General features: G+C 47.0%; 1 long non-coding RNA gene across 1 annotated transcript; it reads left to right on the top strand.

Annotated features, from left to right (window-relative positions):
- On the top strand, nt 17,073-71,576 carry LOC110260142. Its single transcript, XR_002342992.1, has 3 exons — nt 17,073-17,194; nt 28,712-28,765; nt 70,427-71,576. It is a non-coding gene; the product is annotated as an uncharacterized LOC110260142 (long non-coding RNA).

Raw genomic sequence — 71,844 nt, 5'->3', positions numbered from 1 at the left:
TGGGGGTGGGGGTGGCTGCCAGCATCCCAGGCAGGGAGACATGAGTCACACCCTGAGACGCTGACCTGCCAGCACCCAGCCTCTCCAGGAGGAGGAGGGTGGAGGCAGGCGCTGGTGGTTCCAAATGCCAAGCTCGGCCTCTTGCCGTAGCCCTGGGCTTGAGATCTTTGTCATCCGTCATCATCAACCTTTGCGAAGCTCCATGACTGACTGGCCTCTGTTCATAGTTCCACTGCTGCTCTTTATCCTTAAAGCATCCGAAGCTCTACTTCCGACTGCAGGAGCTACAGCCACCCAGTCGTTGCCCGGGTGGTAACCAGAGCATCCTTTCCTTTGGAGCTGCCCGTTTTAGACAGTGGAGGCTGGTTTGTGAAGATGAATGAACCAGGAATGACTTGTGTTACAGCCTTCACAGCAGCCTGCTTCTCCCCCAGGCTTCGGTTTGCTCTCATTTCCTTCCCATGGGTGAACTTTAGCCGGTACAGAAGGTCTCCTTCCCAGAGAGGAGGTCTTTCTTTTCTTTTTTTAAAAGTTTTTTTCTGTTTTTTGTTTTCTTTTTAGGGCTGTACCCACAACATATGAAAGTTCCCAGACTAGGGGTCAAATCAGAGCTACAGCCACTGACCTACACCAGATCCAAGGCAAGTCTGTGACCTACACTGCAGCTCATGGCAACGCCAGATCCTTAACCCACTGTGCGAGGCCAGGGATCAAAGCTGCAACCTCATGGTTCCTAGTCAGGTTCTTAACCCACGGAGCCATGACCAGAACTCCGAGAGGAGGTCTTTTCCAATGTTCTGGGAAGAATATCCAGACCCTCACTGCTGGAAAGCATGGGCAGCACCCGGGGGCATCTGAAAATCTGGCTGTCACTGGATGTCATTGCCAGGCACCATGTCCTGCCAGGAGGGCCAGGACCACTGCAGCTGAGGACAGCTTCTTCCGTCTGGGACCCACTTTCCAGGAACCAAAGTCCAGGGCCAGTCTCCTCCTCCTCTCCTGATCTTCCTGGTATTGAATACTAGAGTTAGTGTCCCTTTTGTTTTTTTCTTTTTAGGGCTGCACCTGCGGCATATGGAGGTTTCCAGGCTAGGGGTCGAATCAGAGCTGCAGCTGCTGGCCTACACCACAGCCACAGCAATGCCAGATCCAAGCCATGTCTGCAACCTACACCACAGCTCACAGCAACGCCGGATCCTTAACCCACGGAGCGAGGCCAGGGATCAAACCCACATCCTCATGGATAATTGTTGGGTTCCCCACCATTGAGCCACATACAGGAACTCTGTCTCTATTTTCTCTGAACTCGCTGCTCTGCAGTCTCCTAGGTCACAACTGCACCCCTGCCCTGCCCAGCCCCCCACCCCTCACCTAGGTCTGTGTCTACCTTCTGCTGTATTGCCTGGCCTCGGGTAGATCTGGGGCTTGGGGCCAGTGCTTCAGCAGCCTGAGTAGGAGCAGGAGTTGCGAGTCTTTTGCCACCCTCAGCAGGGAGGTGCTGAATCTGTCTGAGGAAGCCGAGGGCCGTTTCCTGCCCGTGAGGGATTTTTACGCCCAGGGATTCTGCTTGACCACTTGGGGCAGCCCTGTTTGGCAAGCTGAAAGTTCATATTTTTTTTTTCCACAACTGGATGTTTACAGTGTCTATGCCCTTGCCTTTTAAAAATGTCATCATCTAGAATAGCTTTATTTTATGTCTGATCTTCCTTTTCATCTTTTAAGTGGGAAATGCAGAGACCAGTGTGGGGGAGCAATTGAGAGACTTGTCCAAAGAAGAGACGCAAGATTCCTTTCCCCAGTTTGCCCCTGCAAGTTCTTCCCACAGCCCCAGAGCAGAGCTAATACTCCAGCCACAGCTGGGCCCCTTGACCTTGAACCAGGCAAGGCTGACAGCCCTGGAACCGGAGCCGCTGCTGTGTAGTAACTTGGGGACGTCATCCCAGAGCGGACGTCGTGCCCTCCCTCTCCGAGCAGAAAGAGCTGGCAGGAGGCAGGGGGCTTCACATCCAGAGCCTCTGGCTTAGGAAGCACCCAGACCTCCCCCTGGAATGGGCAAGGGCAGTTATTTCTCTGAGGATGGGTCTGCTGGTGAGCTACCTCTAGCTTAACTAAGGTGTGATTAAGAATTGGTGGGAGGTGGTACTGGTACCAAAACAGACAGACAGACCAATGGAACAAAATAGAGAATCCGGAAATCAACCCTGACACCTATGGTCAATTAATCTTTGACAAGGGAGGCAAGAACATCAAATGGGAAAAAGAAAGTCTATTCAGCAAGCATTGCTGGGAAACCTGGACAGCAGCATGCAAAGCAATGAAACTAGAACACACCCTCACACCATGCACAAAAATAAACTCCAAATGGCTGAAAGACTTAAATATACGACAGGACACCATCAAACTCCTAGAAGAAAACATAGGCAAAACACTCTCTGACATCAACATCATGAATATTTTCTCAGGTCAGTCTCCCAAAGCAATAGAAATTAGAGCAAAAATAAACCCATGGGACCTCATCAAACTGAAAAGCTTTTGCACAGCAAAGGAAACCAAAAAGAAAACAAAAAGGCAACTTACAGAATGGGAGAAAATAGTTTCAAATGATGCAACTGACAAGGGCTTAATCTCTAGAATATATAAACAACTTATACAACCCAACAGCAAAAAAACCAATCAATCAGGAGTTCCCGTCGTGGCACAGTGGTTAACGAATCCGACTAGGAACCATGAGGTTGCGGGTTCGATCCCTGCCCTTGCTCAGTGGGTTAACGATCCGGCGTTGCCGTGAGCTGTGGTGTAGGTTGCAGACGCAGCTCGGATCCCGCGTTGCTGTGGCTCTGGTGTAGGCCGGTGGCTACAGCTCCGATTCAACCCCTAGCCTGGGAACCTCCATATGCCGCGGGAGCGGCCCAAGAAATAGCAACAACAACAACAACAACAACAAAGACAAAAGACAAAAAAAAAAAAAAACCAATCAATCAATGGAAAAATGGGCAAAAGACCTGAATAGACATTTCTCCAAAGAAGATATACAGATGGCCAACAAACACATGAAAAAATGCTCAACATCGCTGATTTTAAGAGAAATGCAAATCAAAACTACTATGAGATATCACCTCACACCAGTCAGAATGGCCATCATTAATAAATCCACAAATAACAAGTGCTGGAGGGCCTGTGGAGAAAAGGGAACCCTCCTGCACTGTTGGTGGGAATGTAAACTGGTACAGCCACTATGGAGAGCAGTTTGGAGATACCTTAGAAATCTATACATAGAACTTCCATATGACCCCGCAATCCCACTCTTGGGCATCTATCCAGACAAAACTCTACTGAAAAGAGACATATGCACCTGCATGTTCATTGCAGCACTATTAACAATAGCCAGGACATGGAAACAACCCAGATGTTCATCAACAGAGGATTGGATTCGGAAGATGTGGTATATATACACAATGGAATACTACTCAGCCATAAAAAAGAATGACATAATGCCATTTGCAGCAACATGGATGGAACTAGAGATCTCATCCTGAGTGAAATGAGCCAGAAAGACAAAGACAAATACCATATGATATCACTTATAACTGGAATCTAATATCCAGCACAAATGAACACCTCCTCAGAAAAGAAAATCATGGACTTGAAGAAGAGACTTGTGGCTGCCTGATGGGAGGGGGAGGGAGTGGGAGGGATCGGGAGCTTGGGCTTATCAGACACAACCTAGAATAGATTTACAAGGAGATCCTGCTGAATAGCATTGAGAACTATGTCTAGATACTCATGTTGCAACAGAAGAAAGGGTGAGGGAAAAATGTAATTGTAATGTATACATGTAAGGATAACCTGACCCCCTTGCTGTACAGTGGGAAAATAAAAAAATATTAAAAAAATAATAATAAATAATAAAAAATTAAAAAAAAAAAAGAATTGGTGGGAGGGATCGGGAGCTTGGGGTTAAGGGATGCAAACTATTGCCCTTGAAATGGATTTACAATGAGATCCTGCTGTGTAGCATTGAGAACTATGTCTAGATACTTACATTGCAACACAGCAATGGGAGGAAAAATTATGTATACATATATGTGTAACTTAGTCCCCGTGCTGTACAGCACGAAAAATAATAATAATAATAAAATAAAAAGAATTTGAGATTCTTGGAGTTCCCGTCATGGCACAGCGGAAATGAATCGGACTAGGAACCATGAGGTTCGGGTTTGATCCCTGGCCTTGCTCAGTGGGTTAAGGATCCAGCGTTGCCGGGAGCTGTGGTGTAGGTGGCAGACGTGGCTCGGATCCGGTGTTGCTGTGGCTGTGGTGTAGGCCGGCGGCTCAGCTCCGATTTGACCCCTAGCCTGGGAACCTCCACATGCTGCAGGTGTGGCCCTAAAAAGACAAAAAGACCAAAAAAAAAAAAAAAAGAATTTGAGATTCTTGCTACGGTTGGCTATGTAATATGGCAGTCGTAGCCACGCGAGGGTATTTAAACCTGCATTTACATAAATTAAAGTTTAAAAATCCATTCCAGAGTTCTTGTTGTGGCTCAATGAGTTAAGTACCCAACATAGTGTCCATGAGGATGCAGGTTCGATCCCTGGCCCGGCTCAGTAGGTTAAGGATCCAGCGTTGCCGTGAGCTGGTGTAGGTCACAGACGTGGTTTGGATCTGGCATTGCTGTGGCTGTGGTGTAGACTGGCAGCTACAGCTCTGATTAGACCCCTAGCCTGGAAACCTCCATATGCCTCATGTGCAGGCCTGAAAAGGAAAGAAAAAAAGAAAGAAAGAAAGAAAGAAAGAAGAAGGAAGGAAGGATGGAAGGAAGGAAGGAAGAGAAAGGAAGGAAGGAAGAGAGAGAGAGAAAGAAAGAAAGAAAGAAAGAAAGAAGGAAGGAAGGAAGGAAGGAAGGAAGGAAGGAAGGAAGGAAGGAAAGAAAGAAAGAAAGAAAGAAAGAAAGAAAGAAAGAAAGAAAGAAAGAAAGAAAGAAAGAAAGAAAAAGAAAAAGAAAGAAAGGAAGGAAGGAAGGAAGGAAAGATGGGAGTTCCTGTCATGGCTCAGTGGTTAACGAATCTGACTGGGAACAATGAGGTTGTAGGTTCAATCCCTGGCCTTGCTCAGTGGGTTAAGGATCCAGCGTTGCCATGAGCTGTGGTGTAGGTTGCAGCCTCGGCTTGGATTCCGTGTTGCTGTGGCTGTGGTGTAGGCAGGTAGCTATAGCTGCGATTCGACCCCTAGCCTGGGAACCTCCATATGCTGTGGGAGCGGCCCAAGAAATGGAAAAAAGACAAAAAAAAAAAAAAAGAGAGAGAGAAGAGAAGAGAAAAGAAAAAGAAAAGTCAAGTCCTGGGTGCAGCAGGCAAACCTTCTGTATCAGAATGTCTTGGTGCAGAGGGGCTTGTTTAAAATGCAGACTTCTTGTCCTGGCGCCAAGCTAATGGCATCAAGATCTCTGGGCTGGGGCCACTGAATTTGGGAAGCACTGCTAGTGAGGAAATAGCTCAGAAACCATCCTCAGAGTGCTGGAAACCAGAAATCAAGCCCCTTTGCGCTCCAGGTCTCTAGTACATTGCAGGCCACACCGCCCCTGGGGCTGAAAGCTGGATGCTGGAGCTGGTGGTGGTGGATGACAGAGGTTTCCCATCCTTCCTGCTTCTCCCCTGCCCAGCCCCCACGCGCACACGCAGGTGGACACACAGAGGTGAGTACACGGGTATAATAGACCTTAGAAAATCCTGTTCCAGGCCCTGCTTCTAGGGCAGGGATGAGTTCTGGGCCTTTTCTCAGAGGCCTTGCCGTGTGGATCCGCAGGAACTGAGCCCTCACACACTGCCTTGGAGAGACCTTTTTTTCCCCTCTAAATCAGGGTGTCATGACTTATTAGCCCTGCCCACTTTGGTGACCATAAAACTCTACCTCTGGGATTCTAATGTGCCATTGTGTCCCCTCTTCTATTCTCTCCAAATATTCTATAGTTTATGTTACAAAAATAAAGTTCCCCCCTTGCCTCCCAAATGTAGAGTTATAGGCACATAATACCTAACCGAGCATGAAGGCATGGTCCATTACTGGAAAGAAAGTCCCACCGCTAAGGCAGTTTCCTTAGCATGAGCGTGCACCAGAGCCCCTGCAGAACTTGTGAAAAAGATCGCCATTCCCCCACCCCCACCCCGAATCAGAGACTCTGGGGTGGTGCCCAAGAATCTGCATTGCTAACAAGTTCCCAGGTGTTGCTGCTGCTGCTGTGTGGGGAAACCACTCTTTGAGAATAACTACTCTAGAAAGACTATCTTCCCATACACCCTCTCTTGAGCCCAAGGAAAGCCAAGCTTTTCTTTAAAACACTCAGGAGTTCCCTGGTGGCTCGGCAGGTTAAGGATCTGGCATTGTTACCGCTGTGGCTCTGGTTACTACTGTGATGCAAGTTTGATCCCTGTCCCAGGAATTCCCTCACTGTGGGCAGCCAAAAACCGACACCAAAACCCAAAACCACTCAGATCATCATAAGGTCCGGTCTCTCTCCCTCTGCAGATTGGAGCGTCTTTAAGACCAGCCAGTCCTGTTCTCAGTACCACTGATGGCCTCTCCTGGGGAATCTATGCATTAGTATTAAACCAAGTCTGTATCTCTGCAAAGATTCCATCCATATGAGGAAATGGTGAAGAGAGAAAAGAAAGGAGGGAAGGAATGAAGAACCCTTTCTTGCCAAAATAACACTGAATACAGATTTCCAAACTCCACATCCAGGAATCTAGGGTGTGTGTGCTGTGGTGTGATACATAGTGTACATTTCTGTGTGTGTGTGTGTCTGGTATTGTGCATGGGATGTGTGTGTGTGTGTGTGTGTGGTAGTACATGGTGTGTGTTTCTGTGTGTGTGTGCGTGTGTGTGGTGCATAGTGTGTGTTTCTGTGTGTCTGTGGTGCATGGTGTGTGTTTCCGTGTGTGTCTGTGTGTGTGGTGCATGGTGTTTCTTGTGTGGTACAGGGTGCGTGTGTGTGTGTGTGTGCACGCATCTATATTCCATGGCATATTCCTTATCTATATTCGTGGTAACCACAGCAGACAACTTACACAGTGGATCTGAATGCTTTGGTGGAGAACACAGGCCTCCTAGGCCGGCCAGGACTTGGAACAGAACCATTGCACAGCTTGGGTATTTATTCGAGCCCTGGTGTCTCGGCAATGAAAAAGTTTGTGAAATAAATGAGCAAAAGATGGAGAACTTTTTCTGCTCTCTGCTTATAGGTTTGGGCTTTCCCAAACAATCCATCTCGAGGTGTTGCCATAAAGCGAGGGAGCAGCCCTTTGACACTCTTGTTAGAAGTTTTACACTGTTTATTTTTGTGCCCTGGGCAGCAATCTAATTTTCTGCCACCCAGGCTGTCAGGCAGTAACAGAGCGCCTGAGCTCACTCAGTTGTTTACAGGGCTTTCTCTGAATCCCCAGCCCTTTCCCAGAGATGGGAAAATCAATGGAAAATCTCTCAGCAACAACTGTGAGTGGCCCGTCTGTCCTCAGCTGCTCCCCATGTCGCTCTTTGGTGTCTCTTACATCGATCAGCTGGTCTCTTTCCACTCTGAGCTGCTTAGTCTCTCCTGGACATTTACACTCAGTTACAAGACCTTTGAGAGGACAGTGGCCCAGGCAGTCAAGGACTTAAATGCATGTCTTCCCAGGACAGACTCAGGGAGCATGGAAGATGTCATCCAGAGGAGGGTACTCAGGGGGACAGCACCCCATCTTCACATTCCCCAGCAGCTATCAGGTAGAAGCATCTTGAACTTGCCTCCTGCTCTCTAAAGCAAAGTCCTACGTTGTCCATCAGGCTATTTGCCAGGGTTTCCTCCTCTCCAGGCACCTAACGATGTATCCCTTGCAACTTTTCTCTCTCTTCCCCTCCCTCTCTAGGAAATCTCGCTTCTGCTTCTGCTTCTGGCTTTAAATGTCATCTGTAGGCTGATGGCTCCCAAAACTATATCTCTGGCCCAGATCACTTTTCTAAAAGGTAAACTTATATATTCAGCTGCCGACCCACATCTCCACTTGCTAGCTCCCTGACATTTCCAGCGTCATGTGTGCAAAATGAACTCTTGATCTGCACCCCTGACCCAAATCTCATCCGCCCCCAGTTCTTCCCATCTCCATAAATGGCACCAGCTTCCACCCCGTTGTCAAGTCAGGGATCTTGGAGTCCTTTTTGGCACTTCCTTCCCATTCATACTCCACATCCCAGCCATCACTGAGTTCTGTTTATTCTCCTTCCAGCATGGGCACTGAGCTCCTGGCCGCTCCCACCTTCATTTCCACACCTTCATTCAAACTTCCCTTCACAGGGACTGCTCCAGGTGCTCTAGCTGGTCCTTCCTGCTTTCCCATCGCCGGCCTCTGATCCACCCTCCCACACGACAGCCAGAGAGACATCCACAGTGGATCGTGTCATCCCCCAGCTTAAAACCTCTCTGTGATGTCTGAGGCAGCTAGAATCAAGTCCAGGCTCCTGCTAAGCTCCGCCTCCCTGACTCACCTCATCGGGTACCACCCTCTCCATCACCAGGCTCTTGAGTCATGCTGACCTCTTACAGTTCCTCAAATGTACCAGGCTCTTTCCTGACCCCTCTGCCTTGGCTTGCCTTCCAGGGTCACCCCCCCACCCAATCCCACTCCCACTCTGTCTTTTAGTTCTCATCTTTCTCACCACCTTTCCAAAGGGGCTATTTTAGTTATCCATTGCTACACAACAAACCATCCCCAAACCTAGTAGCTTAAAGCAACCACCTACTTATGACTCCTTGCAATGCGGTGAGATGCCTGGGGGCTTAGCCGGGTGGTCCTTGTGCTGGTCTTGCTTGGGGCGCTCTCAAGCGGTTGTACTCAGACAGCGGCTAGGGCTGAAACATTCAGGATGGCTTCACCCACCTCTGTGGCATCTTGGCAGGAACATCACAGCCAGGGCACTGAGATAGCCAGCTCTCTCCATGCCATTCCAGGAGCTCCCCCTCTCCACACAGTCTTTCCATAGGCCAGGCTGATCTGGGCCTGGAATGATCCAATTAAAAGCCTCTTTAGAATAGAGAGCAGTGGATATGTATGTTTGTCAGTGTAGGTAAATGGTTCCCAAGAGTCGTGGTGTCACAGAGTGGAAAAGAACAGGACTTTGGTATCTAAAATTCCAAAACCCCTTCTGATTCTTATTAATTAAGACTCTTTTGGTTGTTAGCAATAGAAATGGATGCTGGCTAGCTTAAGCCAAAAGGGGAATTTGTTGGAAGGATCACACAGCAGAGCTGACAACCCAACTCAACAGTAGAAATCTGTGGGAGTTCCCACTGTGATGCAGTGGGTTAAGGATCTGACTGCAGTGGCTTGGGTCGCTTCCGAAGCATGGGTTCAATCCATGGCCCAGTGCAGTGGGTCAAAGGATCCAGCATTGCCACAGCTGTGGTGTAGCTTGCAGCCACGGCTCAGATTTGATCCCTGCTCTAGGAACTTCCATATGGCACTGGTATGGCCAAAAAGAACCCCCAAAACAAGAACAAACAAACAGAAACAGTAGAAGTCAGTGTCCCTTTCACTAGAGTGTGGCTTCGAATCCTTTGCAATTTCACTGATTCCTATCTTTGTGACTTTCATTCTTTAACTTCTTTTTTAAAAAATTATTTATTTGTTTTTTTTTTTTTTTTTAGAGCTGCTCCTGTGGCATATGGAAGTTCCCAGGCTAGGGGTCAAATTGGAGCTGTGGCTGCTGGCCTACACCACAGCCACAGCAATGTGGGATCCAAGCTGCATCTGCGACCTATACCACAGTTCATGACAATGCTGTATCCTTAACCCGCTGAGCAAGGGCAGGGATCGAACCCACATCCTCATGATACTAGTTGGGTTCTTAACCTACTGAGCCACAATGGGAACTCTCTTTCCTGGTCTCATGTCTCTCAAGATTCTGGTTGACCTGGTTTGGTTCCAGTGTCACATTCCTGATCAATTAATCAGCTAAGGCCAGAGTCACATGGAACAGACAAGGCTGCTGGGGGCCCCTGAGAATAGGGTGTATGGCCTAGCAAAGAAATCAGCAGGAGGCAGTCAAGGACCCCAAGAGGGTCAATGGCACTAGGTAGTTACTGGTTAGCCTCAGTTTTCCTCACAAACAAGCTAGGATAATTGTCAGGATTAATCGAATCTGTCCCAAAGTCCTTACCTAACACATAGTGTATACTAAATTAACGCCAAGTATCATTCATGTTTTATATACAGCAGTTTTAATACTGCTGAAGAACCGAACAAGCCAAGAGTAACTTCAAAACATTATCATAGTCTTAAAGGAAGGTTCTGGGCTCATCTTGTACTTGCCTTGCTCTAGCCCTGGAATTAGCCATTTCTCTGAGGGCCCTCAGGCCTTCTATGGAAAATGGCATTCAGAAGCCAAGATCTGGTTTCTACATGTGCTCACTGATATTGGGCTGTTATTGCCTCTAGGACCTCTCTGGGGCCAGAACTGGAAAACACGCACAATCGTACCCATTCATGTCCACATTTATTTCTATTTCTCTATATCAGAAAATTGTGAGTTCACACCAATATCTCTGATTCTAATCCCAAACCACAAGGTTTATTCTCTCTTCTTTCCCCCACAGGGTTCATTCCCATTTTCTCTCTTTCCACATTTGTTCATTTCCTGCTTTTGATGGCTGTTTTGTGGTTATGAAGAATGACCTTATTTGTCAGATATACACACCAAAGCATTTACCCAACAGCAGGGCATGAAATAAGCAATTTACTTACAAACAATTCTGGGGGAAAAAAAATTCCTCGAACCGTAGTTGCACCTCTTCTTTAAGTTTGAGATTTTTCAAAATAAATTCATTAAAAACCAAACCAAAAACAAACAAACCAAAAAAACCCAGCAATCAGGACTTCCCATTGTGGCACAGTGGAAAAAAATCCGACTAGGAACCATGAGGTTGTGGGTTTGATCCCTGGCCTCACTCAGTGGGTTAAGAATCCAGTGTTGTCATGAGCTGTGGTGTAGGTTGCAGACTCGGTTCGGATCTGATGTGGCTGTGTCTGTGGCATAGGCCAGCAGCTGTAGCTCCGATTGAATCCCTAGCCTGGGAACCTCCATAGGCTGCAGGCGTGGCCCTAAAAAAAAAAAAAAAAAAGAAAAGAAAAAAAGCAAATCATACTATGAATAACCCTGTACGTGTCATTCCTACATGAGCAGATAAATTCCTAAAAGGAGAAATGTTATGTCAAAGGGCCTGTGCATTGGTAATTGTAATGAATGTTGCCCCAACTCCCCTCCGTGGTGGCCATACTGATTATAAACCCTCCCACTGCAGGGAATGAGAGGCCACCAGCTTCCCCCATATACGGTTTCATCAAAATTTTTAAAAATAATTCAGTGGATGAAAACTATTCTCTTAAGTAGTTTTACTACACATTTCTGAATCTGAACATCTTCCAGAGAGACTCAGAAGCCAGTTATATTTTTCTTTCCTTGAGTGGTTGGCACACAATCTTTACCCATGTTTTTATTGGCTATTATTCTTTTATTATCATTGCTATTGTTATTATTTTTTTGTTTAGGACCTCTACACGTGATGGAAATAGCCCTAAATGAGGAGTAAATATTTTTTCCAACATGTCTCTTGTCAACTATTTAAAGATGGTTTTTGTGGAGCTCCTGTTGTGGTGCAGCGGAAATGAATCCAACTAGGAACTATGAGGTTGTGGGTTCCACCCCTGGCCTCCATCAGTGGGTTAAAGATCCAGTGTTGCTGTGAGCTGTGGTGTAGGTCGCAGACGTGGCTTGGATCTGGTGTTGCTGTGGCTGTGGTGCAGGCCAGCGGCCCACAGCTCTGATGGGAGCCTAGCCTGGGAACCTCCATATGCTGCCGGTGCCGCCCTAAAAAAAAAAAAATAGGCAAAACATAAATAAAGATGGTTTTTGTTATGCAGATAGTTTTTATTATTGTGTAGGCACATTCGCCACTCTTCTATTTTAGAGCTTTTCAGATTTTGTTTTAGGCTGACAAAGGATTATTCAAAAAGCTTTATCCTGTGGTTTCTTCAAGAATGTTTTTATTTATTTAGTTAGTTATACATTTAGATATTGGACACATTTGAAAGTTATCCTGGTCCAACTTCATTTTTTTCCAGAATCCATTTTTTTACTTTTGCTTTTTAATTAAAGTATAGTTGATTTACAATACTGTGCTGATTTCTGTACAACAAAGTGATAACGGTTATACATACATATCCCAGGAGACTGGATCTAGTTCCCTGTGCTGTACAGTAGGACTCATTGCTTATCCATTCTAAATGTAATAGTTTGCATCTACGAACCCCAAATTCTCAGTCCATCCCACTCCCTCCGTCTCTGCCTTGGCAACCACAAGTCTGTTCTCTATGTCTGTGAGTCTGTTTTTGTTTTGTAAATAGGTTCATTTGTGCCATACTTTAGATTCCACATATAAGTAATATCACATAGTATTTGTATTTCTCTTTCTGACTTACTTCAGTTAGTATGAGAACCTCTGGTTGCATCCAGGTTGTTGCAAGTGGCATTATTTCATTCTTTTTTTTTTTTTTTTTTTTTTTTGTCTTTTGTTGTTGTTGTTGTTGCTATTTCTAGGGCTGCTTCCCTTGGCATATGGAGGTTCCCAGGCCAGGGGTTGAATCGGAGCTGTAGCCACTGGCCTACGCCAGAGCCACAGCAACGCGGGATCCGAGCCGTGTCTGCAACCTACACCACAGCTCACGGCAATGCCGGATCGTTAACCCACTGAGCAAGGGCAGGGACCGAACCCGCAACCTCATGGTTCCTAGTCAGATTCGTTAACCACTGCGCCACGACGGGAACTCCTATTTCATTCTTTTTATGCCTGAGTAATACTCCATTATATACATGTACCACATCTTAATCCATTCATCTGTCGATGGGTATTTAGGTTGTTTCCACATCTTGGCTCTTGTGAATAGTGCTGCAATGAACACAGGGGTACATGTATCTTTTTGAATAATACTATTATCCGGATATATGCCCAGGAGTGGGATTGCTGGATCATATGATAATTCTATTTTTAGTTTTCTGAGGAACCTCCCTCCTGTTTTCCATAGCAGCTGCACCAATTTACATTCCCACCAACAGTGTAGGAGGGTTCCCTTTTCTTTACACCCTCTCCAGCATTTTTTTTTTTTTTTTGGTCTTTTTGTCTTTCTAGGGCTGCGCCCATGGCATATGGAGGTTCTTAGGCTAGGGGTCCAATCAGAGCTGTAACACTGGCCTACACCACAGCCACAGCCATGCAACGTAGTATCTGAGCCGGGTTTGCGACCTACACCATGCTCAGGGCAATGCTGGATCATTAATCCACTGAGCGAGGCCAGGGATTGAACCTGCATCCTCATGGATGCTAGTTGGGTTCATTAACAGCTGAGCCACAATGGGAACTTCCCTCTCCAAAATTTGTTATTTGTACATTTATGATGGCCGTTCTGACTGGTGTGAGAGGGTACCTCTTTGTAGTTTTAATATGCATTTCTCTAATAATTAGTGATGTTGAGCATTTTTGCATGTGCCTACTGGCCATCTGTCTGTCTTCTTTGGAGAAATGTCTATTTAGTTCTTCTGTCCATCTTTCAATTGGGTTGTTTTGTTGTTTGTGGTTGTTGTTGTTGAGTGGTATAAGTTGTTTGGATATTTTGGAGATTAAGCCCTTGTTGGTTGCATTGTTTGCAAATTGACTTCTGAATAATTCCTTTTCCCCTACTGTACACTGAATTTCTCTAAATATTGGGGTCTATTTCTGGGATTTCTATTCTGGCCCATTGATCTGCCACAGGCACTCTCTGGAGATGTGGCTGGAGAGAGCACTGTCCTGTTTCTCACCTGTGTCTCTGGACCCACCCCCCCTTCTCAGCCTCCTTTTCTGGCTCCTCCTTCTCTCACCTCCTCTGTATCATGGCATCACCCTTCTGCTCTAAGCAAGTACATTTTCCTTTCTTTCTGCCAAACGTATCTCATCCAGCTTCATAGGTTTAAACATCAGCCATGCATTGATGGTATATGGTGTTAGTTTTCCAACCCAGACCTCTCCCCCAAACTCTAAACCCCTGTACGAGCTGTCTTCTCAGCCTCCTCTTGGAGGATTACTTTGCATTTCAAACTTAACATTTCTGAATCCAAACTCCTTATCTTTCCCAGAACCTGCTTCTCCCACAACCTTTCCCACTCAAGAAATAGCAGCTCCATTCTTTCCATAACTCAAGTCAGCAGGTGGTTAGAATCTGTACGTACATTAAACCCCCTCTCCCCCAAGTCAGTAGTCACCCAGGGCATGTGGAGGTAATAGAGCAAAAAAGTCTAAATCTGTTATCACTTTTTCAAGAAGACAAGGTAGGCACTCTAAACATCACTATCCCTGTTTTGGGGAAATCATATGCCTGTGTATCAGTTGAAGGCTATTTAGAGACTTCCTCATTGCACCCCCAGGCGAGCTGAGCTCAGAGCCCCAGATCAGACTCCCCAAGAATGGAGTTGTATAAGACTGCCTTCGGCAAATCGACAGGCCAGCAGCTATTTTTAGTTTCGAAGTGTTCTCTTCTCCCACCCTAAGGTATTTGGCCATTTCCAGGAGGATCCCTAGTTCATACTCGAGAGTAAGTGACGGCCCTTGGGGAGGAGGGCAACACCTTATGCTCCGTGGTGCTTCTGAATCACCTGGGCATCCTGATACCACACAGGCACTGACTGGGTGGGCCTGGGTTAGGCCAGGTGGTTCTGGTTCCCTGACTAGAGGAGCAAGGTGCTGAGTTTATTAGCTCAGGCTGCCAAAACAGAACACCACAGCCTGAGTGGCTTGGACAGCAGAAATGGATTTCTCACAGTTCGGGAGGCTGAGAAGTCCAAGTTCAAAGTGCCAGCAAGGTAGGTTCCATTCTGAGGCCCCTTCTCTTGGCTCGTAGGCTGCCACCATCTGGCTGTGTGTCCACATGTCCCCTTCCCGTGAGAGCTCTGGTGACTCTTCTGACGAGGGCCACCCGTATGTCCTCATTTAACTGTAATTCCTTCCTTTTTTTTTTTTTGCCTTTTCTAGGGCCACTCCCATGGCATATGGAGGTTCCCAGGCTAGGGGACCAATCAGAGCTGTAGCCACCAGCCACACCACAGCCACAGCAACATGGGATCCGAGCCTCGTCTGCAAACTACACCACAGCTCACGGCAATGCTGGATCCTTAACCCACTGAGCAAGGCCAGGGATCAAACCCACAACCTCATGGTTCCTAGCCAGATTTGTTAACCACTGTGCCACAACGGGAACTCCCTTAATTCCTTCCTTAGATGCACCGCTTCCAAAGAAAGTCTGGCGGTTAGGGCTTCAACATATGAATTTTAGGGGCACCCATCCCTCAGTCCATAGCACTAAGGAACAGAACTCTGGGGAAATGTCCTACTCTGCTGGGTCCCTAGGGAAAGCAGGTATTTCCCAGACACCTACCTAGACCTGACCTCAACATCTAAGATGATCAAGCTGAAGGATTTATCAGTGACTACATCCAGCAATATTGTGTTGCTGGCACAAAAAATCCGTTGTCTAATTATGAACCTCCCCATCCTAGAATGGTGGGGCGAAGCCTGTTTTCAATTCCTTTTAACAGAGCTTCTCTCTGTGGCAATCCCAGCCAATTAAGCCTACTCTGCAGGTTCCAGGCAGAGAGGGCTCTGTTTGGGGCTATATTTAGTGCCCAGGTGGCCGGTGGACATCTGCCACACTGAGCCCAGCACTACTGTGCTCACCACCCAGCAGCGTCAGGATGGCTCCCGAGGGCTTGTGTGGCAACACGGAGGCTCCCCACGCCCTGCGCTAACCCAGACCTCCCACCTGGCCCCGGATGGCTTCGGAAAAGCTGCCTTAGATGGCACGATGCCTTTTTATGGGCCCTGGGCCCTGGGCCTGCTGGTTTTTAAGGGCTTGTAGAAAATATTTGAAACCTGAATTTAAAATATATTGATCCCAAGAGACAAAAAATATCTAATTTGAAATTAATAAATGCTAATTAAATGCCCAGAAAATGCCAGTGGTCACCTCCAGTCCAATGCCACTCTTATGTAAATGTCTAGTGAATAGGTAGTTATTATATAATGTACCTATATAAGATAATGAGAACCATAGGGATCATTTATTTTAAAAAGCTAAAAAGTATAAAAGTCCTTTCAAATTTTCTAGAGCAGAGATATTTTGCATTTAAAGAGATATTTAAGGAAGTTCCCTCGTGGTGCAGCAGGTTAAGGATCCGGTGTTGCCACAGCTGTGATGCATGTCACAACTGCCATGCAGTTCCATCCCTGGTCTGGGTCACATGCTGTGGACACGGCCAAACTAAAGGAGAGAGAGAGATTTAAAACATTACATTTAATGTCTGCTGTGATGTGTCCCTTTGAGGTCCCCTAAGATCAGCGGGCCCAAGGCCAAACACAGGTGTGTCCTCTAATGACCACCGGGACCCTAACACTTGGGCAAGGCCTGTTTCCCACCCAACTGCTGCTGTGTTTCTACGGTCGCTTAGCTTGGCCCAGTGTGATCCAGGCATTACTCCAGCCCCAACCCTCCACAGTGAACTTCTGACAGTGTCATTCAGGACCACCTGCAGCCTTTAGGGCCCTTGTTAAAAATGCAGTTTCTTCAGGCCCTCCTGTTTCAGATTATCTGGTCAAGGGCCCGAAAGCTGTACCTTTCTTTTTTTTTCCTCATCTTTTTAGGGCTCACCCACTGCATATGGAGATTCCCAGGCTAGGGAGTTACAGCTGCTGGCCTATACCACAGCCACAGCAATAGGGATCCAAGCCACATCTGCGACCTATACCACAGCTCATGAAAACACCAGATCCTTCACCCACTGAATGAGGTCAGAGATTGAACCTGCATCCTCATGGATACTAGTCAGGTTCATTACCACTGAGCCACATCAGGAACTCCCAGGAAGCTGTAACTTTAACCAGCTCCCAGGTGTTTGTCATTTACAATAACCTATAAGAAACCGAGCTGTAGAGGCCCTGCTTCCTGTTTGGCAAAGAGCTGAGCAGAGTTGGTGAAAGCAGGTCTCAGGATACGAAATAGGAACCTCTAAGGTTCGTGGCAGAGAGCTGGGGCCAGAACCAAAACCCAGGCAAGAGGTTGAGGACTGGAAGGGACATCCGGTAAGACAACAGACTGGGGCTTCTCCCTTGGCTGGCTCCTGAAATCTCTCACCTGCCCCAACCCAGCCTGCAGGGCTCAGGGCTCAGGCCCTGGTGGGAACCCTCTGGAGCTGGATTAAATACACAGAGCAAGATCAAGGGGAAAGTTGGGGGAGGGCTGATGTGCACTCATTTATTCATTTATTCAGTGTGCATTCATTCATCCAATATTAACTGAGCACCTATTCTGCACCAGACACCAGGTTAAGCCCTGGGCATTTAGCAGTGAACAAAAATGGATATCGTTACCCGCCTTGTGGGGCACACAGATCTGGCACAGCCAAAGAGCAGCTCTAACAAGGCTACTGGGACTGGCGAGAGCTGCTGGGCAGTAAAGGTGGGTCATGGGCTAGAGGTAGGGATCCCATTTTTCCAGGGAGGAGAGGGCTCTGACCGAGGCATCCGCTGTGGAATGCCAGTGAAGGATTCTGCATCATTAACCGCTCAACCAGTAAGTCTTAACACCTGCCTCTTTCCCCTCTCTTCATCCACCTCCACCTGCCCATTCTGCTTTCCAAATACCTCTTGCAACTGACCACGTCTCTTTATCCCCACTGCCACTATCCCAGCCCAAGCCACTGTCATCTCCCTCTAGGATGATAACAGGACCCACTGACCATTGTCACTACAGGGCCATACTTAACCACCTCCAAAACTTTATCCCCATAACTTCCCACGAGGGTCGGGTCTTCCACTCATAGCCCCTTCAGTGACGGCCCAGTGCACTTAGAATAAAATCCGAGCTCTTAATATGATTTACAGAACTCCTGAGGACTAACCCCAAGCTTCCACCAACCTCGTCCCATGCCAATGGCCCCTTGCCTCACCCCGCTTCCCACCAAAGTCTGCCGACCCCAAGGACACTCACACATCTGGAATGCCTGTCCCTGCTTCCTTTCCTTTTGCCTGAGTGTTTGCTATTTATCCTTTAGACTTCTACTTAAATATCACTTCTACTGGGACGCCTTCTTTGACTCCTCCCCTTCTCCAATGTAAATGTGGTTTCCCCGTCCATTTTCCCTTTACTTTGTATTCACTCACAGCTTGTACCTAGTAATTGCACATTTCTTGTGATTATTTAATGACAGAATCATAAGGGCCTCCAGGTAGAAAGCTGATCTTGTCCCTTTTGGTACACACAGTACCTAGCACGTTGGTACTCAATATCTGTTGAATGAACGAATGAATGAATGAGCAAGTATATCCTCATGCTGTACCTCTTCTAAAGTGTCTATCTTTTGTGGCAGGAGGATTGGGTAAATGAAAGGGGAAGGAACAAATCAAAGTCCCTGCATTTTAATAGATTTGAGAAGATACTTCATGAACAAGACATTTATGTTAGTTATCAGCTACTGAATAACAAATGACCCTAAAACTTGGCAGCTTAAAACAATAAGCATTTATAATCTCACCCTGCCTCAGTAGGTCAGATACTTGGAAACAGTTTTGCTGGGTGGGTCTGGCTCTGTGTCTCTCTTGAGGGTTTAGTAACACATTGGCTGAGGCTGCAGTCATCTGAAGGCTTGACTGGGGCAGGAAGGTCCACTTCCAAGATGGCTCATGCACATGCCTGCCCTCAGCTCATCACAAAGCTTTTCACAGGGCTGCTTAAGCATCCTCCTGACCTTGCCATGATGGCTAAATTCCTCCAGAGCAGCACTCTTAACGAGCACAAACCAGAAGTTACACTGTCTTTTATGACCTAACCTTGGAAATGACACTCATTTCTGCCACATTCTATGGGCTACACAGATCAGTTCTACTCATGGAGGGAGAAGACTACAGAGGGACATAAATACCGGGGACTGAAGATCTTTGGGGGCCATTGTAGAGGCCAGCTATCATGTACTGAAGTGTAGCCCCCTACACATAAGTGTGAATTCAGAGAAGAGAACAATCTCTTGGATAATTAGCATCGGTTTGATGAAAGAGGTTGATGTGCTCCATACCCTGAAGAGCGACTAGCCCCTGGAAAAGTCATCTGTGAGCAGAGGGAAGGAAAGTCATGTGGAAGCACAGCATGAGCAAAGGCACTGAAGGTGGGAGGAGACATCATGAATTTGTTAGGATAGTGGTCTGGCTGGAGCTGAGTGTATATGTGGTGAGGTAGAGGTAATAAGACAACGTAGTTGGGTGACATCAAATTAAAGAGGATTAGAATGTTGTTAACAAGGAACAGTGTTGAGCACTGAGATGACTATGCCAAAACAGAGCTTTAGGAAGCATTAGCCAAGGGGCAGTATACCAAATGGCTCAGTCTGGGGAGAAACTAAGGCAGACACACGAGCCTTGCCCTGGTGAGAACTTGAGTTAAGATGCTGGCATTGGAATATCCGTTGTGGTTCAGTGGTTAATGAATCCAACTAGGAACCATGAGGTTGCAGGTTCGAGCCCTGGCCTTGCTCAGTGGGTTAAAGATCTGGCGTTGCCATGAGCTGTGGTGTAGGTCGCAGGTGCGGCTCAGATCTGGTGTTGCTGAGGCTCTGGAGTAGTCTGGGGGCTACAGCTCCGATCAGACCCCTAGCCTGGGAACCTCCATATGCTGCAGGTGCAGCCCTAGAAAAAGACAACCAAAAAAATGATACTGGCATTAAGGAATTCCCATTGTGGCTCAGTGGGTTAAAAACCTGACATCATGGAGTTCCCATCGTTGCTCAGTGGTTTTCGAACCCAACTAGCATCCATGAGGACTTGGGTTCGATCCCTGGCCTTGCTCAGTGGGTTGAGGATCCAGCATTGCCATAGCTTTGGTGTAGGTTGCAGACGTGGCTCGGATGTGATGTTGCTGTGGTGCAGGTCAGCATCTTCAGCTGCAGTTGGACCCCTGGCTTGGGAACTTCCATATGTCATGGGTGTGGCCCTAAAAAGACAAAAGACCAAAAGAGAAAACGAAAACAAAACTGACATCTGGTCTGTGAGGAGGTGTGTTCCATTCCTGGCCTCACTTAGTGGGTTAAGTATCCAGCGTTGCCGCAAGCTGCAGTGTAGGTTGCAGATGCAGCTCAGATCTGGTGTGGCTCTGGCTGTGGCTGTGGCCGTCGCTGTGCCTGGGAACTTCCATAAGCCTCAGGTGTGGCCCTAAAAAGGGAAATTAAAAAAAAAAAAAAAAAAAAAAAGGCCTTAGGAGTAGAAAAGGACACAGAGTTTTACGTACTATCACTAAAGGAGAATCAACACCACCCAGAAAGCCTGTAACATGGAGGATGAGGTAAGGGGATGGGTCTGGACCTCAATTTCTCCATGTACAAAAGGGGGGGGGGTCATGTTACCACTCGCTTCCCTCACTCCACCTGTCCCCCAGGACTGAGTTGGGCATCATGTGATAGGATGGATATGAAACTATTTTAAGAACAATTCACTTGATGAGCAACGTTTATTTTAGGCCAGAGGGAGGTACATTTGGGGACAGTATAGGGTCTTTGTGGGGCCATGTCTGTCTGGCAGCTCATCCCTTGAGCCTTTCCAGGCCGATGGATCTAAAACCCCATTCATCTCTCTTCTCTTCTCTTTGTCTGTGCCCCACTGTTCTCCCACTTAGCTGCCTGCAGTCTGCAGAAGCTGCAGTCTTCCCCTTTTCCTCTACAAGCACACAGCAGTCAGGAGACTGTGCTGGGGGAGCATTTGCCCTGGCCAGCCCCTGCCCATTGGCCAAACAACGTGAGAGACTTTGTCTTGTGGAAACTGAAGCTGTACCCAAAGTGGCCAGATCAGAGGAGATGCTGACCCAGCCAGCGGACACTGACCTACTGCGCCTCTTTTTTTTTTTTTTTTTAATGGCTTCACCTGTGGCATATGCAATTTCCTCAGCCAGGAATCGAATCTGAGCACAGCTGCAGCAACACCCGATCCTTTAACCCACTGGGCTGAGCTGGGGATTGAACCTGTGCCTCCACAGCCATCCAAGCCACTGCAGTTGGGTTCTCAATGCACTGTGCTACAGCAGGAGCTCCTGACCTACAGTGTCTTAACCTCCATATCTGTCTGGCCTCCACACCTGGCTCACCTAGTTCCTTACCCCAAGTGAAGTTGCTTGACAACAAAGCTGTTTCTTATTTGCTTTGCGGATTTTATACATAGTCTTGTAGCTACTTATCCTCCTTGTATGAGTAGTGATAAGATTCTGGATTTGAATTGTCATTTCCAAGTACTTTCATAAACATCATCACTAAGAGGCAAACGAAGGAGAGAGCTATGAAGTATCCCGCTTCGCAACTTACCAGCTAGTTCCATGCATTCCTCAGGCTCGGTCTGCTCATCTGTGAAATGGGATAGCAATAGACCTCACCTCTTCCAGTGACACAGAGGATTGAATAGGTCTCAGCGTGGCACCGGCAGGTCGTGGGATAGGACGGCAGCTTCACTCTCAGAGCGCCTGCGGGGTGGTTGGAAAGATGGGGGGGTTGGGGAGAAGTCTGCTTTTTTTGGGCTGCCTGGGCTCTTGTTAATAAATTTCCAGCGGGACGTTTCCGCCACTTGCCTTTTTTTAGAGACATGAAGAGAGGAGAATTGAAAACATTTCCTATGTTGAAATGAAAGGCACTATTTAATCTTGTCACCATCTGCCTTCGCTCCAGGCTGGGAGCCCACAGGCCCGGCTCCCTGTTTCCTAGCGACAGGCAGGCACACCTTCCCCATTAGAGAAAAACCGCCCACTGCTGGGAAGGCTTCTACCCCAGGGAACTGCGAATGAGGTGCCCCAGGCCAGCCCCCCACTTCCCTGCAAGCAGGACACCCTGTTCTTCTTTGCCAGGGTCACAGAGCAGCAGGGGCCAGTCCTCGATGTGCAAAGTCCTTGAGGGGACCCTTGATGCCCTGAGCCCCCTCCTCGCCCTCAGCAAAGCTCTAAGGCTGTCTTCATGTCTGAGGGCTGCCTCAACCAAGTGCCATGAACTGCATGACTTACAACAGAAGCTTACTCCCTCACAGTTCTGGAGGCCACAAGTCCAAAAGCAAGGTGTTGGCAGGGTCGGTCCCTTCCAGAAGCTCTGAGGGAGAACCCACTTCAATTCTGCCTCTCAGGTCAGTGGCTCTGGCAAGGCCCTTGGCTTATAGATGGATCACGCTCTACCTCTACCCTCACGTGGCTTTTCCCCTCTGTCTCGCTGTGTCCTCTCTTCTGTCTCTTGTCAGGACACTCGTCGTTGGACTCAGGGCCCACCCTAATCCAGGAGGATCACATTTTTTTTTTTTTTTGTCTTTTTGCCATTTCTAGGGCCACTCCCCCAGCATATGGAGGTTCCCAGGCTAGGGGTCTAATCAGAGCTGTAGTCGCCAGCCTACACCAGAGCCACAGCAACTTGGGATCCAAGCCGCATCTGCAACCTACACCACAGCTCATGGCAACACCGGATCCTTAACCCACTGAGCAAGGCCAGGGATCGAACCCACAACCTCATTGTTCCTAGTCTGATTCGTTAACCACTGCGCCACGATGGGAACTCCACGTCTTTTTTTTTTAACCTTCATTACATCTGCAGAGATCCTCTTTTGAAATAAGATGACCTCAGAAGATCTCAGGTTCCAGGTAGACACATCTTTTGGGGGAAACACGCTCTTCAAACCCATTGCAGAAACAATCAGGTCACCAGGACGCCACCTGTCCAGGTGATAAACTGGATAAAGTCCCGTTAGGGCAGTATGTGAGATGGCCCTTCATCCCCAGCCAAGGGCTGTAGATTTGGAAAGTGGAGCTTGGGACAAGGCAATACCTTAACCAAAGAGGATGTAGCCCTCAAGGTGGCCTAGGAGTGTAGTGATTCTCCCCAGAAAATGCTTTCCGACCAGGCGTCTTCCGGGTGAGTCTGCTCAGCACAGGGCAGCAGCCATGCCTGTGCAGCTGAGCAAACAAGGGCAAGCACGTTTGCCCTGTCTTCCAATTCCCTGGAGAGCCCCTCGGATACTGAAACTGATGGCTGAAGACTGAGCGCCTGAAATCCATTCCTTTTCGTTCTTGTGCTTTTTTAGAACACAGGCGACAACAAGAAAAAAAAACATCATGTGCACTTGTTTGTTTTGAATAGGTAATCTATTCTCATAGTTTCAGCTTCAAAAGGAACAAAAGGATATTTTGTGAAGATGCGCCCTCCCATGCCTTTCTCTCAGCCAGCAGGGTCACCTCTCCAGACGCCACTCATGTTGCAGTCTTATGTATTCTCCAGAGATGCATAAAGAGAGGTTTTCTTTTTCCTTCTCCTGCATAAAGGGTAGCTCCTCTACCTACTTTTGTAACTTACTGTTTTCACCTTGCAGTACATTCTAGGGATTGCTCCATAGCAGCCATAGAGAACCTGCTCATTCTTTTTTAAGTGGCAGCCACATCCACTGTGTGAAAGTACTGCAGGGCACTACCCAGGGCCCTGTTGACGTGCACATGGGCTGTTCCCTAGTTCCTCTGCTCCTGGAAACAGCTGCTGTGAATAACTGTATATGCATCGTATTCTACACGGGTGGGAATATATCTCTAGGGTAAAGGGCTAGAAGTTGCCAGGCTCCTCCTCCCTCCATCACAAACCTCTGGACTCGCAGGCCCTGGATTGAACGGCACAGCCTCCAAAGGCCTGGCCCATTTATTTTAAGCTGGTGAGTACTCTGCTGGTGGAGATGGGCCACAAGCTGAAGCCTTGCCTCCACGCAGTCTGTGCCACTGTCTATGGACACAGGGTGAACTGGGGCTGGAGACTGCAGTCCTGGTCCCAGCTCCAGCTCTGCGCTGTGTAATCTGGGCAAATAACCTTTCTCGGGGACAGGGGGTAACTTAATCCTTGTCACCCCCTCTTTCCCAGACTTAAGGATGAGATAGGCAGCAAATGTTGTCCAGAGATGATGACAAAACGTGCCCCAACAGCAATCACGCTCTTTTTATTACTAGTAATGGAGCCTATGAAATAGATGGAGACCCATTTCACCCTTGCCACTCGTGTATTTATTTCCGATCTTATGTCCTTGGCTGTCTGAAAAGAAAGATCAGATTGGGTTTGTTTTTTTTTTTGTTTTTGTTTTTTTTTTTTTAGTGCTTTTTTTGCAGGGGGGATACGCCTGCTGCATATGGGAGTTCTCAGGCTAAGGGTCAAATCAAAGCTATAGCTGCTGGCCTACACCAGAGCTCATGGCAATGCCGGATCCTTAATCCACTGAGCAAGGCCAGGGATCAAACCTGCGTCCTCATGGATACTAGTCTGATTCGTTACTGCTGAGCCACAGTGGGAACTCCAAGAAAGATGAGATTGAGGGAACACCTCCCATTCTGGAATTAGCCGCAGGGGCAGCGTGGGCCTCAGGCAGGTTCGCTTTGGGGTCTGGCCCTTCTGAGCCGGGATGGTAGTGCGGGAGCTGCCAGGCAGGTGAGGGGCATGGTGTCTGAGAGGACCTTCTGCCTGGAGGTCTTGGTTACTGACAACTCACATTTACCTGGTGCTTGACTCTTTACCAAATGCTTTCTCAGTTAACGCGTGATTTAGCCAGATTCTTGGTAACAGTGGATTTAAGCAGAAAAAGAATCTAGTGAATATTCTGGGTAGGAGCTCGCGGAATTGCCTTCAATGCGAAGCCTGCTGCTCAGAAATCGGTGGGAACCAGTAGAAGACCAGGTAGCCAGAACCTCAGAGCTCTCCCCCAGGAAAGAGGAGGTGAGGACCTCATGGCCTCAGACACTAGATGTCACCTGGGCTGGACACAGGCCAGCAGAAGCTGAGGTGACCTGTTAGCACTAAGAGTCATTCCCCTTGTCCATGTCAGCCACCCTGGGGGGCCTACTGGAGGTGACCTCTGTGCTGCCCTTTCAAGTCTTTCTGGAATAGCGCCCCCTTCTGTCCTGCTGTCTGAGGAGGGAAGCCCTGGGCATAGTCTGCACCCCCACCACTGCAGAAGTGGAGGGATGTGGGGAGCCCCTCCCATTAGGAGTCTTGGGAGGGGGTGCGGGTTGTCTGTCCTAAGGACTGTGAGTCACATGCAAAGCAGCAGAAGAGAGAGTGTTTACCACTATCTGCCCAGCAACCCTGGGGGTTGGGTCACTATTTGCACATCTTGCTTAATGAGGGAGCTGGGGGCGGGGTCTTTACCTCAATTAGTGCTTCTAAGATCTTTTTTTTTTTGCTTTTTAGGGCCACACCCCAGCATATGGAGGTTCCCAGGCTAGGGGTCTAATCAGAGCTATAGCTGCCAGCCTACGCCAGAGCCACAGCAACGCAGGATCTGAGCCGTGTCTGCAGCCTACACCACTGCTCACGGCAACACCAGATTCTTAACCCTCTGAGCGAAGCCAGGGATCAAACCTGCCACCTCATGGTTCCTAGTTGGATTCATTTCCACTGCGCCATGATGGAACTCCAGTGCTTCTAAGATCTTTATGTTGAAATTGCTGCAGATCTATCCTGACATTGTAGCTTATTGTAGCTGCAATCAACACACCATTAGGGATGTAGCCAGGAAAGCCCTTCTCAAGCCTTCCTCTCCTAGAGAATTCAGAGGTAGCACAGCCCGGCCAACACCTTGATTTTGGACTTCCAGCTTCTGGACTGTGAGAATGCTTCTGTTGTTCTAAGCCATGGACATGGTAATTTGTTGACAGCCTTAGTATTTGACACAGACAATTATTTAGTCACCCTAAAAAGGTTTCCTGGCCCCTGCCTCTCCGGGATCCAGCCCCATGGACTCCCTCCACCCCTAAGTTTTGATACTTCTGCCCTCAAGGGCCTGGATCTTGCAGGCCTCTTAGGGGTCCCGTCCTGGTTGAGAGGCCCAGGCCACCCCTCTCCCTGCAGACTCTCCTCACTAAGCTCCCTCCTTGAATGGGAGGCCAGCAGCAGGCACCGCGTGGGTCCCTTCCTTTCCCTGTGGGCCCCTAGGTCTCTAGTGCCCAGGCTAAGAGACCGTGGCTGGTGATGCTGGTGGAGAACCCAGATCTTGGAATATAAGGCCCTTTGTGACTCTTGAGGCATTGTTGTGGCTCCCACCAGCTGTGGAAAAATCAAAGAACCTATAACCCTAGCCTAGAAAAGGGTCTCTGCAGGCTATGGGGCTTGGTTTTCCTCCATCCTTTGGCTACTGGAGTCCCGCAGGCTGAGATTCCCCAGGGGTCCCCCGGATGGGGTGGGTGGAGGTTGGTTAAGGGAGAAGGCTCTGAATGAATCTCAGGCCTCTGGGAGCCCAGAGTCTAGGCTCCACACCAGCTTTCATGGGCTGTCTGACCACCAGCACGTCATTGAACCTTTTCTGTGACTCAGTTTCCCCTACACAATGAGAGTTTGCATTTGGTGACCTCTAAGTTCTCTTCTGGCAACAGAAGTCTCTAAGACCAAACCAGTGACTGGGCTTTGGGGGTGGGGAAGGGCTTTGTAGAGGAACAAAATTTGCCACTCCAAAATGTATCTCTTTGGCCTGAGGATAAATTTAGGTTGATTAGGGGTTTTTTTTGTTTGTTTTGTCTTGTCATTTTAGGGCCACACCCGCGGTATATGGAGGTTCCCAGGCTAAGGGTCCAATCGGACCTGTAGCTATTGGCCTGTGCCACAGCCACAGTAATGCCAGATCTGAGCCATGTCTGCGACCTACACCACAGCTCTCGGCAATGCTAGATCCTTAACCCACTGAGAGAGGCCAGGGATCGAACCTGCAACTTCATGGTTCCTCGTCAGATTCATTTCCACTGTCCCACGATGGGAACTCCAGGTTGATTAGTTTTAAGGCCCCAAAGACCTGGAAGAGCCTTTGACCTTCCTCCCACCCCTAAAGAATGTAAATAGAGGACTTGTTGCAAGAAGGATGCTCTCACCATAGATGACTGTGGTATGAACCAGGTTTGTAAACAGAGACCTAGCACAGTCAGTAGGTTAAAACTCCTCTGTGTCCTGTTGTCTCTTCCCGGCCCAGCAAACATTTGTTTACCAAACACTTCATTTTCTATCTCCACTTCAATAGCTTTCTTTTCTTCTCAGATCCCCAAACACTACCCCGACATCCTCTTTTGTCTTTAGCTGAAGATGATATTTAAGGTGAGGATTTCAGGGAGCTCCCGTCGAGGCTCAGCTGTTAACGAACCCGACTAGCATCCATGAGGATGTGGGTTTGATCCCTGGCCTTGCTCAGTAGGTTAAGGATCTGGTGTTTCTGTGAGCTGTGGTGCAGGTCACAGACACGTCTTGGATCTGGCGTTGCTGTGGCTCTGACATAGGCCGGTGGCTACAGCTCCGATTGGACCCCTATCTTGGGAACCTCCATAGGCCACAAGTATGGCCCTAAAAAGACAAATAAAAATAAAAAGAAGAGGGTTTCACACATTTTGTTGAGTTACTCAGTTTCCCTGCGTCTCTCCCATGTATACAGTACTAAATTTTGTTTGATACAAGACAGATTAACCAGAGAAGATCAATCTAATTCTTAGACCAGACAGAAGAACTGAGAAGGGTAGAGGAAATTTCCTTCCTCCCCAACAGTCTCAAAGGTAAATGCGCCATCAAACCTGCCATGGAAGGGTGTGCAGTCTAGTGAGGAAAGACAGCTGGACAGTCAGCAGCAAAAGAAGTCTTTACCAGATGGCAGTGAGAATGGGGACCCTCTCCATCATCAGTTATGCATCAGGATCAGCAGCCTGCACCCCAGACGAATCACCAGGGACCCTGGAGGAGAACCCGGAGGTCCCAATGTGCAGCCAGGGTTGAGCTCTGCCTGGGGAGGAGGGAGCTGGAGGGCAGGGAAGTAGGCAGGGACCTAAAGGAAAGCAGACTTAGCATCACCTCCTGCATAGGTCTCTGGGCTTTTGTGGTGTAAATTGATGTAAGAAGAAATAGACCTTTTAAGGGTGGCTGAGGGCATTCCCTTTGTGGCTCAGAGTGCTAAGGACCCAGAATTGCCTCTGTGAGGATGTGGGTTCAATCCCTGGCCTTACTTAGTGGGTTAAGGATCTGGTGTTGCCACAAGCTGTGATAGAGGTTTCAGCTGCAAAACAACCCTATCAAAAAATGGGCAGAAGATCTAAACAGACAATTCTCCAAAGAAGACATACAGATGGCCAAAAAACACATGAAAAGATGTTCAACATCACTCATTATTAGAGAGATGCAAATCAAAACCACTCTGAGGTGTCACCTTACACCAGCCAGAATGGCCATCATCAAAAAGTCTACAAACAGTAAGTGCTGGAGAGGGTGTGGAGAAAAAGAAACCCTATTACACTGTTGGTGGGATTGTAAATTAGTGCAACCACTGTGGAAAAGAGTAGGTTTCAGCTGCAGCTCTGATTCAACCCCTGGCGTAGGAAATTCCATATGCCGCAGGTGTGGCCATGAAAAGAAAAACAAAGGATGGCTGAATTTGATTTATATTCATTGTATTGGGAAGGCCCAGAGGGACAGGTTGAGAGCAGGAAGGAGGGGAGCTGAGCCATAGTGGACACTGTCCTCAAGCTCTCCTCTTTGCTGTCATTATAATCTGCCTTTGGTGCTTTATCAGATGACTACAATAAAGATTCATTCTGTTTTTCAGTTACCTTTGGCTGCTGGACTGATGATTCCTTGAACGCTGGAGACTGAGATGCAGGTAAGCACAAATCAGCTGCTCCTGGGTGTTGCAGGTGGCTGGAGCCTGTCTACACCACAGTCGTGAGGGCCCCCAGGTGGGAAATTGTGGAGCAAAGGCCAAGATGTGGGCAGGCGCTTTGTGTTCAGGGCTAAGAAAGAGCAGTTTGACTCATGGTGCCAGTTTGTAGGGGTAGCTTGTGGGTTACCTTCTGGAGCTGTTTCAGTGCTAAGCTAAGGAATGTCTAGTTGGATTTTAGGCATGAGGAGGCACTGCTCTTGGAGGCATGTGATGTCATTAGTGTGTGAAGGTTTTTTTCAGGTCTGTCTGCCTCCTCCCCTCCCTACTTCTCCCTCCTCTCATTACTTCTTTCCACTGCAAACACCTACTGGAAATCAGTCTTGATGGAGGTTGAAAGACTCATGATTCATTCCAGGAGCTTGCCTCTGGATGGAGGGACCAAAAGACAAGAAACACTCTTTAGGAGTTCCCACCGTGGCTTAGTGGTTAACGAATCCAACTAGGAACCATGAGGTTGCAGGTTTGATCCCTGGCCTTGCTCAGTGGGTTAAGGATCCAGCATTGCTGTGGCTCTGGCGTAGGCCGGCGTCTACAGCTCCGATTAGACCCCTAGCCTGAGAACCTCCATATGCTGCGAGAGCAGCTCAAGAAAAGGCAAAAAGACAAAAAAAAAGGAAAGAAAAAAAAAAAGAAACACCCTTTAATGTGGTCTACTGGACCCACAGAACAAGTTGCCTGGAAACACAGAGGAAAGATCCCCAAACTTAGCTTGGCTTCTTGGAGCTGGAGTCATTTGAATCGAATCTTTTTTTTGTTTAATGATTTTTATTTTTTCCATTATAGCTGGTTTACAGTGTTCTGTCAATTTTCTACTGTACAGCAAAATGACCCAGTCACACATACATATATACATTTTTTTTCCACATTATCCTCCATCATGCTCCATCATACGTGACTAGACATAGTTCCCAGAGCTATACAGCAGAATCGCATTGCTTATCCATTCCAAAGGCAACAGTTTGCATCTATTAACCCCAGATTTCCCATCCATCCCATGCCCTCCCCCTCCTCCTGAATGGAATCTTAAAGTAGGAGTCATTATTCCGTCAAGAAAGGAACAGAAAACACATGTAATGTGGGGAATGGTCGGTGTTTGGGTTGGGACTCTGGACTATGTGTGTATATGTGGGGGAGAGGAGCCTGGAGGTGAGCCTAGAAACACAGAGCCTGACCAGGTGGTAAAGGGCCTTGAATGCCTTCCAAAGGACTCTACCCTTATCTCTGAGCCCAGGTCAAGGTCTAACACAAATCTTTATTCTTTTGCCCCTTGCCAACTTCTAAGCTCTTTGCCTCAGAATGATTAGGGAAGAGTAGAACTACTTGTGCCCCTGAAAGTAGCTTGGCATAGATAAGCATTACACTCTAATTGATAACCCCCCCCCCGATTGCAGACACAAATTTAGCTGTAAATCACCCCATCGTAACTTGTCGTTGCGACTTGGAATCACCGCACTTGTTAACGCCTCCCTGTACACATCGAAGGCAAACCATGGAGACACTCTGATCTTTGCATCTGGGGGGTCAGATCGTACTGCAATATCCTGAATAGGTTAATCTCCTGACATGTCCAGTTTGTATCTTCGATGCCGTGATACGCTTGCTTTTTCCAATTTTCTATCACTTTCATGACACTTCCAGGAAGTAGATGAGAAAAATGTTCTGGAGTTCCCGTCGTGGCGCAGTGGTTAACGAATCCGACTAGGAACCATGAGGTTGCGGGTTCGGTCCCTGCCCTTGCTCAGTGGGTTAAGGATCCAGCGTTGCCATGAGCTGTGGTGTAGGTTGCAGTCGCGGCTCGGATCCCGCGTTGCTGTGGCTCTGGCGTAGGCCAGTGGCTACAGCTCCGATTCAACCCCCAGCCTGGGAACTTCCATATGCCGCGGGAGCGGCCCAAAGAAATAGCAAAAAGACAAAAAAAAAAAAAAAAAAAAAAAAAGAAAAGAAAAATGTTCTTAAGTCCTATTTTTTTTTACTTAGGGGGGAAAACGAGACTCGGGCATGTTAAATATAACTTTCATCAAATCACAAAACAGGAGTGGGCCTGAGACGAGAGCCTGGGTTTCCTGATTCCCGTGACTTCTAAGGACAGTCTCTACCTCCAGTTTCAAAATCAGACCCAGCCCAAGCCAGACTGGCAGCTCCTGCTCATAAAACTCAGGTCCATACAACTTTAGCAGCGTCCTCCCCCGTCTGGCATAAGCCAGAGGCTAGACTATGGGTCATGATCCTAAAACCCTGGAGCTTCTAGAAGGACTCAAGGGGTGATGTGGTCCAGGCTCCATCTTTCCAAAGTGGCAACAGTCTCATTGGGTTTAGTGACTTGTCCGGGGTCACACAGCAAAACTGGTTTTCCGCAGAGCAGGGGTGAGCCGTAAGAGTGGGGAGGACACTTCCGGAGGCGGTGTGACCCCTGACCTTATGGTTTATCTTCTGGCCACTGGATTAGCAAGTGAGATACACCCTTCTTTTGGCCGTGCCTCAACCCATTCCTCCCAACCGGTTTTCAGGGTTTGGAGGGAAGAGTTCCCTCTAGTTCATTAGTTTAGCCCATTCAAATAAGCTGCCTGGCAACGCCAAGCCTCACTACTGCAAACCAGGGTCTATGGACACACTGCTCCAAAACTAGTTGAGTTTTTTTGGAAGAGTCTGAAGTGTTTTTTTTTTTTTTTTTTCCTAGGAAGGGGATCAAGGCTGCTAAATGGCCCCCAAATATGTCCTTATTCCTGGAACCTATGAATGTATTACTTTAAGTAGCAATGGGGAGTTCCCATTGTGGCTCAGTGGGTTAAGAACCCGGCTAGTATCTATGAGGACGTGGTTCAATCCCTGGCTCAGTGGGTCAGGGGTCTGGCTTTGCCTTGAGCTGTGGTGTAGATCATAGACGCAGCTCAGATCTGGCGTTGCTGTGGCCGTGGTGTAGGCTGGCAGCTGTAGCTCCACTTCAACCTCCAGCCTGGGAACCTCCATATGCTGCAGTGCGGCCCTAAAAAGATCTTTTTTTTTTTTTAAATGGCAAAGTGACTTTGCAGGTGTGATTTAAAGATCTTGAGATGGGGAGACTTTCCTGGATTATCTGAGCACACCCTGAATACAATCACAAGTGTCTGTGTAAGAGGAAGGCAGAGGGAGAGGGTTGATGGAAGGAAGAGAGGTGATGGCAGAAGCAAGAGGTTAGAGTGATGCAAGGAAGGAGTCATGAGCCAAGGAAAACAAGTAGCGTCCAGAAGCTGGAAGATGCCAGGAGACAATTTCAGCCCTCCAGCCTCTGGAAGGGACCAGTCCTGCTGACACCTTGGTTTTAGCCCTTTAAAGGATCTTCTTGGATTTCTAGCCCTCCGAACTATAATAGAATAATTTGTGTTGTTTTCAGCCACCAAGTGTGGGGTTATTTGTTACAGCAGCAACAGGAAACTAACACAGGACCTTTTGAGAAGTGGTTAAACCATATAACATGATCGGCCACCTGCTTTTCTGGTGGGTAGGACCAGCTCAGAAAAGCTTGGGATATGCCCCTGGCTTCCTCTACCAAGCCAGCCCTGGGGGCTGGAGGAGGCGCAGCAGAGGCCTGAATAGGAGCAAAGCTGCCTTTCTCCCCGTCACTGGGTGTTTTCAGGCTTCCTGGCATCTTCCAGGATGCCAACCATCCAGGGCTTCTGCCCCTGCCCAGGCCCCCTTTACGCCCCCCTCCCCTCCCTGGCCCCTGCAGTCCTCTTTCCCAGCCTGTTCATCGTCTCCTTGGCCCCTAGCAGGGAGCCCCTCCTTTCTCTTCTAATGATCAACCACTCAAAACCCAGATTCCAATCTCATCCTTCTTGAGTACGTAGCAGGGTGAGAAAACAGGGTGGGCCATCTTAATAACCCCAGAAGCCTGCTTAGGGAGGAATTGACTTTGAGTAGATAAATATGTCAGGGGCCATTTGGCTGTGAGAAGCCAGGTCCCTGGACAGGGTCTGGAAGGGTGGAACTGAAGGAAGAGAGGGCTGAATTACTTTTCTTGGACGTGGCATTTGCCCATGAAAAGGAAAGGATAGAGACCCAGTGGCCTGGGGGGAGATGCACAGTTGGGCTGTTTACCTTTAAGCAGCTGTCTAGATTTAACTTGTTTTTGTACAAACTCCTCCCCCCTCTTTCTGTACTTCAGTGATACTGTCTGTGACCAAAAAGGCCTTTAAGTGCATGTGCCATTTGGCTTGCATTTTTGTCTTTCTTTGTTTTAAAATAAAGCCAAGGAGCTGGGTCATGTTCTCTGATGGCACAGGTTAAGGCCAGCACCTTTGAGATGGGGAGAGAATCTTTAAACTGCACCTCTGGGGAGTTCCTGTCATGGCTCAGTGGTTAACGAATCCGACTAGGAACCATGAGGTTGTGGGTTCGATCCCTGGCCTTGCTCAGTGGGTTAAGGATCCAGCGTTGCCGTGAGCTGTGGTGTAGGTCGCAGATGCGGCTGGGATCCCGCGTTGCTGTGGCTCTGATGTAGGCTGGCGGCTACAGCTCTGATTCGACCCCTAGCCTGGGAACCTCCATATGCCTCCATAGCAGCCCTAGAAAAGCCAAAAAGACAAAAAATAAAAATAAACTGCACCTCTAGTGAGGGAAGCTTAGAGCACTTTGCTCATAACTTCATTTAATTCTGTCAAAGAAAAGCCAGAGCTGGACAGTAGTTAGGGCAGTAAAAACAGATTGTTATTCAGGACTGTTGCAGTAGGGAAAAGAAACCTCAGGCTAAAACGAGGCTCAATTGTGAGTGCAGCAGAGGTAAGCAGGAATTTATAGCCACGAAACAGGGGGCTGGGAGGTCAGTGGAAAATTCCTAAGAGGAAACATCAGGGTGACGGGGGAGTCTGGCTAAACTGACTTAAAAGTACTCCTGCTGAAGGGTGGCTCAGCCGTCATCTGGCAGCTGGGGGAGGATGAGGATGCCAATCAGATCTTGAGGGTGATCAGATATGGGGGTTAGGGGTTCTGATTAAACTGACTTGGCAGTGTTCTTGCTAACATTGGATTGGACAAGGAAGGGCCCCAGTGGGCCTATCAGAAGGTTCAGGAGTTGACTCAAGTTTGGTCATGGAAAGGCTCTTTCTCAGGTGTCACCCTAATCCAACGAGGTCAATGCCATGATCTTCCCTGTACACACAAGGAAACCGAGGCATAGAGAGGTCTCATAACTTGGTGGAGGTCACCCACTGGTGGAGTAGCATTCCAACCCAGACAGCCTCCGAAGCCCACCTTTCCTAACCACTGGGCCACACTGCCTCCTAACCAGCCCCCTACTGCAGTGGAACTGTGAACTCTGTCCTTCCCCCAAGGATACTAAGAACCCCTGCCTGGAGCAACCCTAGCTCACACGTGGGCTCACATTGTCCTTTCTGTGTCCTGTGCCCTCTCCCCAACCAGGCTGAGACTCCTGGAGGGCAGAGTAGCCCTGTGTAGCTTTGCTGAATAATACTATACCCAGCATTTCTGGAGGGCTCTATACTTTCTCCGTGTCCCTTCCTCTGTACAGTCTAATTTAATTGACACCGTTGTCCCCCCATGTAGGCAGGAATCACTGCCACCATTTGTAGATGAAGAGACTGACACTCACAGAAGCCAGGTGGCCGCCTGGGTCACACATCATCCCATAAGGGACCAGATGCTGCCCTGGAACAAGCAGTGTTTTGTCTTGTTTTCGTTTTTTTCTTTTCACCTCACTGTGCTCCCTCATCTGGTTAACAGTTTTTTAAAAACAGTACCAATCTCTTCAACAAAGAGCCCACTCTCTAATTTTCTTTCCACTTCGAACGCACAGGCCCCATCTGCAGACAACCTTGAGCTGGAAATAGCACCGTATCAGCCCGATTTCCTTGGGCTTCAGGGCAGGGTCCTTGGGAGTCAGGATTCGCATGAAGCGCTAATCTTGAGTTTGTCCTTCCTGAAAAGGACTCTGGTTGGGATAATTGTTGCTCATCTGTCCCCAAGGCCACTTTTATATAAGTGCAGAGCCTGAAGGCCCAGTTCTCACTATTCTGACTAACACGGCTCCTTGCAAACAAAGAAAAACGGCCTTTGATTAGTTTCTGCTCCAACTCGGAGAAAAGCCAGTCCAATAAAGAACCGCTTCAGTTGAGGGAGACGTGGATGTGACAGAGCAGCGGTCTCTGATCCTGATTGACTTTTGCTTTTCAATTTCTCTTTTATTTAATAACCTCTTCCTCTGAAATGACTGATGTCACTGTCCTGTATCTGGGGACTTTCTCAGGAAGTACATGCAAGGCTTGGAGCGAAGGGCAGCTGGCCAAGGTGTGCTGTCCTTTCCCATAAAACCTGATTTGAGAGTTTCCTGGGCACTCAGGGCATGCCTCAGGCCCATCTTGATGCCAGAGGAAGCCAAGACATGGTTGCTCTCCTGGAGGAGCTCACAGGTCTGTGGAAGAAGGGATAACTAATGCACAAGAAGTCATGCAAGAAAAACAACTGCCTGGGGCTTCAGTGCAAGCCATGTGTCAGATCCTGGGGAAAGAGCAGTGAATGGACAGATAATAATTCCTGCCATCCTGGAAGTTCCCGTCGTGGCTCAGTGGGTTAAGAACTCAATTAGTAACCATGAGGATATGGGTTCGGTCCCTGGCCTCACTCAGTGGGTTAAGGATCTGGTGTTGGAGTGAGCTGTGGTGTAGTTTTCAGACATGGCCCAAATCCTATGTTGCTGTGGCTGTGGCATAGGCTGGCAGCTGCAGCTTCAATTGGACCCCTAGCCTGGGAACTTCCATATTTTATAGGAAGAAAAAAAATTTCTTGCCATTCTTTGTAGGAAGAGACATGATAAGCAAACTATAGAGTCAATTAGAAAGCCGTGAGTGTCATGAGGAGGGGGGAATCAAGCAAGGGTGGTACTTTTAAATGGGATGCTTGGGTCAAGGTCAAAGGGAGGTGAGGGAGCTAGCTCTGAAGACATCCGAGGAAGGTGTTCTGGGAAAAGGGAGTGGAGCGAGGGAAGGCTCTGAGCCAGGGGTGGCCTGGAATGCCTGAGAAACTGCAAAGGTTAGAGAGTAGGCTCTTTCTTGGCCAGGGGCTATGAGAGGGGAAGGGTCCTTTTTAAAAGGAGTTGCTCTGGGCAACAGTACAGGCAAACATCTCTCCCATTTCAGTCCTCTGTGTGGTTCCAGTGTAGCTAGAAGGATGGTGTTGGGGGAGGAGGGGGAGGTGGCAGGTGAGCAGAGGTGAGGAGTAAGGAGGGGGGCAAATCACACGGCTCCTCAGGGGACACCAGTGAAAGATTAGATGCAGAGCAGAGATGTGACCAGATGTTAATTCTAAAGGGGTTACTCTGGATTAAGAATAGTCTTGTTGTGGAGTTCCCATCGTGGCGAAGTGGTTAACGAATCTGACTAGGAACCATGAGATTGCGGGTTCAATCCCTGCCCTTGCTCAGTGGGTTAATGATCCAGCGTTGCTGTGACTGTGGCGTAGGTTGCAGACGCAGCTCGGATCCCGTGTTGCTGTGGCTGTGGTGTAGGCCGGCAGCTACAGCTCCGATTGGACCCCTAGCCTGGGAACCTCCATATGCCGCAGGAGCGGCCCAAGAAATGGCAAAAAGACCAAAAAAAAGAAAAAAGAATAGTCTTGTTGTTCTGGGATTATAAAACCAAAAAAAAAAAAAAAAAAAAAGAATAGTCTTGTTGGAGTTCCTGTCTTGGCGCAGCGGAAATGAATATGGCTAGGAACCATGAGGTTGCGGGTTCGATCCCTGGCCTTGCCCAGTGGGTTAAGGGTCTGGCATTGCCGTGAGCTGTGGTGTAGGTCACAGACGCGGCTCGGATCTGGTGTGCTGTGGCTCTGGCATAGGCCAGAAGCAACAGCTCTGATTCGACCCCTTGCCTGGGAACCTCCATATGCTGAGGGTGTGGCCCTAAAAGGACAAAAGATTGAAAAAAAAAAAGAATAGTCTTGTAAGGGGGAGTTCCTGGTGGGCTAGCGGTTAGGATTCAGCACTCTTACCTCTGTGGCCCTGCTTCAATCTCTGGTCTGGTAACTGAGATCCCACAACAAGCTTCTGTATCCTGAAGCCCCACCACCCCCCAGGAGAAAAACCTATTAAGGACCAAGGGCTGAGCAGGGGAAGGAGTTAGTTAGTACAATAGAGTTGATGAACATATGCTTAGTGTTTCCAGTTTCCAAAGTGGCTGTGCTTTTTGTATTTATATGAGTTCGCTTGTCGACACTTGGTATCATCAGCCTTGAATCTTAGCCATCCGAGTGAGTGTATAGAAGTATCGCATCATGATTTTAATTTTTATTTCCTGGATGGCTAATGATGTTGGGCACCTCTTCATGTGTTTGCAGCACGAAGCTGACCCTGGTTCGAAGCAGGGTGGTGGCAGTAGAGATGCTGAGAAGGGTCTGACTCTGGATATGAGAGATCTGGAAAGAGGAGTGGGCTCTATGGCTGGCATCCTTCCTTCCTGGGTCCTGAGGGAGAAGGACCCATATCCAGACAAACTGGATCTCCAGAATTGTCCCCAGTGTCCCTCCTCTCCTCCTTCTGAGGTTACAGAGCCCTGATTTGGGCTGAGCACATGGCTATCTAGAATGCACTTCCCAGCCCCCCTTGCAGCCGGATGACTATGTTCTGGCCAATGAGATGGGAACGAAGGCGTTGAGGGCAGCTCCCAAGCCTTCTGTAAAGGGCAGCTGGCACACACTCTCCACCCTTTGGTCAACTCCTCTCTCCTTGGCCTTTTCCTTGGAATATGAAGACCACTATAGACTCTACTGGTAAGATGGTAGATGCCAGAGCTAGAAGGGCCCTGAGCCCCAGGCACGGGGGATGCTCTGTCAGCCCTGGACCACCACCTCCCCACTTCATGGATGAGAGCATGGGGGAAATACATTTCTACTTGGTTTCAACCATCATTATGTTGGTGGTGGTGATGCTTTCAGTGAACTTAATCTGAACCCACATGACAGGCAACCAATAGCATCTGCTGTCAAGAGCTTGTTGGAGGAAGGCGTATATCCACTGAGCCCCCAGATGGTGGGATTTAGAGAATCAGAGGGCTGGGTGGTGAGCAATCTAGCCTGAGGAGGGGTGAGAGGTGAGTCTGGCTTGGGGGTGAGACTACAGGGGTCTCAGCAGACACAGAAGCCTTGGATCACCCCACTGAGACGGGGCTGGTGCTTCTAAGCCAGAAGAATCAGCCCTGTTTTGATGGCCCCAAGAGAAAGTCTACCCCCGTGTTTAGCTTCAATTCATCACATTGCTGTTCACACCCCCTTCCCTTATTCACAGGGGGTAAGCCTGGCTTTCTGGTTGCAAAGCTGAGCCTCTCTGTCCCCTTTGACATGATTAAATGCCCCTCCGTCTCTCCACACAGCCAGGCCAGCAGAGCTCAGTCCTAAGCATCTGGTTCTCAAAATATGTTATTTTTATCCTCAAGTCCAATTCTCAGACCAGACGGAGTGAGCTGGCCAGGACAGGAAGCCGTCTCCTCCCTTAGCAGCTGCCAGGCCTGGCCTGCCGGGCTCTCACTCGTAGGACAGTTTCATCTTTCTCCGAGCCACTGCCCAGACTCTTCCCTTTTCTCTCCCCAAGGAGTGTGGCACCAAGCACGAGGCCCCTCTGGCAGCTGGGCCAGGCTGGACATGTGGCAGAGCTGCCCAGAGGGCCCCTTCTGCCTTCCCTTCCTCCTGCCCCCCAAAATTTTCCCTGATGTCAGTTATCTGAGATGCAGGACCATACACCCTAGAATGTCCAGTCCCAGAGCCCAGAGAACGTCTTTGTTTTCTGAGATGCCCAGGCTCCCGAGGCCAGTGGCTGAGGATTTTCTGCATACAGAAGTGCAAAGCCAAAAAAGTGTTCTTATTTTCATGCGAACACCGTCACCAAGGCTATGCCAGCATCACACAGGGCCTTGTAGGGATTTGCCTGGGAAGAAGGAGGCAGGGCTTTTCACTCGAGGTCAATCGAGGTGCCTTGGACACTGGCCAAGGGCACCTGGGTGCTCGTTCTGTTCCCTGGGGAGCTGGCAAGAGGCAGACAGGGAGCAAGGAAGGAAGGGGAGGTGAGAGGCACTGACCTCCCCCACCCCACCAGGGTCTGTGAGTTCCTGGAGTGAGCGTGGTTCCCAGCCTTTCTTCCACCAAGGACAGCTCTAGAAGGCAAATTGGATTTTTTTTTTATAATAATTAATTTGCTTCTGGAGTTCCCGTCATGGCACAGTGGGAACGAATCTGACTAGGAACCATGAGGTCACAGGTTCGATCCTTGACCTTGCTCAGTGGGTTAAGGATCCGGCGTTGCCATGCGCTGTGGTGTAGGTCGCAGACGCCGCTCGGATCTGGCCGTGCTGTAGGCTGGCAGCTGTAGCCCCAATTAGACCCCAAGCCCAAGAACCTCCATGGTGCAGGTGCGGCCCTAAAAAGACAAAAAAAAAAAAGATCAATTCGCTTCCAAGTTTTGATTACCTGGAAGTCAGTCTAGTGTTCAGTCCAAGCTTCAGAGCAAGATTGTCACACAGATGATGTCATGCCAGCAGAAAACGAAAAAACGGGCTGCACTTAGCAGTACAACCGTTCTCTGGGCTCTGGGACTGGACATTCTCAGGGACTTTTAAGCTTTTGCTTTGGCCTTTTGAAATATTGTAAATGGCCCAGTAACACCCCCCACCCCATTCCCACCCGACTCTTACCCAGGGCCCAGCTCGAGAACCACTGCCAAACCCAAGAAATGCCTCTTGGGCTGTAGTTTTTGAGCAGGTGTTTCAGGCCCTGCTAGGGTCCCCCCATCCATCTGCAGTGCTTCAGGGCAGGTCCCAACCTGGTGTGTCACATTCCTAGAAATTCCAGCAAAGTTCTTTGTATGTCCAGGGATGCTGATCGTGGGGAAAGTGTGTATCCGTGTAGCAGAGGGTGGGGAGAGGGATTTGGGTTTCTCGAGGAAGCTGATTTTATGACTGACTAAGTCTGAGAAAATGTGGACAATCCTAGTGCTGATGTGCAACACTCCTCAAGACACTCTTGACACCTTCATTTTACCCAAGGGGCTGTTTTTATAGGAAGAGGAACAAAACAGGCATCTCAAGAATTTCTCCTTTAGTGAGAAGACTAAGGATGCTGGGGTTTCCAGTCCCTGCCCCTCCCTACTGTGTGACTTTGGGCACACGACTTAACTTCTCAGAGCCTTAGTTCCTTACCTAAAACAAAAACAAAAACAAAAAAACCCCAGTGCAGTTAGGAAAATCAAATGAAAAAGTCACACTGAGCATTTAATGTCTCTGACACATAGTAAGCGCTCAAGCCATGTTAGCTGTGGCTGCAGTGTTCATCATATGTAATATTCTTTGCCTTTATCGCAAACCCCCCCCCATCCCACACCCATCTCCTTATGAGCGGTTGACTTGTGATTCCTGGGCCTGACTAGTAGCTCCCTCCACATGGAGATAGTGCTTTTGCTCCTGGAGGGCTGAGGGGAGGTCTTCTCCTCTGAACCGTCCACCCCTTTTCCTCCCAGGCCAGTCCCAGTGCCAGACTCAACCATGATGATGAAAGGTCCAGAAAGTGCCCCTATTGGAGAAAAAAAATTTTTTTTTCTCTCTACCCTTCTGAGTTCTTGCCTGAGATCTTTGTGGGGTTTGGGGGGTGTTTTTTTGTTTGTTTGTTCGTTTTTGTTTGCTTTTAATTTTCTCCAATCTGATTTATTTATTTATTTATTTATTATTTTGCTTTTTAGGGCCTCACTCGTAGCATATGGAGGTTCCCAGGCTAGGGGTCCAGTAGGAGCTACAGCTGCTGGCCTTCACCACAGCCACAGCCACGCAGGATCTGAGCCGTGTCTGTGACCTATACCACAGATCACAGCAACGCCAGATCCTTAATCCACTGAGCGAGGCCAGGGATCGAACTTGCAACCTCATGGTTCCTGGTCGGATTTGTTTCCACTGCACCATGAAGGGAACTCCCTTGGCTGAGATCTGTGTAATAAAAGACAAATTCACCAGAGAAAAACAGATGTTTATGAACATGGATACCTCATGTATACATGGGAGATACCGAGGCTGCCCGTCCCACAAGGTAGCTTAGAATTCAGGGTTATACACCATCTTAGGAGGGAAAGGGGATATGGGCCTCTTAGGGGAGAGTAAATTTTTAGGGAAGATGAGTGGGCCTTCAAAAGAATAAATGAAAGGTATGGTGTTTGGTGACCAAGTCTGTCTGGATGTGGTCAACTTGTAGTTTCTTCTCCTATGATGGTTGATGAAATTCCCTGGGAGGGAATTTATGACAATTGAGTTGCTTCTGGAGGATCTGTCTTTAGGTCGCTAAGGGGAGTTCACCAAAATCTTCTCCCTGTCTTTGCTGATTTTCAAGTGCCTATAGCTCAAAATAATTGATATCCCAAACAGCATATTTGGGGGTAGCATAGTCAAAATAAGGATTATTTTGGGCGGAAGGCATTTGAGAATTAACTGATTCTGGAAGCTGGGTGTTTTTTTTGTTTTTGTTTTTTTTTCCCCCGAACTGCCCTTATTTCCTAAAAGCACAGTCCGTCAAAGAATTCCACTGTTCCAAATCCCCTTCCCAGGAGTTTCTCAATAGGGAAGATCCGCTCTATTTACTAAACACAAGAAGTCAGCACAAGCCAGCACCTGGATAAGAAGTCACCTAAACAGGAGTTCCCATCGTGGCTCAGCGGAAATGAATCTGACTAGGGTCCATGAGGACGCAGGTTCGATCCCTGACCTTGCTCAGTGGGTTAAGGATCAGGTATTGCTGAGAGCTGAAGTCAAAGACACGGCTTGGATCTGGCATTGTTGTGGCTGTGGTGTAGGCTGGTGGCTAAAGCTCCGATTTGACCCCTAGCCTGGGAACCTTCATACGCTGCGGGTACAGCCCTAAAAAGAAGAAGAAGAAAAAAAAGAACAACAAGAAGAAATCACCTAAACAGACATTGTCGCAAAACTTTCATCTTTCCCATTTATTTTCCTAACAGCCCATTTACTTTCTTTAGAAGTCATACGTTCTTCCAATAGTTCCCATAAGCCCCTTCCCATCCCCATTAAGGTGGTAAATAACCCCCAGATTCTACCTACCTCCTGGGCCATTCTTTTCTATGAATTCCCTTACACAGGTAAGTGGACAAAAATCTCTTTTCTTTTGCTAGCCTGTCTTGTGTCCATTTAACTTACAGGCTCCCAATACTGAACTCCAGAGGGTAGAGGAAGAGCGTTTCCTCTCTAACCATGAGGACTCAGTGATTGACTGACTGACTGACTGACCGGTGGCCCAATATCTTATCTAAACAACATCAAAATTGTGAGGGTTTCCTCTAAGAATCATTACGACAGTTGGTGAGTTGCAGAAGGCATGCAGTCCCAAGAGAAGGCACCCAGGAACAAGGCAAGGGGTGGCTTTGCCTTCCCATTTGGTGCTTTGTTTCCTGGGCTTGGAAATGCATTGCCTGTGCACCCAGAGGTGATCAGTTTCTACAGAACATCTCACAGTAGCCAAGTCCACGTAGATCACTGGATAAGACCAGCCCAGGGAGAGCCAAGTGGCTGCCAGGGCTTACTTGGTGAGTGATGAACCACGTTTGATGATCCTGGTGGCTGAGATCAGCATGTAGTCCAAGACACCACACAGCTCCAGGGGGCGCCATTCTCATAGAGTTCAAAGAGGGAGCCCCCACCCCAACCCGAGAAGTTGCACAAGGCACAACCATTCCTGAACGACAATCATCTGGAGGTGTGTCTGTTACAAATGTGAATTTCTGGGCACTTCCCTAAATCTAACAATTGAACACCTCTGACACCCGGCCCAGGTTATCTGCATGTTTCATCAAGTCCCCAGGTGATTCTTAGGTGGCTCAGGGGAGTCAGAGCACCTCAGTTCCAGGGAAACACCTGCAGGAACACACTGCCAGTGGTTGCTTTTCAGATTCATTCTCCACACACAGCTCTTCTGACCCGAGCTGATCTGTGGATTCTTTGGGGCGGGGGTATTTCTTTTTCGTTTTTTTTTTTTTTTGCTTTTTAGGGCCACACCTGCCGCATATAGAAGTTCCCAGGATAGCGGTTAAATTGGAGCTGCAGCCACCGGTCTATGCCACAGCCATAGCAACTGGGGAATCCGAGCTGCATCTGCGACCTACACCACAGCTCATGGCCACGCCAGATCCTTAACTCACTTGGTAAGGCCAGGGATCGAACTTGCATCTTCAAGAACACTAGTCGGATTCATTTCTGCTGAGCCACAACAGGAACTCCCTGGATTCCTTCTTTAGATGGGTTAATTCTTTCAATTAGGGCATTTGGGAGAAACACAGATCTATTTGAGCTCTATAACACTTGGTCTATCTCTGCTCTGATAAACATTGATTTTATAGTTTAGCCTCACAGGTCAATTTGATTGAGCCATCTCTGGTGAGGACAGTCTTTTTTTTTTTTTTTTTTTTTTTTAATCCTTGTAGCTAGAAAGGGTGCCATTGCAAAGGTGCCCTGTGCTCCTCTGTCAGTTGAGTAGCTCAAGGCCTTGGATCACCCCCTGCAGACCCCCACTGCTCCCCGTTCCCAAGCAGTGATAGGGGGTTTGGTGCCCTTTCTCTGGGTGACAGTGTGTGCCAGTGCCTTTTGGGTTTTGTCTTTTTTGTTTTGCTAGACAGGAGTTCACGCTGCCCCTATGCTTAGTGCTCTAAACCTAACTGCTGGTGAGAATGGAGTGAGCATAGTCGCATGGGGTGTCTGGGGAGGGTGGCTGTACTTCTGGGTTTGGGTTGGACCCTTCCATTTGTGGCCAGTGTGCTAAGGATCCCTGACAGCACCCCCTTTCCATTCTGCCATTGCAGCAGCCTCTTGGGAAGTAAAGGATCAAGATCCTTTCCCTTTAAGGATAAATTTTCTTTTTAATTTATTTTTTACTTGAAGTATAGTTGATTTACAATACTGTATTTATTTTTGCTGTACAGCAAAGTGACTCAGTTATATATACATTCTTTTTTTTTTTTTTTTGGCTTTTATTTTTTTAGGGCTGCACCCACGGCATGTGGAGGTTCCCAGGCTAGGGTTTGATTCAAAGCTATAGCTGCTGCCCTACGCCACAGCCATAGCAACACAGGATCCAAGCTGCAGCTCACAGCCACACTGGGTCCTTAACCCACTGAGTGAGGCCAGGGATCGAACCTGCAGTCTCATAGATACCAGTCGGATTTGTTTCCACTGCGCCACAAGTGGGAACTCCTGTATAAATATTTTTAATTAGGATTTCAAATTACTTCAGAAGTAGAGAGAACAGTAAAATGAACTCCCATATGCTCTTACTTATTCAACAGTTAACAAGATTTTGTCAGTTTCTTCATTCTCTTTCTTTTCTTTGCTGAAGTGTTTTAAAAAGAAATTTCAGACCTCATGTTATTTTACTCCTACATATTTCAATGTGCATCTCAAAAAAAAAAAGCTCATTTTCTTATATAACCACAATGCCATTATTTCACCTGTATCAAAAGTAACAGTGAGGAGGGAGTCCCCGTCGTGGCTCAGCAGTAATGAACCTGACTAGTATTCATGAGGACATGGATTCGATCCCTGGCCTTGCTTAGTAGGTTAAAGATCCGGCATTGCCGTGAGCTGTGGTGTAGGTTGCAGATGTGGCTCGGATCCTGCGTTGCTGTGGCTGTGGTGCAAGCCATCAGCTACTGCTCTGATACAACCCCTAGCCTGGGAACTTCCATATGCTGTGGGTACAGCCCTAAAAAGTCCAAAAAAAAAAAAAAAAAGTAACAGTGAGGGAGTTTCCTGGTGGCCTAGTGGTTAAAGACTTGATGTTGTCACTGGTATGGTGTGGCTTCCATATTGGGCACAGGAATTTCCATAGCCAAGGGTGCGGCGAAAAAAAAAAAAAAAAAAAGTACCAGTGATTCCTTGGTAACATGTAATACCCAGTCTGTAATACAGTCTCTCAGATTGTCTTAAATACATATTTGTTTGTTTGTTTCACATTTGACCTGTTTTAATCAGGATCCAAATGAGATTTGCCTGGTAGATTTTGTTGTTCTGTGACCTAAGTTTGAAACACTGAGTTTAACCACTGAGTTGTGAATAAATCTCAGCAGAACAGGGCAGGGCCAGGGGCCCAGTTCAGAGGCCGTTGCTGTGATCCAAGGGACAGATGGTGGGACTCGGGCCAGGATAACAGAAGAGAAAGAGGGACTGGTGGGTTCGGTGTATGTTTTGAAGGTAATGCCGGCAGCATTTGCTCATGGACTAGATGTGGAGGATGAGAGTCAAAGGATCACAGTTTTGACATCAAGATTACTTCAAAGTGAAAACATTTGAAATCTCATCTGCACTCCCCTTATCTAACTAAAGCAGAACTTCCTGAAACAGCTGCCATTAACCCCACTCCGCGGCAGTTTCCTAGGAATTCCAGGAAGAAGACCCAGTCCCATTAGCTTAAAACACACGAACCAAGCCAATAGCACCTTCCACACTTTGCCAGTGAAGCCCTAAACCCTTCCCGTTTGGTACAGAAGCTTTCACCTCTGGGTATTGAGTGAGTTATCACTGAGTGACATAGAAATAAACTTGATCTTTTCTTCCGTTAATCTGTCTATTGTCAGTTAATCCAGAGGGCACCCCCCCGGCCCCAGCCAGTCTCACACCTAAGTAGATAGAGGAAAAGGTTTTCCTTCCAAAAAGAGAAAAAATTCTGGATTTTTGTTTGAATGACTGGAGCAATGAAGATGCCATTTCCTGCCATAGAGAAGAATGTGGGAGAAACAGGGTGTTTTTCTGGCTGGGGAAGGATTAGGAGTTTGGTTCTGGCCCTTGTTAAGTTTGAGATGTTTACTAGATATTTAAGTGGAGTTGGATATATACTTAGTATGTATACCAGAATCCAGAGGAGAGATCTGGGCTGAGGAAAAGAATGTGGGAGTTGCCAGCACCTGGTGGCTGCACCTCCAGGCATGAGTCTGGATGGAGTCACCCAAGGGGATGGAGGCGGTTTGAGATCAGAGCGATTGAGTCCTGTCCCACTCCATTGTTGAGACCAGGGGTCAGCAAACATTTTTCCTAAAGAGCTAAACAGTCAGTACTTTCAGCTTGGCAGGCTATTCGTCTATTCAACTCTGCCACCAAAGCTGCCATTGATAACATGGAAATGGACGGCTTTTTTTTCTGATAAAATTTATTTACAAAAACAGAAGAGCTAGGAGCTTCCACCGTGTCTCATTGGTAATGAATCCAACTAGTAACCGTGAGGATGCAGGTTTGATCCCTGGCCTCGGTCAGTGGGTAAAAGATCCGACATTGCCATGAGCTGTGGTGTAGGTGGAAGATGTGGCTCGGATCCCGAGTTTCTGTGGCTGTGCTGTAGGCTAGGGCTATAGCTCTGATTTGACCCCCTAGCCTGGGAACTTCTGTATGCTGCGGGTGCGGCCCTAAAAAAACAAAAAAACAAAAACCCCAAAAAAACCTGGGGAGTTCCTGTCATGGCTCAGGGGTTAACAAACCCGACTAGCATCCATGAGGACATGGGTTGGATAGATGGCCCCGCTCAGTGGGTTAAGGATCAGGCATTGCCGTGAGCTGTGGTGTAGGTTGCAGATGCAGCTCAGATACCACTATTGCTGTGGCTGTGGCGTAGGCCGGCAGCTACAGCTCCAATTGGACCCCGAGCCCGGGAACCTCCATATGATGTGGGTTCAGCCCTATAAAGAATAAATAAATAAATTACTGGGTGGAGTTCCCTTGTAGCTCAGCAGGTTAAGGATCTGGCTTTGTCACCTGTGGCTCTGGTTCCATCCCTGGCCTGGGAACTTACACATGCCATGGGTGCAGCCAAAATAGTAAGTAAGTAAGTAAGTGAGCAAGTAAATACATAAACAAATTAGTGGAAGGGGAGTATAGGATCAAAAGAGAAAAAAATATTTTAGAGGAGAAAAATTATATTTGTATGTCTTGGCAGATGATCCAGTAGAGAAGGAAAAAGTGATGGTGGGGTGGACAGAAGGGATAATTGTCATGTTCTTGGATGGGGGAGAGGAACTGGTCTCATGCACATGTTGGGGTGGGGAGATTGACCTTAGGGAAGCAGAGATCGTTCATGCATAGTTAACAGACAGGAAGGCAGAGTTTACGGCACTGATGCAAGGAGGTGGGTAAATGGTTTGTAGAAGGTTTTGCTTCAATTTTCTCAGTGAAATGGAAAAGTTCCATGTTCGTGTATGTTCATGCACGCGAACATCAGGAGTCCAGTTTACAGTAGCCTCTGCCTACTTAGACGAGTCTGACACTGAGCAGAGAGGCCCAGGAAGTAAATGCCTGCAGAGCGACTCCAGGGCCTCAGCAACAGCAGACAGAGAGGGGTCTGACCAAGCAGGATGAACTGCTTTAGCTGTGACCACGTGTAGGAGGGACAGTAGCCAAGCAACTCTCTTTTTGAGGATTGACCCTGGGACTGAGTAAACTGAAATTCATCACTGAAGTGTGGGGACCTATGGAAGGGCTTTGAGACACCAATTTGAATGTAAAAGAGAAATAGCTTTATTTTGCTTCTCAGTGATGAAGTAGGAGATCTTGGTTATACTTATCTCCGTATTCTCTGGATGTTTTGAAGATTAAGTGAGCGGGAGTTCCCATCATGGCTCAGTGGAAACAATCTGACTAGCATCCATGAGGATGCAGGTTCAATCCCTGGCTTCGCTCAGTGGGTTAAGGATCTGGCATTGCCATGAGCTGTGGTGTAGGTCACAGACATGGCTCAGATCTGGCGTGGCTGTAGCTGTGGTGTGGGCTAGCAGCTATAGCACCAATTTGACCCCTAGCCTGGAAACTTCCAAACACTGCAGGTGTGGCCCTAAAAAACAAAAAACAAACAAACAAACAAACAAACAAAAAAACGCATCTTTTTCCTTTACCCTTCTAAGTTTTCCAGTGGGATTCCTGTAACAAAAGGTAGATTAACAAGAGAAAAGCACACATGTTTATTTAATATGTTTTACATGACAGGGGAGATTTCAAATGGAAATGAAGACACAAAAAAGAGGTTAAACCTTAATATGGGGGTGGGACATGCCCCCAGCATGCAGGAATTCTTGGGCCAGGGATCAAACCTGCACCAAAGCAGTGACAATGCCAAGTCCTTAACCTGTTGAGCCACTAGGGAACTCCAAAATCTTTGTATTTTTATACTAGGTTTGATGAAGTGTGGAGTCACAGGGAAATATGATAGGACAAAAAAAGAGTATGAACTAAGTGTAGCAAACTTAGGGGAACAGCATGGCCTGTTCAGATTTTTCTCAGGGTCCCTCTGTCTTTGGAGATAAGGATGCTCCTTTCCTAAGGGACACCTCTCACATGGGGGTTCTATCAGGGCAGGTTGGAGAGTCCTTCCTATACCCACCATTCCCCAAATTCCTCCACCTTGAAATACTCAGTAAGCCACATCTCAGACAAAATTCTCTCATGGCTCATCCTAGCCAGAAACATGCACAGGAAGGAGTCCCTGGAAACATAGGTCAGCCTAGCCACATTGCCACACTGTGAGCCACCAGAGGCCCCTGCCCTTCCTTCCCTCGCTCCCCTCACAGGTGTCCACCTGCCTCCTCATATGAAGGCTCTCCCTGTGTCTTTGTGCTCCCTCTCCCTTTATATGTTAATAAACCTGGTGAAAAATAAGAACTACCAAACAAAATGGGTCATGGACAGGCAAGCCAACAAGCGACATCACTACAGGCCCACAGTATCCATCAATTTACAGGTATAATTAGATATCTAAGTATGAGTTGTTGAAATACATTATCATCCAGAATGTTCCCCACCATGACCCTAAGAGTATCAGGAGATATTTGTCAAACATCTTGCTGGCAAATATATATATTTGTATTTTCAACATTCCCTTTACTGAGCATCTAGTAATGTAATAAGAGTAGAAATTAAAAAGAAAATAAGAATAGTGTAATAAATACTTATTCGCCCTACAGGGAACTTGTCTCCTTCACAAATTCCCAGCACCTAGAACACGGCTTGGCATAGGGTAGGCCCTCCAGAAATCTACATGGAAGCATGTATTTTGGAGGTATCAGTCAACCTCCCCCACCCCAGCTTTGTTGAGATATAATTGACATATAACATTGTATAAATTTAAGGTGTACAACAGGATGATTTGATACATGTAGGGAAGGAACAATTTTCTTTCACCCTACAAAGGTTATTTTGGCTGGTCTAATGATCTTTGTGGCAGATTAACAGGAGAAATTTTAATTACATTTGCACAGGAACCCCACATATATGAGAAGTTCAGAGAGAGAAAGGTAAAATGAGGTATAAATGCCATCCTGCCTAAAGAATGGGATAGAGGCCTGGGGCTTCCAAGGACAAAAGTCTTGTTCACAGGACGACAGAAAGAAGAGCAGACCTTTGTAATTAGACGTTAGCCCTGATATATAGATGGGTTGCTCAGAGAAAATTTATCTCTGGTAATAACTATGTTCTGGGAAAAATTCTTCTAGGTAGTTAGAGGAGGACTGTAGTTTCTCTTAAACCTTCAGGGTCTCAGTTGTCTTTAACTTAAAACAATCCTCATGCACTGATGGCATTTGGGGGAAGCTCATTCTGAACCCCTTCATACACATACATATTGCAAAATGATTACCACAGTAGGGTTAGTTATTAGCTCCACATATTACTGAACCAAACTAGGGTCCATTTGCCCACTACAAAGCAAAGGCAATTTATAGACACCAGGTTGTGGTGAAGGAAAGTACAGTGTTTATTGTAGGCACCAAGGAAGGAGAATGGGCAGTTCATGTTCAAAAGGCCCAAACTCCCCAATGGCTTTCAGGTAAGGATTTTTAAGGCAATGTTTGGGGTGTACACGATTTTCTTCTGATTAGTTGGTAGTAAGGTAACAGGATGGTGTTTCAAGGACCTTTTTGTTTGTTTTTTATTTTTTAGGGCCACAGCTGTGGCATATGGAGGTTCCCAGGCTAGGGGTGGAATCGGATCTGTAGCCATCAGCCTAAGCCATGGCCACAGCAATGTCAGATCCAAGCCGAGTCTGTGACCTATACCACAGCTCATGGCAATGCTGGATCCTTAACCCACTGAGCTAGGCCAGGGATCAAACCTGCACCCTCATGGTTGCTAGTTGGATCTGTTTCCACTGAGCCACAACGGGAACTCCTGTTTCAAGAATCTCAGTCATCAAACTTCTGGCTTCAATCAATCAGAGGTCTACACACTTGCTGTCAGCATGTAGTCATCCTCCTCCACCTGGGTAGGGGTCTTAGTTTCTGCAGAACAACTCAAAGACACATCAGATTGTTATGTACACTCCTTGAGCAGAAATAAGGATTCTGTTTTATCACTGAGCTACTATTACTTTTCTTGCTTACTTGCTTTCCCTTTGTTTCTGCATTCTCTCACCTCCCTAATGAATAACTGCTTGTGCCTGCTCTTTGGAACTCAGGGGAGACCTAGGAGGATAAATCCCTTTCTATAAACAAGAAACAGGTGACAGGGTCTCCCATAGGGGCTTGCTCAGTTTCACATATAAATATGTTTTAAATGAATGAATTACATTTATATTTGCAGAGTTTCCTTCCTGGTGAGGATTGCGTGTTCCATCATGGCATTGTTAAGAACATTAAGTTTGTTTTTAAGAAAAACCTTAGAGGGGTTCCCGAAGTGGCACAATAAGTTAAGAATCTGACTGCAGTGGCTCAGGTCAGTGCAGAGGTGAATTTGATCCCTGGCCCAGCGCAGTGGGTTAAAGGATCCAATGTTCCTGCACCTGTAGCATAGGTTGCAGCTATGACTAGGGCTCAGGCCCTGGTCCAGGAACTTCCATATGCCATGGATGTGGCCAGAAGGAAGGAAGGGAAAGAAAAGGAAAGGAGAAAAGACAATGAAAAAAGAAAAGAAAATTTCCTGTTGTGGCTTAGCAGGTTACGAATCCAACTAGTATCCATGAGGATGTGGGTTCGCTCCTTGGCCTCATTCAGTGGGCTAAGGATCCAGCATGGCCATATAGGTTGCAGACACAGCTCAGATCTGGTGTGGCTCTGGCTGTGGCCTAGGCCAGTAGCTGCAGCTCCAATTCAACCCCTAGCCTGGGAACTTCCATGTGCCATGGGTGTGGCCATAAAAAGCAAAAAAAGAAAAGAAATGAGAGACCTTAGAGAGTTCCCTGGTGGCCTGATAGTTGGGCATCCTGCATTGTCACTGAGTCCTGCATTCAGGCAGCTTTGAGGGCTATGGCACAGGTGGGCAGACTTATCAGAGAACATCCAGGCACAGGCTTTAACTTCCACTCTGCCACCAGCAATCCCTGCACAAAAATCTAGGCTTTTTAGTATGCAGGTCAAAACTCTTCTGGCCTCTGCCTATTATCAAGTTCCAAAGCTGCTTCCACATTTTTAGGTTATTCTTAAAGCCGTACCCCACTTCTTTCTACTAAAGCTTGGGCTGCCATAACAAAATATTATAGACCAGGTGGCTCAAACCAACAGAAATTTATTTTCCCACAGTTCTGGAGGCTGGATGTCCCAGATCAAGGTGTCAGTCAATTCTGTTCTTGGTGAGGCCTCTCCTCCTGGCTTATAGACGGGTGCCTGCTCATTTATCTCACATGGCCTTTCCTCAGTGTGCGGCACAGAGACACAGTATGAGTCTCTCTTCCTCTTCCTCTAAGGCCACCAGTCCTATCAGATTAGGGCACCACCCTTATTTAACCCAAGTTACCTCCTAAGGACCTTTTCTCCAAGTAGAGACCCATGGAGGTTAGGGCTTCAACATACAAATTTTGAGGAAGCCATAAGTCAGTCCATAGCACGGAGAATCCATAACAAAAATGTCAGGGGACTTTGGGGGTGACCTAGTTGCCAGGAACCCAGAAAGCCCCTTCATGGTTCTCCTCCCACAACCCCCCATCCCCACTCATTATCTCTAAAGTATATCTCTGGCACTTTCCTTGTTTGCATGGCTCCTCTTGGCTCAGGAAACTGCCCAGAAACACAGACACAGGGACATGGAAGGAGCAGTTTGAGAACCGAGGCAGTCTCCTTCTGTATAAGCTGGGTTGTGAGAGGCGGGCCTCTGGTGGCCCCATTCCACCAGCTTTAGCCCTGTATGCATTTGTGCATTTACTAGATCTTTATGTCAGCTGGGGTCTGGAGGACCCAAAGGTTCTAGAAGATACATTCTTAGGAGCTCACAGTCACATTATTTGCTACCAGCATTGTTGCCTGTGTAAGAAGAAGGGAGCAAGTGCTGAGGTGATAAGGCTTTTGTTTCTTGGACAAAGATTTAGGTTGGAGTTCCCTGGTGGCTCAGTGGGTTAAGGATCTGGCATTGTCACTGCTGTGGGTGGGCTCTCTGTTGTGGTGTAGGTTTGATCCCTGGCCCAGGAACCATGGCCAAAAAAAAAAAAAGCAGAATTAGATGGCCAAGTCCAGAGATGGGAGGGACTTACAGTTTGATAACAGAACACTAGGATTTAGGAGACAGATTTTTAATTCAAAAATGGGTCATGAGCTTCAGTATGAAAGTAAAACCATAGAACTTAGACCTAAGGCCAGGCAAAGAATTCTTAGACTTGACACTAAAATCATGATCTATAAAAGGAAAAATTGATAAATTGGACCCCTTTAAAATTCAAGTTTTTCTCTCTGAAAAGCCTGTTATAAAGACAAGTTACAAAGAGAAAATATTTGCAAAGCACACATCCAACAAAGGGTTAGTATCACGAATATATAAAGAACTTTTTTTTTTTTTGCTTTTTAGGGCCAAACCTGCAGCATATGGAAGTTCCCAGGCTAGAGGGACAAATTGGAGCTATAGCCACCAGCCTACACCACAGCCACAGCAACATGGGATCCAAGCCTCGTCTGCAACCTACACCATAGCTCATGGCAACGCTGGATCTGGCATTGCCGTGAGCTGTGGTGTGGGTCACAGACGTGGCTCAGATCCCACGTGGCTGTGGCTGTGGCAAAGGCCCACAGCTACCAGTTCCGATTGGACCCCTAGCCTGGGAATCTCCATGTGCCACAGGTGCAGCCATAGAAAAGACACACACACACACAAAGAACAAAAAAAGAAAGTTCAATTCGAGTGCAAGGAGGTCTCATAGAATTAGGACCTAAGAAGTGGCCACAGCAGTCAGTTTTTATACATTTAAGACAAACAATAAAGTTGTGAGGAATTGAGGCCAAAGAAACTTAGGTTTGGGGGCTTCATTCCTGAAGAATCTAAACAGTGTGGGCTTGGGGTTAGTCAAGGAAAGTTAAAGGTCTGTCTACCCAGACTGTTGGAAGATGGAGGAAATGAAAAGTACCCACCAAACTGAGAAGGCATCTTGCAACCAAAACAAGAGTCAGGCAGCTCTGTATAATCAATGCATCAATTTATTGCAGAGTGACTTGCTCACAGGGTGGGGTCGGGTGGATGATGATACAGAAGCACTCACAGCTGCACTCTGCATCTCCCAGGGGCCACTGGGACAAGTTTACAGTTAGGTTAGGGTGTGGGGGTTCACGCTTGGAAACAGGATGTGCATTCCTAAGTCAAGATTTATGAATGAGTAACTAGCCTCGTGGGTACCGGGAATACATGAGCAAAAGACTTCATTGTTTGAGGACTAACGGAGCATAGAAGCCACCTGGTTCTAATGATCACTAAACACATTCTTAACTACAAAGCCCTTGATGACAGAGAAGTGACTTACTGCATGGTACAGTCCTGGGCAGGGTCAGCAGAAGGACAGGAGGAACCATACGTGCCCAAGATGGTATCAGTTATGCTAACAGCCACGCATGGGCTTCTTGGTCCCAAATTCCCTATACCCTTCTACCTCCAGGTACAGGGAGAGCACCCTTCATATGAGAGATATATTTCCTACTTTTAGGGAGACAGAAAGGAGGGTTAGTATCTTCTTGCCCTGGCTGTTTTCTAAGCAACTTTAATTCAAAATAATCAAGATGCCATTGACATACATTTAGGGTGGCCTAACCTGGGCCCTGGTAGAACCAAAGCTTTCCCTGTCCTCTCCCAGCCACATAGACTTGAAGAGCCTGTGCCATCCTCCTGCTCTGAGCCTCCCTGTTGTCCCTCTGCCCCTCAGGGACCTCACATTGAATGTAACTGGCCTAACCAGGGACCTAAAATAGCAGCAGCTCCAAGGAAGAGGCATACTCTGGGCAATGCCCTTGAAATCTTCTTTCCGCAGTGAGGCACCCTTTGTCCACAGGCAGATGGTCTCTCTAGGGCAGGTAGTCTGGATCAGGGCCAGGCCCTATGGCAGCTGCAGGCTGGCTGTCTCCTATGTGTGTATTTTGAGGGCACTGTTGAAACTCACACACAGTTCTCCATCTCCCTGCTCCAGAAATACTACTATTTCAGGAAAATGGGGAGGGAGAGAAAGGTCATGGCCCAGGTCTCCAATGAGTCCCTGGGACAAGCCGCCCAGTGAGGGCCCTTGGCTTCATGCAGGAAATAAATCAAGAGTGAACCATTGTAAAGTGAAAGGTTTATGGAGAGAGATAGGCATTCCATAGGAGAATGCAGTCCGTCTCAGGAGGTGAGAGGGGCCCAGAATACGGGGTGGTTAACGTTTATGGGCTGGGTAATTTCATAGGCTGATAAGTGGGAGGATTATTCCAACTCTTTGAGGAAAGGGGCGGGATTTCCAGGAATTGGGCCACCACCCACATCTTGGCCTTTTAGCATCAGCCTCAGAACTGTCACCGTGCCTGTGGAAGTATCTTTTGGCTAATGCATCATGAAGAGTGTGTGATGAGGGAGTTCCCATCATGGTGCAGTGGAAACAAATCCAATTAGGAACCATGAGGTTGCAGGTTCGATCCCTGGCCTCACTCAGTAGGTTAAGGATCCAGCGTTGCCATGAGCTGTGGTGTAAGTCACAGACACAGCTCAGATCTGGCGTGGCTGTGGCTGTGGTGAAGGCCTGCAGCTGTAGCTCTGATTAGATCCCTAGCCTGGGACCCTCCATATGTCTCAGGTGTGACAAAAAGACAAAAAAAAAAAAAAAAAAAGTGTGTAATGAGTCTCAAACTCTACTGGAAGTCAAATCTTCCGCCGTCTGGGACCCAGAAGGTTCTAACCAGTTTTTGCCTTATCAACAGCTATGTCATGCTTTTGTTTTGCACTGCCCCTTGCCCTCCTGTCTCACTCCTATCAGAGCTTCTTTTGTGTTAAATCCTCTCCAGGCAAGGCCTTGGTGCTGGGGAGGAGCAGAGATGGACATGACTCAGTCCCAGCCCCCTGGGCACCTCTTCCCTGAAGAACTGTAATAAAAGGCAATTTGTGATAAGTCGCAGAAGAGGATCTCACTCTATAAATGTATTTCTTGTAGGGAGGTGCGCTGGCAAGTGTCCAGGCTGTGATGACCACTGTCTGAACTGTAGTCTAAGAACTGTGACCTCTGAGCTGGGGAGGTCAGATGAGTGGAGTTCCTGGCAGAAAGTGAACTTGAGCTTGCAGGTCAATGATGGGGCAGTGTTGAATATGCTTAGGGAGAAAGGGGGGCATTGGAGAAGGGAAATGGTCCCTAAGGTGTTCAACAGCCCGCTTCAAAACTTCAAGTCTTTGCAGTCAATCCTCAAAACAGGATTTAAAGAATTAGAAACAAGGGAGTTCCCATTGTGGCTCAGCAGGTTAAGAGCCCAGCATAGTGTTCATGAGGATGCAATCCCTGGCCTCTCTCCATGGGTTAAGGATCCAGCCCTGCTGTAAGCTGTGGTGTAAGTCACAGATGAGGCTGGGATCTGGCGTGGCTGTGGCTGTGGTGTAGGCTGGAGGCTGCAGCTCTGATGCAACCCCTGGCCCAGGAACTTCCATATGCCACATGTGTGACCATAAAAAGAAAGAAAAAAAAAAAATTAAAAAAAAAAAGGAGTTCCCGTCGTGGCGCAGTGGTTAACGAATCCAACTAGGAACCCTGAGGTTGCGGGTTCGGTCCCTGCCCTTGCTCAGTGGGTTAACGATCTGGCGTTGCCGTGAGCTGTGGTGTAGGTTGCAGACGTGGCTCGGATCCCGCGTTGCTGTGGCTCTGGCTTAGGCCAGTGGCTGCAGCTCCGATTCAACCCCTAGCCTGGGAACCTCCATATGCCGCGGGAGCGGCCCAAGAAACAGCAACAACAACAACAACAACAAAAGACAAAAAAAAAAAAAAAAAGCTTCATTCAAATATAAAATGGTCGTGTTGACTTTAAAAAAAATGTACAACCTGAAAGTTGAGAGTTAAGTTTTATCTGGGGTGAAATCAGGACTTAAGCCTGGGAGACAGTATCTCAGGAATAGCCCAGTGAAACCCCTCCTAGGAGGTGGAGGCCAGAGGGCAAGCTAGAATGGATATGAGTTTTGCAACAAAGGGAAGGTGGTAGGAACAAAAAGTTCACGGATAACCAGATTTATAGAAAACCAGTTTCTATAGGAAAATGTAAATGCCTGGGCTTACTGGAACCACTCCTTTGAAATGCACCTCAGCTGTGGGCCAGTCGTCTTTGTTTCTTTCCCAAATTCCCTGAGGCTCACTGGCCCAGCCTCGGAAGTGACTGTTCTTACAGATGACCGTACATCTGTGTTTTGTCCACTAACTACAGCCCAGGAGGCAGTATTTCAGAGCCATCTGCCTCTGAGAGGAAAGAGGCAATATCAAAATCTAAGTCTTAAAGGTGAAGGGGGGGAGTTTCTCTCATGGCTCCGTGGTTAACGAATCCAATTAGGAACAATGAGGTTGCGGGTTCGATCCCTGGCCTCACTCAGTGGGTTAAGGATCCCGCATTGCCTTGAGCTGTGGTGTAGGTTGCAGATGCGGCTCAGATCCCACATTCCTGTGGCTCTGGCGTAGGCTGGCAGTTACAGCTCCAATTCAACCCCTAGCCTGGGAACCTCCATATGCCGCGGGAGCGGTCCTAGAAATAGCAAAAAGACAAAAAAAAAAAAAAAAACAAAAACAAAAGGTGAAGGGGGAGGAGCATGCAAGCAGACGCACATTTTACAGAAGTTTGCTGCTGGTCTCGTGCAGGTTACTACTAGTCACAGACACCAGTCATCACTGAAGGGCTCTAGGGTTTTCCTAGATATGAGGAGATAGAAGAACTGGGCTCATAAAATCTCCTAAAAATCTCTAACTATCTGAAGACCTGTTCTTCCAGTTTTCCCAGAGCACAGAGCGCCTCCCTCTGGTCTCCACCCTGAGCTCTGCAGTGGCTCAAGTTTTCGTCCATGTACAGGCTGATGGCAAGTGCCAAACTTCAGTTCACAGTCATGTACTAAAGATTTTTGTCCAACTTTTTAATTAATAAGTAAGATGAAGATGGTAAGGCTGATTATAAGACCATTCCAGGGGTCAGCTTGGGTGAGGTAGAGAGGAGAGGGAAATGGGTTTAAAAGGGCAAGATGGAGGAGTTCCCATTGCGGCCCAGTGGAAACAAATCCGACTAGGAACCATGAGGTTGCGGGTTTGATCCCTGGCCTCACTCACTGGGTTAAGGATCCAGTGTTACCCTGAGCTGTGGTGTAGGCCACAGATGAGGCTCGGATTCTGCGTTGCTGTGGTTGCGGTGTAGGCCGGCGGCTACAGCTCTGGTTCAACCCCTAGCCTGGAAACCTCCATATGCCATGGGTGCAGGCCTAAAAAAAAATTTTTTTTTTAAATGCGAAAAAAGGGGGGAATAAGATAGAGGTTTGGGTTTTGTTATTGTTTGTTTGTTTTTGCTTTTTAAGGCTGCACCCTTCGACTCTTGGACGTTCATAGGCTAGGGGCTGAATCAGAGCTCTAGCTGCCAGCCTACACCACATCCATAGAAATGCCAGATCTGAGCTGAGCCTGCGACCTACACCATAGTCCATGGCAACACCAGATCCTTAACCCACTGAGCGAGGCCATGGATTGAACCCACATCCTCGTGGATACTAGTGGGGTTCATTTCTGCTGAGCCACAGTGGGAACTCTAAGAGTTTCTTGTAGTGATGGATTGTTTTGTATCTTGACCATGTTAGTACCCTGATTGTGACAGGGTTTTATAGCTTTTCACAAAAAAGAGGGAAATTTTTTCCTCTACCATATTAGGCTCAGTCTTTGGGGGCCTGCAAATTAAACTACAAATGGCAGATTAGGAAGGAAAAAATACATGTTTTTATTCGTGGTGGGTATTTTCTGAGTTCACAGAAAAACATGTCTCAAAGAGGCACTTAGAATGGAGACTTATATCATCTTAATAGGCAAGAGTATGGGGAGAAAGGGCACTGATGGGAAAATAAATGACTTTTAGGAAAGATAAATGGACCCTCAAAAGAATGGGAGAAGTTTCCATCGTGGCTCAGCAGTAATGAACCCCAGGTTGGATCCCTGGCCTTACTCAGTGGGTTAAGGATCCAGCCTTGCTGTGAGCTGTAGACGTGTCTCAGATCTGGCATTGCTGTGGCTGTGGTGTTGGCCGGCAGCTACAGCTCTGATTTGACCCCTAGCCTGGGAACTTCAGTATGCTATGGGCGTGGCCCTAAAAAAAAAAAGAGAGTGAGCGAATAGATGGGAGACATGATAGTTATGCGACAATGTCTGTTTAGGTGATTTCTTTTTTCTTTCTTTTTCTTTTATTTTATTTTTATTTTATTTTATTTTATTTTATTTTATTTTATTTTATTTTATTTTATTTTATTTTTTTGGTCTCTTTTTGTCCTTTTAGGGCTGAACCCGCAGCATATGGAAGCTCCCAGGTTAAGGGTCTAATTGGAGCTGTTGCTGCTGGCCTATACCACAGCAACAGCAACAACAGATCTGAGCTGCGTCTGCAACCTACACCACAGCTCACGGCAACACCAGATCCTTAACCCACTGAGAGAGTCCAGGGATCGAACCTGCATCTTCATGGTTCCTAGGTGGATTCATTTCTGCTGAGCCACAAAGGGAACTCCTGTTTAGGTGATTTTTTTAACCTGGTGATATCTGGTAATAGGAACCAATCTTCCTTGATTATAAAAATCCCAGGGAGTTCCCTACTTGTCTAGTGGTTCGGATTTGGCACTTTCACTGCTGCAGCGTTCAATCCCTGGTCTGAAGACTGAGATCAATCCCACATCAAAACACTGTATGCTGGAGTTCCCGTCGTGGTGCAGTGATTAATGAATCTGACTAGGAATTATGAGGTTGCGGGTTCGATCCTTGGCCTTGCTCAGTGGGTTAACGATCCGGCGTTGCCGTGAGCTGTCATGTAGGTTGCAGTCGCGGTTCAGATCCCGTGTTGCTGTGGCTCTGGCGTAGGCTGGCAGCTACAGCTCCGATTAGACCCCTAGCCTGGGAACCTCCATATGCCGAGGGAGTGGCCCTAGAAAAGGCGAAAAGATAATAAATAAATTAATTAAAAAACACCATATGCTGCAGCCAAACAAAAAAAAAATCCCAGAGGAGGGGATTAATGGCAATTAAATTCTTTTGAGAGATTCTGCTTTTAGGCAGATAAGGGAGATTCAGGAAAAAAAAAAAACATCTTCAGTGATATATTCTGAATCTCTTCACAGTCATCCTCTCGGCCCCATTTACAGTTAAATGTGCAGTCAGGCCTCTGTATCTGATGCTTCCACATCTGCATATTCAACCAACCACAGATCAAAATATTTGGAAAAATATTACCAGAAATTTCCAAAAAGCAAAACTTGAGGGCGCCTCTCAGTAGCAACTATGTACATAGAATTTATGTTGTGTTAGGTATTATAAATAGTTTGGGAGTTCCGTTGTGGCTCAGCGGTAAAATCTGACTAGTATCCATGAGGATATGGGTTCAATCCCTGGCCTCACTTAGTGGGTCAAGGATCTGGTGTTGCTGTGAGCTGTGGTGTAGGTTGAAGACATGACTCAGATACCCCATTGCTGTGGCTGTGGCATAGGCCAGCAGCTACAGCTCCAATTCAACCCCTAGTCTTGGAACTTCTATATGCCTGCAGGTGTGGTCCTAAAAAGAAAAAAAAAAAAATCTGGAGACAATTTAAAGAAATCAGGAAGAGGGAATTCCCATCATGGCTCAGCAGAAACAAACCTGACTAGTATCCATGAGAATGAGGATTTGATCCCCGGCCTCACTCAGTGGATTAAGGATCTGGCCTTTCTGTGAGCTGTGGTGTAGCTTGCAGATGTGGCTCCAATCCTGAAATGCTGTGGCTGTGGTGTAGGATAGCAGCTATAGCTTTGATTAGACCCCTAGCCTGGGAACTTCCATATGCTTCTGGTGTGGCCCTAAAAAGATAATAAATAAAGAAAGAATTCAGGAGGGTATGAATAGGTTATATGCAAATAGCACCTGATTTTATATAAGGAACTTGAGCATCCGGAGATTGTATCCTTGGACATCCTGGAACAAATCCCCCACCAACAGAGAAGGGTAGCTATACACACACACATACACACACACACACATGCACAGTGCACTTGGATTCCCTATAATTCCAGCCTCCAGAACTCCCACCTCTTCTCACATTGCCCAGTTATTATAGGGCTACCGCTGGCCCCCCAGGTGTCCAACACCCCTTTCCCACCAGCATTCACCTAACCCCAGGGTTCTCACCCTATTATCTTCACTCACAGGTAACCCTCCTCATCTGGTGGTGGGGCTGGGTATCAGTAGCCCTTCTCACCAAACCCACCTTGCGTGCTCAAGAAAAAGAAACCAAAACGTTTTCCTCTTCACTTGGTCTCTCAAAAGGAAGGTACCACCAAGCCAGCACACCATGCACTGCTCAACTTCCATGGGGAAGATGATCCACATAAATATCATCCCTCATTCAGCCCCCTCCCTCCTACCTTCCCCCCACCAGTTTTCAGGAAAGCCCAACGGGCCTCTGTCCCCCTCCCTTCTTCCCAGACTTGCCCATGCACAGCTGATCTACCAGACATCCATGTCTGCGCCGGCACCTTGGCCCCTGGGACAGAACAGCAAAGGCCCAGCCTCGGAATCAAAGCCAATCTGGTAGGAATATGAATGTGTGCAATAACCACTGCCTCTATTTTCATTAGAACAAACTTGCTCGGGAGTGAGGACGCCGTCCCCGTGGACAGCTTTTCCAGACTAACATACCATCTCTGTCTTATTTCTGAAATTAAAGCAGCCTTTTTATTGGAAAAGGGATGATTCCAGGAGAAGCTTTCTTCCTCCATCACCCCTGATATTCAAAAGGCCCCCGTTCCCCCACATCTGACCCCCTTAGACTTTGGAAGGAGGAGGGGGTGTGGATGGGAAGCTGAGGGGCTGGCATCCTGCTAGTGAGTCCTGAGCCGTGGGTCTGTGTTCTGCACACACAAGGGCGACGCATCCTGCCTAGATTTTTGCTCAGGGCCTGGTAAACGGTAGGCACTCACTAAAGAATGAATATTTCGATTTATCGGACTTGGGCCCCACCCATCCCTGGATTCTCTTCACCACTCAGGTCTCTCAGCATCTACCTTCTGTGTGGTTCCCCCAAACTAAACGACCACGCTCTTGCCGAGGGTCTTTTGCTGGTACAAGGAAATTTAAGTTCCTTATCTTGACTGTGAGGATGGCGCAGGAGAGGGAAGAGTTTTCCTCAACCCTCTCAGGGTCCCTGGCTGGCTCTGAAAAGTTGACTGACAAAGATGGAGTAACAGGAGAAAAGCAGACACTTTTATTTAATGTAAGTTTTATGTGACATGGAAGCCTTCGTAAGGAAACGAAGACCAGGAGAAACAGATCTGAGTATTCTTTGTTTGTTTGTTTACTTTTTTGGGGCTGCACCTGTGGCATATGGAAGTTCCCAGATTAGGGGTTCAATAGGAGCTGCCAGCCTACACCACAGCCTCAGCCATGCCAGATCTGAGCCACCTCTACAACCTATGCCACAACTTGTGGCAACGCCAGAACCTCAACCCATTGAGCAAGGCCAGGGATGGAACCTGCATCCTTATGGATACTAATTGGGTTCTTTTTTTTTTCTTTTTGCCATTTCTTGGGCCGCTCCCACGGCATATGGAGGTTCCCAGGCTAGGGGTCGAATAGGAGCTGCAGCCACTGGCCAATGCCAGAGCCACAGCAACGCAGGATCCGAGCCACGTCTGCGACCTACACCACAGCTCACAGCAACACCGGATCCTTAACCTACTGAGCAAGGCCAGGGATTGAACCGGCAACCTCATGGTTCCTAGTCGGATTTGTTAACCACTGAGCCGCGACAGGAACTCCAACTATTTGGGTTCTTAACCTGCTGAGCTACAATGGGAACTCCCAGATCTGAGTATTTTGGTGCTAGGTTTGGTGAAGAATGGGTAGTGGGGGAGGACGAGGGTAGTTCACATGATATGAACTAAGTGGGGTAACTGGGAGAGACTTAGCACATCCTTTGTGTTAAGGTTCTTCTCCACATCCCGTTGTCTTTGGAGATAAGGATGCTCCTTTCCTACAGGATAGGAAGGGCACCCCTCACCTGAGCGTTTATTAGCTGTTCTAGGGCAGAAGGGTGCTTGCACCATTTTTGCCAACTCTTTCCGCTTAAAGTATCCAGTAAGCCCAGGTGCTGTATAAAGGAGAGTGTGTCCTGTTCTGTTTTTGTTTTTTTGTTTTCGCATTAAATCTTGTTTTATGGGGCTCAAAATTCCGTAACAGATTTTTGGCCAAGGTGTTTCCATTAAAAAGGACTGATTTTAGAAATGGATGTCTTAAAAGTGCCACTTCCCCCAACCAAAAAAAAAAAAAAACAGGAAAAGTTCCTCAAAATATTCTCCTTTCCTTCTGATGGTTGTACAAAGCATTGTTATCCTTAACCAGTCTTTCACTATTAAACTTTAGTGGCCAATTGAGACAAACACTTTTGAGGCCTTTTCTTTACCCCTCATTAAGCCTGAGTTAGCAGGTTTGGGGATAATATTCATTTTGCCTCCTGAGCTTTCTGGGAAGACATGGAGATAGCTTCAGAGGGGGTACATGCATAACTCATCAATCTGAACCTTTTCAATAGATGCAGATTATTGTATGTCAACTTTTCCTGAGCAAAACTTTTTTAAAAAATGCAAGTTTAGAGTTCTGGTAGTAGCTCAGTGGTGAACGAACCCAACTAGCATCCATGAGGATCCTGGTTCAATCCCTGGCCTCGCTCAGTGGGTTGAAGATCTGGCGATGCCTTGAGATGTGGTATAGGTCTCAGACATGGTTCAGATCCCACATTGCTGTGGCTGTGGTGTAGGCCGGCGGCTTCAGCTCCTATTCGACCCTAACCTGGGAACCTCCACATGCTGCAGGTGCAGCCCTAAAAAGACAAAGGACAAAAAAAAAAAAAAAAAAAAAAAAAAAAAAAGCAGCAGCAGCTTAGGAGTTCCCTTTGTGGCTCAGCAGTAATGAATCTCACTAGTATCCATGAGGACTCAGGTTTGATCCCTGGCCTCACTCAGTGGGTTAAGGATCCAGCATTGCCATGAGCTTTGGTGTAGGTCAAAGACACGGCTCAAATTCAGTGTTGCTGTGGCTGTGGCTAACCCAGGCTTAACGAGGAGGGGAAGAAAGACCCCTAGCCTGGGAACTTCCACATGCCGCCGGTGAGGCCCTAAAAAAGAGCCAAAAAAAAAAAATTAATGCATTATGAGTCAATCAGCAAGATAGTAAAGCTAGTTCCAAGCACTGGAGAGAGTGAAGTCTTTATAGGGGCAAAAAAGAGGAGTTCCTGCTGTGGCTCAGTGGTTAACAAATCCGACTAGGAACCATGAGGTTGCGGGTTCGATCCCTGGCCTTGCTCAGTGGGTTAAGGATCCGGTGTTGCTGTGAGCTGTGGTGTAGGTCACAGATGTGGCTTGGATCCCGTGTTGCTGTGGCTGTGGCTGTGGGGAAGTCCAGTGGCTTCAGCTCCGATTAGACCCCTAGCCTGGGAACCTGCATATGCCACAAGTGCGGGCCTAGAAAATACAAAAAAACAAACAAACAAACAAACAAACAAAAAACCTTAAAAAAATAAAGTTTACTAACTTAGAAAACTGATTAATACCCTCCATTAGTCCTGCATAACCCTTGAAGGAAAGACAGTTATAATCCCTTTCCCTATTTCCAAGTTTTGGAACATTTTTCTTTTCTTTTTCTATTTTGGCCACCCTACATTATACAGAATTCCCGGGCCAGGGATCAGATCTGAGCCTAGGCTACAGCTTCGGCAACCCCAGATCCTTAACCCACTGTGCCAAGCTGGGGATCGAACCCACGTCCCTATGCTCCAGAAAGACCACCGATCCTGTTGGCCCACAGTGGGAACTCCTGGAACATTATTCTTAATACAACTGTAGTCTACTGAAGGTTTTATTTATTTCTCTCTTTTGTTCTGTTTATTTTAAAAGTTTACTGATCTACCCCAAACTTGGGAGCTACTGGCTCCGAGTTATCCTTATCAAGAAAAATTAGGAGTTCCCATCGTGGCGCAGTGGTTAACGAATCCGACTAGGAACCATGAGATTGCGGGTTCGGTCCCTGCCCTTGCTCAGTGGGTTAACGATCCGGCGTTGCCGTGAGCTGTGGTGTAGGTTGCAGACGCGGCTCGGATCCCGCGTTGCTGTGGCTCTGGTGTAGGCCGGTGGCTACAGCTCCGATTCAACCCCTAGCCTGGGAAACTCCATATGCCGCGGGAGCGGCCCAAGAAATAGCAACAACAACAACAACAACAACAAAAAGACAAAAGACAAAAAAATTAAAAAAAGAAAATAAAAAAAAAGAAAAATTAAATTGTTTACAAGAGGCATTTTCCACTCATTCAAAATGAAAATAACTGTACTGTATCCCTTGGAGACAATATACCTTCTCACAAGTTGATGACCTGTTCCTTGGGATAGAGAGATGGTTACGAGAAAATGAGCTCTGCTTTTAACAGCTGAGTGATTTCAAGAAGCAGCTTTCTAATCTTCATCTTGAATTAAGATCTCCACCCCAGTTGATCCTTCTTAGGCAGCTCATACTCACTTGCATCCCAATTTAAGAGATTTACTGGCAAAACTTTATAGGAATAGGATCCCAGAGGCTGGGGCTGGGGTAAGATTTGGGGAATAGTGGGAGAAATCTTCCACTAAGGAAGATGGGATTTGGTATGTTGTAATTCTGCCAAGGACCAGGCTAAAAGTCCAAGACTGCGCACTTGAGAAACTTAAGAGGGCAGGAGAAATTTTTACTGAGCCAAAAACATGGAGCTTTGAAAGCAGCCAACTGGGCTTAGAGAAATTAAAAATAAAGCATTTCATTTAAAGATCTAGTCCTTCCAGGAGTGGCTCAGTGGTTAACGAATCGACTAGGAACCATGAGGTTGCGGGTTCTTTCCCTGGACTTGCTCAGTGGGTTAAGGATCCGGCATTGCCATGAGCTGTGGCATGGGTCGCAGACGTGGCCCGGATCCCGTGTTGCTATGGCTCTGGCATAGGCCAGTGACTACAGCTACAATTAGACCCCTAGCCTGGGAACTTCCATATGCCACGGGAGTGGCTCAAGAAAAGGCAAAAAGACAAAAAAATAAAAATAAAAATAAAAAAAGATCTAGTCCTTCCAGAGTTCCCATTGTGGCTCAACAGTAATGAATCTGGCTAGTATTCATGAGGATGCCAGTTTGATCCAAGGCCTAGCTCAGTGGTCAGGGAACCATCATTGCCCTGAACTATGGTGTAGGTCACAGACCTGGCTTGGATCTAGTGTTGCTGGGTCAAATGGGAGCAATAGCTGCAATTATATAGCACTCCAAATGCTATAGTTTGCATATTCTAACCCCAAACTCCCTGTCCATCCCACTCCCTCCCCCTCTGCCTTGGTAACAACAAGTTTGTTCTCTATGTCCATGAGTTTGTTTCTGTTCTATAGATAAGTTCATTTGTGCCATATATGAGATTCCAGATATAAGTGATATCATATGGTATTTGTCCCTCTTTTTCTGACTTACTTTGCTTAGTATGGGAGTCTCTAGTTCCATCCATGTTTCTGCAAGTGGCCTTATTTTGTTTTGTTTTGTTTTGTTTTTTATGGCTGAGTAGTATTGCATTGTGTATATGTACCACATCTTCTTAATCCATTCGTCTGCCAATGGAAATTTAGGTTGTTTCCATGTCTTGGCTATTGTGAATAGTGCTGCTATGAATATAGGAAATTCAGGTATCTTTTTCAATGAAAGTTTTGTCCAGATATATGCCCAAGAATGGGATTGCTGGATCATAAGGTAGTTCTATATTTCATTTTCTGAGGTTCCTCCATACTGTTTTCCATAGTGGTTGTACCAATTTACATTCCCACCAAGCATGTAGGAGGGTTCCCTTTACTCCACACCCTCTCCAGCATTTGTTATTTGTAGACTTACTAATGGTGGCCATTCTGACCAGTGTGAGGTGGTACCTCATTGTAGTTTTGATTTGCATTTCTCTAATAATTAGTGATGTTGAGCATTTTTTCATGTGCCTGTTGGCCATCTATACGTCTTCTTTGGAGAAATGTTCCTTATTTCTTTTTTTTTTTTTTTTTTTCCGGCCAAGCCCATGGCAGGGGGATATTCCTGAGCCAGGAATTGAACCCATGCCACAGCAACCCAGGCTGCTGCAATAACAACGCCAGATCCTTAACCCACTACCCCATCAGAAAATGGCTCTTTTTACTTTTTAAAAATCATCTACCAGAAAATTTAAAATTATGCCTGTGGCTTGTGTCACAGTTTACCTGGACAGTGCTGACCTACTCTCTTGCCTTCCCACACAATTCCAGAGAGGCAGGAACTCCCTGGGCTGTCATGACAGGAGTTTGCTTTTGTTTTGTTTTGTTCCTTAGTAATAAAAATGTTTTTTATTTATTTTTATTTTTTATTAAAGTATAATTGATTTACAGTGTTCTGTCAATTTCCGCTATACATCAAAGTGACCCAGTCATACACATATACATATTCTTTTTTTTTTTTTTGGTCTTTTTCTTTTATTATAGTTGATTTACAATGTTCTGTCAATTTCTGCTGTACATCAAAGTGACCCAGTTATACGTATATATATATACATTCTTTTTCTCATATTATCTTCCATCATGTCCTATCCCAAGAGAGTGCATATAGTTCCCTCTTCTTTACAGTAGGGCCTCATTGCTTATCCATTCTAGATGTAATAGTTTGGAGTTTGCTTTTGAATTGTAGCCCCTTTCTTTTAGTGCTCAGTCATGGGATGGGTGCCCCTTGTCCCCAGGAAGTAGTCTCTCTATTCGTGTTCCCTGACACCAGTGACACAGAGCGACCATACAGGACTGGGGAATCAGGAGATTTGTGATTTTGTCCTGGTGTTGCCACTGATGGGTAGCAGACTATGCCACCCCAAAATAAGCTGTTTGACAAAAAGATTGTTTGAAGTCAAGGCAATTGAGAAGAAGTAGATATAGAAAAACTCTGCCCTCCCACTATTCGCCTATAAGCCAGACGTAAATTTGTAAAGGTGCCCCCCCCCTTCTCTACTAGGAAGAACAAAAGTTAATCTCTGAGGGAGTTCCCACTGTGGTGCAGCAGAAACAAATCTGACTAGGAATCATGAGGTTGTGGGTTCGATCCCTGGCCTTGCTCAGTGAGTTAAGGATCTGGTGCTGCCGTGAGCTGTGGTGTAGGTTGAAGACAAAGCTTGGATCCTAAGTTGCTGTGGCTGTGGTGTAGGCTGGCAGCTGCTGCTTATATTTGACCCCTGGCCTGGGAAACTCTGTGTGGCCCTAAAAAGCAAAAAAAAAAAAAAAAAAAAAAAAAAAAAAAAAATTAATCTCTGGGGATGACTCTAGATCTTTATCATCCAGAGAGGGCACCAGAAGAATTGACATAATAAACTTTACTAACTAGCCTTTATCTCTGCTAGTTCCCCCATAAATTCACCTTCCCCAAATTTGCCATGTCTAGAAACTCAAAAAGTCCTTTTTCTCTGTCTTATCACTTCTCTATAAATTTATTGTTCTTTGGTTAAGATGCAGCATAAGCCCAGTTGTAACCACCCCTTTGAATTACTCATCACTGAAGTTTCCGTTGGATGATGTGCACTGCATGTGTTAATAAACTGTTCATTTCCTCTGATGAATCTAACTTTGGTCAGTCTAATTTACAAGGCCACCGCCACTGAGCCTAAGACGAGTAAAAGAAAAAGAAGTACTTCCTCCCTGACATCACTGACTTCCTGTGGGACCAGAGCAAATCCCAACCTCCCTCGGCCCTCCCTTCCTCACTTCCTGAATGACACAGCCTGAGTGAGGTCAATGCCAAGGCCCCTTCCAACTCGATTTGCTTGAGGATATAGAAAGAGAATGGGGCTTTTATTATACTGTTCCTATTTGGTGACCTTATAGATTTTTTTTCAAAGAGCAACCACAGCAGGTGCACCAGACCTGACCTTCTCACCCTGGTCCAGAATTGTAGTTTCTAACCTTGCCGTATTTGATCCAGGAAAAGTAGCTCTTGCCATCATGTTTTTGTCCACATCATTCCTTCCCCCTCTATCAACATGAATTCACCCACCTTATACTGATTACCTAAGATGTGCCAGGCACTGAGATGCAAAGATGAGGACACTTGGGGCTGCTTGAGAAGTCATCCATCCACAGGCCATGACATCCGTAATCCAAGGTGGACAATTTAGTGAGCGATCTGTACTTGGGTAAGAGGGCAGCAGAGGTGAAGCATGGGCTTGGGAATGGGGAGGTCTCCTGGAGGAAGGACCACCTGTGCTCTACCTTGTGGGCTAGGTGGAAGTCAGCCAGCTGAAGAGGTATGGGAGAAGGAAGGCATTCCAGGTGGTGGCAATAGCTTGAGCAAACACACAGAAGCAAGGCATATCTTGTGGGATGGAATCACACATTGTTTAGTTGTTGGAGCTTAAAATCCAAGAGCCTCGGAGTTCTCGTTGTGGCTCAGCAGTAACAACACGGCTAGTATCCATGAGGCTGTGCGTTCAATCCCTGGCCCAGATCACTGGGTTAAGGATCTGGCATTGCTATGAGCTGCAGTGTAGGTCACAGACACAGCTCAGATTTGGTGTTGCTGTGGCTGTGGTGTAGACCGGCAGCTGCAGCTTCAATTCAGCCCCTAGCTTGGGAACTTCCATATGCCCCAGGGTGCAGCCCTAAAAAGCAAAAAAAAAAAAATTCAAGAGAAGGAGGCAGCCGGAGAGAAGCAAGGTGGGCAGGAGGCTCCACCCAGGACAGCACGAAGGATTCCTGAAGGCACCTACGTTCTCTTCCTGGTTCATTTTTCCGGCTTCCTCCCTTCTGTTTCCCTGGTTTAGTAAAGGTGCCAGTTGCTGTTTGCAACCAATTTGGGACTCCAGTTTCTGTCCTCTTGCCAAACCCCACCTCACACCCTCATGTCATCAGGAGTGATTCACCTGTAGGTTCCTGAATGCTGGAAGCTTCCACAGGGAGCCAGGAAATGAGTTCTAAGTGGCTGGGAACAGTCTCCTGCTCTAAGATTTGGAGCAAGGAGCATCCATTTTGTCCTAATGACTCCATTCATATTGCTTCCTCTGGACTTATATAAGTTATTCCAGCAAACCCCAGCTACTCTAAAGTGAAATGTTCCAAATAATTAGTTTTGCTGCAGGAATTACCTTTTAAAAATATATATGCCTTTAAAAGACTGGTTATTGTACAAATGTTTTTGCCAGCCTTTTGGAGCCCATTTTCTCCCCCAGCAGGACCCATGTATAATTTTAGATAAAAGTAGAAAGGAAACTGTGATTCTATAATCATAAACCTAGTTTTAGCAATACACCTACTTCGGAGTGTCTCGGCCTCTCTGAAGCATGCCCTGGGTGCAAAGAGCAAAGGGACCGGATTTCGGCAGGTGAACCATCTCAGGCCTGAGACACATTCCACTGCTTGGGAAAGCAGAGCTGTGGTCGGATCTGCTGATGTTGAAAGTATGAGACAGATGGGGTGCAACTAGCATAATTGCTCAGGCATTATTAGTCTACGATCATTCCATTTTCTGTAGCCATTCACTTCCCTTCTGTTTCTTCTCACCTGAAAGGATGTTGTGGCCACTGCCAAGGCCTCACTACGTCCAGAAACCATAAAACCATCAATATTGACAGAAACAGGTTAGTAGTTCCCCCCTCACCGTTTGGTGGTTCCCCATAACAGCAAAGGAAAAGACTGAACAACTATTCTCAGTGACCAGAGTTTGACTTTTATTTTTCTTGTTATATAGTCATTATTATTTCCTTTGCTCAGGAGAAAGGAAAAGAGCCTACTCTGTATCTGTGGGTTCCGAATCTGCCGATTCAACCAATCAAAAATATTTGAGGAAAAAAATTCCAGAAAGTTCCAGAAAACTTGAGTTTGCCATGCCCTGGCAACTGTTTCCAAAACATTTACATTGTATTAATTATTGGAAGTACTCAAGAGATGATTTAAAGTATCTAGGAGGATGTGTGTCAGTTATATGCAAATAATATGCCATTTTATATGAGACTTGAGCATAAGGGATTTTGGTAGCCATGGGGGGCTCCCCACAGTTACCGAGGGATGACTGTACTGAATTTTGTCCTCCTCTGAATTCATATGTTGAAGCTCTGCTTCCCCAACGTGACTGTATTAGGATTAGAGCCTGTAGGAAGTAAGGATCAACGTCATGAGGGTAGGCTCTCTTCCAACAGGGCTTGTGTCCTTCTAAGAGGAAGAAACACCAGAGTGCTCCCCGCATCATGTGAGGACTCAGCAAGAAGGCCACCATCTGCAAGCCCAGGAACTAAATAGGCAGCCCCTTGACCTTGGACTTCGCAGCCTCCAGAACTGTGAGAAAATTAATTCTATTTTTTAAGCCAAGCTGTCAGTGGTATATTGTTACGGCAGCCTGAGTAAACTAATACAGAGCCCTTCATTCACTTATCCTCTGCTTACTGAGCATCTTTTATGAGACAGTAAGAGCCTAGTCTTAGCATTGACAGATCTGGGTTAAATCCTGTAGGGAATGAAAAAAACTTTTTCTCTACACTCTTAGGGCCTGTAACTAAAATCCTGGGAATCAAACTGACAAAACACAACTTAACAGGAGAAAAACAGATTTTATGAAAGCATGCAGCATGCATATACATGGGAGAACCTCAGTGATGAGTAACTCAAAGAAATGGTTGGAACTTGGGGCTTATATGGCATCTTAACAAAGAAGAGTGAATTTGCAGAGAAAAATTACGGCAAAAAAAAAGGAGTGAAGACTTTCGAGGTGGCAAACAGTGGGAAGGAAAATATATCAGAGGAAACTAATAGAAAACCAGGGTTATTTAGTAAGGTTTGTTGTGTAGGGGCCTCTCAGATGCCATCTCTGACCTGATAAGAGTCCAGAGTTGTCTCTGGTGATTATGAGTCCAAGAATTGTCCTTCTCTTTCCAACTTGGAAGAAAGAAACACCTTTACAAATGAAAATTTGTATCCTGCTTTTAAGAGATCCTTGGTGGCCTAGCGATACAAGATTCGGTATCATTGCTGCGGCACAGGTTTGATTCCTGGCCGGGCCAAAAAAAAAAATGAGAAAAATATATCTTGTTTTTAGCAAGACTGGGGAAGAGCAGATACTTTTTTTCCTGCATCTGTTGTTTTGTAATTGCCTTCAGCTCAAAATGCTCCTTACGCCAAGGCGGCATATTTTGGAGCAGCATGTTCCAGTACCCTTTGTCGTTGACTCCAGCAGCAAGGTGACCTTCATCAGTTTACCCAGCCTCTCAGCCTCAGAGAGGCTTCTAAAATGGGTTCAATAAGAGCATTTTCAGAGTTCCCGTCATGGCTCAGTAGTTAATGATCCTACTAGGAACCATGAGGTTGCAGGTTTGATCCCTGGCCTCGCTCAGTGGGTTAAGGATATGGTGTTGCCGTGAGCTGTGGTGTAGGTCCCAGACTCGGCTCAGATCCTGCGTTGCTGTGGCTCTGGCATAGGCCAATGGCTACAGCTCCGATTAGACCCCCTAGCCTGGGAACCTCCATATGTTGTGGGTACGGCCCTAGAAAAGACAAAAAGACCAAAAAAAAAAAACAAAAAACAAAAAAAACAGCACTTTCTTCTTCATAGAGCTGTGATAGG

The sequence above is a fragment of the Sus scrofa genome, chromosome 3, assembly GCF_000003025.6.
Source record: "Sus scrofa isolate TJ Tabasco breed Duroc chromosome 3, Sscrofa11.1, whole genome shotgun sequence".
Taxonomy (NCBI): domain Eukaryota; kingdom Metazoa; phylum Chordata; class Mammalia; order Artiodactyla; family Suidae; genus Sus; species Sus scrofa.
This window is presented reverse-complemented; position numbering and strand designations above follow the sequence as displayed.